The sequence below is a fragment of the Molothrus ater genome, chromosome 25 (assembly GCF_012460135.2).
Source record: "Molothrus ater isolate BHLD 08-10-18 breed brown headed cowbird chromosome 25, BPBGC_Mater_1.1, whole genome shotgun sequence".
In the NCBI taxonomy this organism is placed as follows: domain Eukaryota; kingdom Metazoa; phylum Chordata; class Aves; order Passeriformes; family Icteridae; genus Molothrus; species Molothrus ater.
The window spans coordinates 2,242,234-2,311,080 of NC_050502.2; the positions used below are offsets into that span (position 1 = coordinate 2,242,234).

General features: G+C 49.3%; 4 protein-coding genes and 1 long non-coding RNA gene across 7 annotated transcripts in view; 3 read left to right on the forward strand and 2 right to left on the reverse strand.

Moving 5' to 3' along the window:
• Nucleotides 1-5,369: 5,369 nt before the first annotated feature.
• On the forward strand, nt 5,370-8,531 carry RBM15 (RNA binding motif protein 15). Its single transcript, XM_036398262.1, has one exon. The coding sequence runs from the start codon at nt 5,415-5,417 to the stop codon at nt 8,238-8,240; it is 2,826 nt and encodes a 941-aa protein (XP_036254155.1). The 5' UTR covers nt 5,370-5,414; the 3' UTR covers nt 8,241-8,531.
• Nucleotides 8,532-8,568: 37 nt separating this feature from the next.
• On the forward strand, nt 8,569-35,831 carry LOC118696220 (uncharacterized). 3 transcript variants are annotated; one of them, XR_008508831.1, is made up of 7 exons: nt 8,569-9,237; nt 12,642-14,222; nt 22,440-22,603; nt 26,009-26,211; nt 29,530-29,639; nt 29,897-35,076; nt 35,107-35,831. It is a non-coding gene; the product is annotated as an uncharacterized LOC118696220 (long non-coding RNA). The 3 variants fall into 3 exon arrangements; XR_008508830.1 differs by lacking the exon at nt 8,569-9,237 and having other exon boundaries at nt 9,246-14,222; XR_004981629.2 differs by lacking the exon at nt 8,569-9,237 and having other exon boundaries at nt 9,246-14,222; nt 29,897-34,929; nt 34,990-35,831.
• Nucleotides 26,210-50,695, reverse strand: SLC16A4 (solute carrier family 16 member 4). The gene is made up of 10 exons (XM_054517264.1): nt 50,570-50,695; nt 49,796-49,917; nt 48,390-48,522; nt 45,446-45,589; nt 42,874-43,043; nt 41,662-41,719; nt 40,431-41,057; nt 35,799-36,010; nt 33,406-33,499; nt 26,210-26,642 (listed from the first exon to the last, which is right to left on the reverse strand). Exons 1-10 carry the CDS (start codon nt 50,577-50,579, stop codon nt 26,500-26,502), a joined length of 1,713 nt encoding a protein of 570 aa, XP_054373239.1. The 5' UTR covers nt 50,580-50,695; the 3' UTR covers nt 26,210-26,499.
• A 4,128-nt stretch (nt 50,696-54,823) lies between these two features.
• LAMTOR5 (late endosomal/lysosomal adaptor, MAPK and MTOR activator 5) lies at nt 54,824-57,352 on the reverse strand. Its single transcript, XM_036398380.1, has 4 exons — nt 57,274-57,352; nt 56,635-56,696; nt 55,789-55,906; nt 54,824-55,121 (listed from the first exon to the last, which is right to left on the reverse strand). The coding sequence occupies exons 1-4, from the start codon at nt 57,306-57,308 to the stop codon at nt 55,061-55,063; spliced, it is 276 nt and encodes a 91-aa protein (XP_036254273.1). The 5' UTR covers nt 57,309-57,352; the 3' UTR covers nt 54,824-55,060.
• A 4,892-nt stretch (nt 57,353-62,244) lies between these two features.
• LOC118696336 (embryonic pepsinogen-like) overlaps nt 62,245-68,847 on the forward strand; it is a 6,669-nt gene continuing 66 nt past the window's right edge. The window contains exons 1-9 of the mRNA XM_036398465.1: nt 62,245-62,300; nt 62,618-62,780; nt 63,434-63,551; nt 63,936-64,054; nt 66,066-66,265; nt 67,071-67,184; nt 67,731-67,875; nt 68,493-68,591; nt 68,776-68,847. The exon at nt 68,776-68,847 is cut by the window's right edge and continues 66 nt beyond it. Coding sequence (XP_036254358.1) covers nt 62,245-62,300; nt 62,618-62,780; nt 63,434-63,551; nt 63,936-64,054; nt 66,066-66,265; nt 67,071-67,184; nt 67,731-67,875; nt 68,493-68,591; nt 68,776-68,847 — 1,086 coding nt within the window. The remainder of the gene's footprint in view (nt 62,301-62,617; nt 62,781-63,433; nt 63,552-63,935; nt 64,055-66,065; nt 66,266-67,070; nt 67,185-67,730; nt 67,876-68,492; nt 68,592-68,775) is intronic.

The window sequence follows — 68,847 nt, forward strand, 5'->3', positions numbered from 1 at the left end:
CCCTGCTCTGCCCTGCTCTGCTCTCCCTGCCCTGCTCTCCCTGCCCTGCTCTCCCTGCTCTGCTCTCCCTGCTTTGCTCTGCTCTGCTCTCCCTGCCCTGCCCTGCTCTGCCCTGCCCTGTTCTCCCTGCCCTGCCCTGTTCTCCCTGCCCTGCCCTGCTCGCCCTGCCCTGCTCTCCCCGCTCTGCGGGCAGAGCCCCGGCATCCCCGGCCCCACGAGCCTGGGGAACCGCGGGGTGTCGGGGGCTGCTGCTACTGAGGATGCTCCGCAGAATTCGCTGCTTGGGGACCCAAATCCCTCGGGGACGATGCTGAGCAGAGCTTGGCGTTAAGAGCGGTTTAAGCCGGCAGCGGCACGGGCAAGGGTGAGGAATGCTGAGCTGTCTGCATCCCAGCCCGCCGGGCAGCGCTTTCCCGGCTGCGGGGACAAATCCGCTCCCTCCCGTCTTTCCTCGAGGTGCCGCCTGGCTGCTCGCTGCCAAAGCTCCCCGGCATCCTGCAGCGTGGATGGTCTCCAGTTTCTGTCCTGCTGGCCAAGGAGAGCTCCGGGCCACTGCGGGGATCGCTGCCACCGTTCCAGGGGAAGCTTCGCCTCGGCTCCAGGTCGGAGATCGTGGCAGCTCCGCTCCCCGGAGGGCTCTTGTGGCCTCGCCTAAGTGGAGCTAATGGATTTCCGTGTCTCCAACAGCCAGCTGGGATACGAGCACATCTCGGCAGCTCGGCTGAATGCAAAACTGCAAACAGGCAAATGCCTCCCCAGCAGAGGGGCTCCCAGCCTGCCTGCATCAGTGGGATTGGAGAGGGAGCTCTGGGATCCATCAAGGAGCCCACTGCATCTCCTCCTCCCTCCCTCAGCCCCACCTGCTCCTCTGCGATCTGCTCCAGCTGGGTTTGGAAAGGAAAACACACAGCTAAACCCCAAGATAACCTTTTTGGTTTTGTTGTTGTTGGGGTTTTTTTTTGTTTGGTTTTTTTTTCTGTGTTGGTTTGGTTTTCTTCCCTGGGAACAGCCAATTTCTGTGGCTCTGCGACACCCAAGTATCCTGTGGGATGAGCCCAGCTCTGCAGAGGGACCTGGATGCTCAAGTCCCAGGGACACCAGCTGTAATTAGATGTTTAGATCTAGGCCAGGGGCTCAAGGGCCATCTGGCACCTGAATTATTCATACACTTTTATCTAAGCACAGGCAGAGCAGAGCACAGTGCTCCTTCTCCAGCCTGGGCCCAGGGGAAGATTCCTGCTTGTGCCAGATCGTTTTTCATGGCCTGACAAACGTGATCCTCTCCAGAGCTCCTTCCCAGTGCTGAGATGCCTTTTCCCAGCGCCAAACCTGCTCCAAAACACACCAGAGCTGCCAAACAGAGATCCATGCAGATCCACAGAGATCCACATCCCCAGCAGCTGATGCGGAGGTGGAAAAATCCAGGAGGAGAAGTCTCCCCTTGGAAGGAGCAGTTCAGAGTGAAATCAGATTAACTGTCTACCAGGAGGACCCGTTCCTGTGGTGATGTGGCCCAGTGCTCCCCCCCAAGGTGTCTTTTACCCTGTGACTCATCTGCTGAGGAATTTTAATCCCTGTCTTTCTCTCCCAACCCCAGGCACCATTGGGAAGAGGAGAGGACCTTGGAGACAGAAGTCTCTATCACTTGTTGTTAAAGCAATGCATTTCTTCTTCAGCCGTGGAGCTGTGCCAGGTTTTACCAGATGTAACTGAAAAATTTCAGATGAAGCTGAAATATGGCACATTATGGTTTTCTGTGCACTTTTCTCTCATCTCACTGAGTGATTTCTCAGCTCCTCTGAGCAAGCTGGGCTAGTGCAAAGTGCCCCTGCCCAGGAAGGAAATGAGCTTTAAGGTCCCCCCAACCCAAACCAATCTGGGGTTCCATAATCCTATAGACAGAACTGGAGATGCAGGAGAGGAGCTGGAGGGGAGGGATCTCTGCAGGGGATGTGGGGATATCTGATCCAGACTGCAGTGATGCTTTCTTCTTGTACACTGGGGCATTCTGCTCCCTAAAACACGCTGGCTGCTGGGTCTCACTCCTCAGGCAACTCCAAAACCCTTTCTAGCAGCTCTGGAAGGGAGGTGCTGCTGTCAAAGCCATGGGGAGGGTGCTCAGGCCTGCCCAGGGAGGTTTGGAGTGCCCATCCCTGGAGGTGCCCACACTCAGTGCTCTGGGCTGGTGATCGGGCACAGGTCAGACTCAATAGTCTTGGAAGGCTTTTCCAACCTTGGATGATTTCACAATCATCCATTTACCCACCAATGAAACCCTCCCATGACTTCAGGGTGCCAAAAGATGACAGGGCAGGCACAGCTACAGCTAAAAAAAATCCCATTCCATCCTCCCTGTGCTGGATTAACTCCTGGGAGCCATCAGATTTCTGTGGGGTGACACAGAAACGTGAGGGAACATTGTACCTCCTGCTCTCCTGATTTCCAACCACTCAGGCTGGGATTGTCAAACATGGTCCAGAGGAGCTGGAGCATCACAGGTTTCCATGAGTCCTTCCCACTCCAGGGAATTCCTCCTCAGGAACTGCTGGATCTCGATGTGTTCAGATGGCAGACAAAAAGAATGACTGGCTAATTCTCCAGTTAGCCCTGGGGAGTGAAAATAGCAATTAGGAGGGTGAAATTGGGATTTTGGGGGGATCAAACTGGGGCTTGGTGGGGTGAAATTGGGGTTTAGAAGGTGAAACTAAGAGTTTGGAGAGTGAAATTTGGGGTTGGAGGGATCAAACTAGGGGTTTGTGGAATAGTATTAAAGTTTGGAGGATGAAATTGGGGTTTGGTGGGGTGAAATTGGGGTTTAGAAGGTGAAACTAAGAGTTTGGAGAGTGAAATTCGGGTTTGGATGAATCAAACTGGGGTTTGGTGGGGTGAAACTAGGGGTTTGTGGAATGGTATTAAAGTTTAGAAGGTGAAATTGGGGTTTAGGGGGATCAAACAGGTTTGATGGGGTGAAATTGGGGTTTAGAAGCTGAAACAAAGAGTTTGGAGAGTGAAATTGGAGTTTGGGGGTGAAACTGGGGGTTTGAGGAATGGTATTAAAGTTTGGAGGGTGAAATTCGGGTTTGAGAGGATAAAGCTGCGGTTTGGTGGGGTGAAATTGGAATTTGGAAGTGAAATTGCAATTGTGGGGGTGAAATTGGAGTTTGGAGGGTGAAAATAGGGTTTGATGGGATCAAATTGGAGTATGAAGGGGTGAAATTGGGGTTTGGGGGTTGAAATTAGGGTTTGTTGGCACAAAATTAATGTTTGGGGTATGAAAATAAGGGTTTAGGACAAAAATCAGGATCTGGTGGGATGAAATTCATGCTTGGGGGAAGAAATTGGGATTTGGGATGTCAGGATTAGGGTTTGGGAGAATGAAATGAGGGTTTGGTGGGTGAAATTAGGTTACAGGGGATGAAATTAGGATTTAGAGGGTGAAATGAGTGGTTGGAGTATGATATTGGAGTTTGAAGGATGGAATAGGAGGGGGTTGTGGATATTTGGGTTTGGGGAGATGATATTGGGGTTGGGGTGTGAAATCAGAGTTTAGGCAGGACAATTAAAGTTTAGGGGATGAATTTTGGGTTTGGGTGGAGAAATGAGGGTTTGGAGTGTGAAATTGGGAGTGGGAGAAATCCAGCTTGGAGGGTTGAGGGTGAAATTGGAGTTTGGCTGTTGAATTTAGAGTTTTATTGGGGGAAATTGGTGTTTAGGGGGACGATTTATGGGATTGCAGGATGCAGGGGCAGCAGTTCCAGCAGGGTTGTGGGACCCAGCCCTGCCCCAGCTTTCTCCCCCTTTGAACATTTATTTTTCTCATCTACATTTCCCACAGGCAGAGCAGAGCAGGAGGAAGAGGAGGAAGCACCCAGGGCCACAGGAATTATAGAGGGATCCTCAAAAACTACAGGGACTATAGAGAGATCCTCACAAACTACAGGGAATATAGAGGGATCCTTACAAAACACAGGGACTATAAAGGAATGCTCACAAAATACAGGGAATATAAAGGAATCCTCACAAAATACAGGGACTACAGAGGGATCCTCACAAAATACAGGCGTTAAAGGCGCTCCTGCTCCACGGGAGCCGGGATTTCCTAACCCTGAGGCCTCGTTCACCTCAGACCTAACCCAAACTTCTTCCTCATCTCCGAGAACCTCTGAGCCCCAACTCCTCGAGGAAACATAGGACTGCTGGTGAACGCAGGAATGTAGCAGCATAACCACGGTGATGTGAAGCTTTAAATAGGAAATATTTCAAGCGGTTTGCTGGCCCCTAGCAAGGAGTGCCCGTGCTCCCAGACACTACCTGCAGTTACGCAGGGTTCCACACCGGGCAGAGCAGCGCGAGCCCGGCCCCGGGGAGCCCCAGAGAGCTGCGGGGCTGCCGCATCCACCGGGAGCGCCTCCCTGCGTTGCCTGGTGCGGAAACGCACAAGGAAATACGGAGAGGGTGAGGCAGGCACTGAATGCAGCCGGGCTCCCCCCTCTCACCCCGCGGTGGGTTCAGCCCAGCCCGGTGTGTGCACTGGCGGGCTGAGGGGAGGGACACAGAGCACTGGCAGAGCTCCGCTCCGCACCGCGGCCAGCCGCGCTCTGAGCCCTCAGGCGCCGCCGCACCGCGAGCTCCGCCAGGGACCGCCCCTCTTCCCGCAGCGACCAATCAGAGCCAGAAAAAGCCTGATTGATTTTTGTCCCAGCCAATCAGCACTCTGTCTGTCTGCACCTAATCAGACGCCTGGGGACGATTTCTCGCCCAATCATAAACCAGGAACGGAGTTGCGGGGTGGGAAGCGCCTTTTCGTGACCGGCGTAGGGATCAGCCAATCAGATAAGTGCTATGGGTTGATTAGTGACCAATGAACAAAGGGGGTGGGGACAGAGGAACTCGCGAGATTTCGAGAGGTATGATGGGAACCCACTTCTAAGCGAGAGAGCCAATGGCAAAGAGCGGGGCGGGGCCGCAGAACCATTATTGTAACTGGCAGGTAAGCGAGCCAATCAGAAGGCGAAGATAAGTTCGGCCCAGTGTTCAATGGGCAGCGAAAATCCTCCCGTGGTTGAACAGCCACGATTGACAGGTAGGACCGTCCAATGAGATCGCCGCGCCCTTTCTAACTGCCCAATGAGCGAGCGGGGCTGGGAGGCGCGCGACGGCGGCAATTCCCGCCCCCCCCGCGGGAGCACGGGGCTGGCTGGCAGACCGACAGCGCAGCGGGCTAATAGGAACGCGCAGCGCTAGGGGGTGGGCGGAGCACCCCCGCGACCGCAGCCAATGGGCGAGGGCACCGCCCTGGGCAGCCAATGGGCGCGGGGGGGGCGGCGCGCGCTGCCGGCGCGGCTCCCAAGATGGCGGCGGGTGCGTGAGCGGGGCGGTCGGGGAGGCCCGGCGGGAGCGCGGCCGCCGCCGCCATGAAGGGCAAGGAGCGCTCGCCCGCCAAGGCCAAGCGCTCCCGGGGCGGCGAGGACTCGGCGTCCTCCTCCTCCTCCTCGCGCGGCAGCAAGAAGCCGAGCGGCTCGTCCGGCGGAGGCGGCGGCTCCAACGGCGGGAAAGCGGCGGCGGCGTCCGGCGAGAGCAACAGCGGGAGCGGCCGGCGCGGCGCCCACGCGGACAAGGGCGGCCGCGCCGGCAGCCGCGAGTACGAGAGCGGTTCGGCGGCGGCCGCGGGCGGCGGGGGCCGGCACGGCTACAGCGGTAAAACCGCGGAGGCGTCGCGAAGCAGCAGCAGCCGCGGCGGCGAATCGCGAGCGGCCGCCGCCGCCGCCTCCTCCTCCTCCTCCTCGTCGGAGCCGGGCGGCGGCGAGTACAAGACGCTGAAGATCAGTGAGCTGGGCTCGGCGCTGAGCGACGAGGCGGTGGAGGACGGGCTCTTCCACGAGTTCAAGCGCTTCGGCGACGTGAGCGTCAAGATCAGCCGGCTCCCGCCCGGCGCCGGTGCCGCCGACGAGCGCGTGGCCTTCGTCAACTTCCGCCGGCCCGAGGACGCGCGGGCCGCCAAGCACGCCCGCGGCCGCCTCGTGCTCTACGACCGCCCGCTCAAGATCGAAGCCGTCTATGTCGGCGGAGGCAGCGGCCGCCGGCGCAGCAGCCGCTCCCCGGCGCTGCTGGACAAGGAGTCTCCCTACGGCACGGCGGCGGTCGGGGCGGTGGCGGCCGCCGTGCGGCACCCGCCGGCCGGGGCCGCGCAGCGGGCGCTGTCCCCGGCGGGCAGCGGAGGAGCTTTGGGATACCGGGACTACCGGCTGCAGCAGCTCGCCCTGGGCCGGCTCCCGCCGCCGCCGCCGCTGCCGAGGGAGCTGGAGAGGGAGCGGGACTACGGCGGCTTCTACGAGGCGCGGGTGCGGCCGGCCTATGGGCTGGAGCGCGTGGCTGGCGTGGCGGCGGCCGGGGGGTTCCGCGGAGGAGGAGGAGGAGGTGCCGGAGCGGCCGCTGAGGAGGAGATCAGCCCCGAGGATGACCAGAGAGCCAACCGCACGCTGTTCCTGGGCAACCTGGACATCACCGTGAGCGAGTCGGACTTGCGGCGAGCCTTTGACCGTTTTGGGGTCATCACTGAGGTGGACATCAAGAGGCCGGGGCGTGGGCAGACCAGCACCTATGGGTTTCTTAAGTTTGAGAATCTGGACATGGCGCACCGGGCCAAGTTGGCCATGTCAGGGAAGGTGCTGCTGCGCAACCCCATCAAGATCGGGTACGGGAAAGCCACCCCGACCACCCGGCTCTGGGTGGGCGGCTTGGGGCCCTGGGTGCCCCTGGCTGCCCTGGCCAGGGAGTTTGATCGGTTTGGCACCATCCGCACCATCGATTACCGCAAAGGGGATTCCTGGGCCTATATCCAGTACGAGAGCCTGGATGCGGCGCAGGCAGCCTGCACCCACATGCGGGGCTTCCCCCTGGGGGGGCCGGATCGCCGGCTCCGCGTGGACTTTGCCGACACGGAGCATCGGTACCAGCAGCCCTACCTGCAGCCCCTGCCCTTGCCACCCCCGGCTCATTACGAGCTCGTGGCGGAGGCGGCTGCTTTTGGGGCTCACCGGGGAGCCCCCCCTGACCCTCTACGGGGGGCCAGGGACAGGACACCACCGTTGCTCTATAGAGACCGTGACAGAGACCTTTATCCTGAGACAGAGTGGGTGCCCCCGCCGCCCCCTGTGCGGGACCGGAGTAATCGGGCTGCTGCCTATGACCCACTGGAAAGCCTGGAGCGCCGCCGGGATGGGTGGTCCTTGGAGCGGGACCGCGGGGAGAGGGAGCTGGGCAGTAGCAGTAGGGATCAGCCTAGGAAACGGAGGCTGGCGGAGGATGGAGGCCGGCACTTGGACCGTTCCCCTGACAGCGAGCGCTCCTCTTCCTCCCGAAAGCGCCACTGCTTGGCCACGACCTCTCCCCCGGACCGCAGCCCCGAGCTGCTGGGAGGCCGGGAGCGTTACAGTAGTGACCCTGAGCGCTCATCCCGCTTGCTCCTCTTGGAGCGACCTTCCCCCATCCGGGAGTCCCGCCGGGGCAGCCTGGAGCGGGGACAGAACGAAAAGCGCGACCGCAAGAATTCCGCAGAGCGGGAGCGCAAACATCGCGCTGCTGCCGCCCAGGAGTGCAAAAGTCCGGCCAAAAAGGACGAGCGGGTGGCGGAGGGAGGTGGTGGAGGCTCCCGGCTCAAACCTCCTCCCCAAAAACAGCAGCAGGATGGAGCAGCGCAGGCAGGGTCAGCGCCCAAGCTGTGCCTGGCTTGGCAGGGGATGCTCCTGCTGAAGAACAGCAACTTCCCGTCCAACATGCACCTGCTCCAGGGGGACCTCGGAGTCGCCAGCAGCCTCCTGGTGGAGGGAGCGACTGGGGGGAAAGTGGCTCAGCTCAAGATCACCCAACGTCTCCGTCTGGACCAGCCCAAGTTGGATGAGGTCAACCGGCGCATCAAGGTGGCGGGTCCCAACGGATACGCCATCCTGCTGGCCGTGCCCGGCGCCTCCGACAACCGCTCCGCAGCCGGGGCTGCCGAGGCAGCCACCACCTCCACGCAGAGGCCGCTCAGGAATCTGGTGTCCTACCTAAAGCAAAAGCAGGCTGCTGGGGTGATCAGCCTCCCTGTAGGGGGGAACAAAGACAAGGAGAACAGCGGGGTCCTGCACGCCTTTCCGCCCTGCGACTTCTCCCAGCAGTTCCTGGACTCCACGGCCAAGGCGTTGGCCAAATCAGAGGACGACTATCTGGTCATGATCATTGTCCGTGGGGCATCCTAAGGCCCTCGTGTTCTGTTCCCAACCCTGCCTACTCCTCCATGCAGCCCCTCCAGCGTGTGCCAGGTGCTATGGGATACAGCCTTAGCCAGCCCTGTCGTTATTTTAAATAGATCTTTGTTTGTAGGTGACTTTCCCGGGCAGATTTTCTGTTACTACATTTTTCTATAAAGATAGAAGCGAGAGAGGTTGGTTAGGAGTAGCGTGAATAGGATATTTTGAGAATTCCCTATCAATGGGGACAGCAGGGAGGCTCAGCCTGCTTTGATTTACAGAAAATAGAAAAATAATAAAAACTGGGGGTGGGGGGGAGGGGGGGGGAAGAAAAACTCCTGTCTTCTTAATTTAGATTCATGTCCTTTTTTCATTTCATGTATTTTAAAGCAAGTCCCAAGAGCTCATCCTTGAGAGAGCTCCAAACCGAACAGACCAGATTTAAAGCACTCAGTGGAAATGGAAAACCATAACTTTAATAACAGACTGGTGTCACCTCCTCTTTTGAGTCCTTGAAATTCCGTGTGGGCCTCAGGCCAGGGGCGCTGTGTGATCCCTTCCCTCGGGAGCCGCAGTGGTTTCCCCGTTGAGTCGCGTGGCTCAAGGTCGACGTTTTTCAGGTGAGCAGCAGCTGCTCTCGGGTACACAGCAGAACACTGAATTCCTTTTTGGAAAGGGATTCCTTTTTCATCCAGTCCCCCCAGGTGCATGCACTGAAACTGGGCTTTTTAACAGGTGTATTTCCCTGATTTCCTGGTGTATCCCATATGTGCACTTTGGGTTTGTAGCAGTGACTAGGTTTGGTGAAGAGCTGAGGACTTTGTTGCAAACCAGGAATGTCTTGTGCTCACTCTGGTGTGCAGGAAACAAGGAGGTGCTTTAAGGAGAACTTGAGTTATATTGCGGGGTTTTGGTTTTACTGCCTTTTTTTGTTGTTGTTGTTTTGTTTTGTTTTCCAAGAGTTGCAGGTTCAGTGGGGTCTGGTTCCACAATGCAAACTGAGCAAGTAAGTGCTTCTCTCCAGAGAATGCTTCTCATTCTGTGATAATTTAATTACATAAAAGTTCTCATTAACATTTTACCTCTTTGTTAATAGCAAGGAACTGCTGTCTGCTAGGGACTATTCAGGTACAGTGTGCAGTGGGCATTACATGAGGTTTATCATGGGCACCTGGAGTAAAGTGGTTTTAGCATCCTGGAGAAATATTAAAAATACTCTGAGATGCTGAGGTTTGAGCTCTTGTTCTTGTGATTCAAGGATGAAACAGTTTGCAGGTTGTTTTGGTTTTTTTTTTTTTTCCAAAGAACATAGTTAATTTTTTCTTATTTTCCCCCAATCATTGGGCACTTTTCTCCAGCTGTCTTAGCCACCTTTGGTAATTCAGGCATTTAGGAGGGGAGAAGGGATCTCAGTCCCTGATGTGATCTAATTCCATGATACTCTGTTTAACAACCAAAAGGATGTTGCAGCAGCTTCTAAACTGAAGTGTAAATCTCACTGTATCTCTTTACAGGCCCTAAAATTGTAGTCTTGCACTTAAACCCAGAATGTAATCTTGCACTTAGCCATGTTTTCAGGGATTTGGGCAACGGAGAAGCGACGCTGCCTCTCTTGGTCCATGCTCCAGTAGATTCCTTGGATAAGTGATACAGGCATGAGTTGATTTCTGTTACAACTTGCATGGCAAAAATCAAATTCAAAGTGTGGAATAGGATGCGAATAGGAGACGAAGGAGGAAATGTCTTGAATGTATTTTATGGGTGTAACTGAACTTGCTTGAGTTTCTGTCACAAAAATAGGAATTTTTCTTACTGCACCACTTGTCAAAGAGGGCTGTGTTATAAGAGGGCTTTGGTTCCTTTATTTGCCCAAAATGAGTGGACCCAGCATCCCAAACATCGTGGTGAACTAAGAATTTCAATGTGGCAGCATCTCTTAAACACAGATTTTGTTTTTTATACTTACTTTTCTTTCTAAATGAAAAGGTGAAAGCCTCATTTAATGCTCTTAAATTTGAGAGTAAAATCCAGGATTTCTGGGTTGTCCTTCAATGTGAATGTAAGAGATGGCAGAATTCAGCTGTTCAGCTTACTATTAACAAGGAGAATTTTTGGGAATGACACCAGAAATGCAAATCACTGTGTTTAAGAAGATACAGCGTGTTTACCACTTACTGCAAAGAATGTTTTAATTGGAGCAGGTGCCTGTTGTGTGTCAGCAGGTGAGCAATGCTGCAAGTGCTGCTTGCATTCAGAGGGAGTTTTCTGGGAGATTTCTGTCATCTGACAGAAATCACTTGCAAGAGTTTTCTAGGAAAGAGACTTGAACAGCTGAGAATTTAAATCTGCCCAAAACTGGGGGGGAAAAAAAGCACTAAAGTTTGTGTTGGACACTGAGAGCAGCATTTGTTCCTCCGATCCGCAGCAGGCACCTGCTTAAAAACCCATAAAACTTGGGGTCAACATAGCTTGTCAAAGCCAGCTTGGTTTGGGAAGCCTTTTGGGAAGAGCATGCTAGGTGAACTTCCATTTTTCCTTGGGAAATCACAGCGGTTCCAGCTGCCACTGGCTGTGAAATTCTGCTGTGCTGGAGGGCGAGGAGGAGCAGGCGAGGCTGTGTTTGACTCCAGGTTTTCTGGTTCCTTATTTAATGGAGCACCTGCTTCTTTGAATCTGGTTTATTTGTGGTTGCTGCTCTGTTTTGTAAGCAAGGATTTTAACACCCTTTGAGGGTTCTTGTGGCAAAACTTTGAAAGGTTTTTTTTTGCCAGCACTGAATTCCCGTGCTGCCGTCCCGGCTGGGCGGGCTGTGCTTTCCTCCTTGGTCTGAGGTGTTCCCCATTGGAGTAACTGTCCACTGAAGTTGGCTTAGCCAGGGCTGAAGGTTTAGAAGCCTGTGGGTGATACCACTGTGTGTAGAGTAAACCAGATGTAGCAGTTGTTGGCTCTCTCCTTGTGTCTGGCATTAAGTTGCTCTGGCGAGAGCTCAGAATTCCCTCCCGACCTTGTGTGCAGCTGATGTTCTTCTATTTCATTAGTGTGTTGAATTAGCCTGGAAAAAGGATGTGCTTTTCCTGAATCATTTCATCCTTGTGCTTTATGCTTTGGGGAAAGAACCTCAAATGACTCGTAGTTCTTTCTGTTTGAGATTTTAGTTTGTTGTTTATTTCTTTCAATTGGAAACTTTGCGCAACTTCCTTGGCCCCTGGCCAGTGGCTTTGTTTGCCACGGGAACACTGAGGTTATCCTCAATCCAGAGGTTTTGGGGGCACAAATACCAACACATCCTTGTCAGCCTCCCAGAGAGAAAAGGGCATTATTGCCAGGCAGACAAACCTTGCCCTCTATCTCTTTTGTTTCCTTCAAGGATGTTAAAGATGGAATATTTCGGTGACAACTTTCTTGGCCTCTATGGAGAGCCAAGTTTTATGAAGAATGAGTTTTAATTTCTTGTGTGGGTTTTGGAACCCTCTGGTTGATGGTAACTGAGGTCAAAGGCCTGAGGTGTTAGTGGGGAGGAGGAGGAGTGAATCAAAATTGTGAAGACAAGTTCAAAAACTCTGAGGACTCAGGGAAAAATGCCTTGGAAAATGATAGTTCCTGGCTCTAAGCAAAGCAGTGTTCAGGGCAGCGCTCCTGGGGAGTGCTGTGTGCCCAGAGGGGAAGAAATGGTTGTCATGTGGCTCTAGAGCTTTTGGGGTTCTTTCCCCTTTGTCCCCCTGTTTATTTCTTTATAGCACTGAAGGACAGATATTCCAATGATTGGTAGACTGAACGATGAGGTGATTTTTGTATCAGGCTTAAAGCAGACCGGGTGGTGCAGAGAATGGTTCATTGAATATTCATCTTCCCGCAGTTCCCATTGTGTGAAAACGATGGCTAAGAGATATGACTTGAATAGTAACAATTTTAAATTTTATTGGGTGTGTCTTTGATTTGACCTTTTAATATTGGCATTGTCTGCTGTTAGAACTGCACAGCAGAACAAGAGCAAAAGAGCTGTGTAACACTACATTTCATGGTTTTGTTGATAAGTTGCCTTCAGGAAATACCCAGTGAGGAAAGTCAACCAAATTAGCAAAAATTAGGTTGGTTTTTCTCCTGGTTAATGATTTCAATGTGCCCCAAAAAATGTTACTGCAAGTTGAGTCATCATCAGTACTGTAAGCCTAGTTTTATCCTGGTCCAAAAAGAAGCCCTGCACTACTTGTTTTGCATCTATCCCTAGAAGGCAACTTCATTCCGAGGTTTCGTGCCCATGGGGTGGTATTGGTGCTTTTTGAAGTCCAAGTAGAACATTCAGAAAGGCCTCGTAGCTCTTTATGTTCATCTGTATAATGTAGGGAGGGGAAAAACCCAAACCTGGTGTACACATTTGTATTGAAATAACGTTTTTTTTCCTCCTGCAAGCAAATCTGGTGGACTGCAGAAGACAACCGCATGGGATACCAAGCTCTAATGGACCTTTGGGAAGAGAAGCTGTGGCTTATGTGGAATTTACATGGGCCTCCTGGTGGAAGAAAGCTTATCTGTTTAGTATTTGTGCATTTTACTAAAATGGCAGCTTTAAAAAAAAAAAAAAAAGTTGTGTATCTGCTATTGTGATGCCAATGCCCGTGTTTTAAGTGGAAAAAAAAAATGACCTCTTTGCTTTGTGCTGTGTACACAAGATTGCTGGAAAAGTAAAGGAATACCCTTTTTATGGCTCACACAGCTTAAAAGTAGCTGTCACTCAAACATGCGCTCACAGTTGAGCTGATTTTGTTTCATTCTAAATAAATTGTTTCTTTTGAGGAAAATGGTTTTTCTGCCTGGAAGTGAATTGACGACAAACGTTTGGCCCCCCTGTGTTGGCAGCGGAGGGGTTCCTGCTGCTGCTGCCCAATTGAGCTGATAGTTGTGGGTCTTGAGCAAGAAGCAGGGAGAGCACCGACACTTTTGCGTTGATCGACCTGTGGTACCAGTCAGAAGAATTTGTGTCTGATGGCCTTGCTGTGGCCCCCGTGTTTGCAGTGAAAATGGGGGCACTTTGCTGCGTTTCTCCTCAGCGGGACGGGGCAGCGCAAGAAGCAGGGAAGCACCACCCTGCGCCTCGGAACGGTGGCCAAGTCTGGGGCTTCGCTGGTTGGAAGAGCTGGAGTTCCTGAATTTTAAGTTTCTCTGATTTATTTTGTTCACCCAACATGTTTGCCTTTAGTTTTGATTCTTGGTTGTTTTTTTTTTTAATTTTGAAGAAAAAAAAGTTTCGAAATTGCTTTGAATCTTTGCACGTAAAACCTTTGCACCAAAATTGCCAAAAGAAAAAGAGAAATGAGTCCTTAAAAGTGTTTAAATGCTGTTAATAAAGCCTTTCCTGCCGTACGCGAGGCGCTCCTCCATCTCCAGGGGCTTTTCAGCAGTTGTGGGTTTAGTGCTGAATGGATGAAGAGTTCCTGAGAGCTGGAGGCGGTAATTTAAACCTTTGCGTGGTGTCTCAGTGCCTTATTTTGACCGGTTTTGAAGCCAGTGGTTCCACACGCCTCGGATGTGCATGTGCCCTGCTCGCGTCCCGGCCCCGCCGCGCGCTCCGTGCAGTCGCTCCCGGTGTAGTGCAGACGGGGAGAGGAACAGCCTGAAAACGTTGTGTGCTGTAGTTCTCCTGTCCCGGGGGCTCCTGAGCTTTGGAAAGCTGTTCCCGTGCAGGAGCACAACTCCGTGTTTGCTGCAGGAGACTTCGGGGCGCGCCTGAGGACCGCGGCCGTCGAGAGGAAGCCGCAACTGCTGCATCGTCGGCTTCAGGAGCTCCCGTGCTGTGCTCGTGGTAGAATTCCTGTGATGTGCCATGAAGACACCTCGAACGCTTGCCCTGTTTGCCTTGACACACTTTAACTTCCATGGATAACCCCCTGCAGCCGGGCAGGAGCTTTGCTAGGCTGCAGATGCCTCTCAGCCGACGGATGCTGTGCTTGTGCTCTGCAAGGTGTCAAAGCGCTGTGTAAATCCCTAAAACAGGTAAGGGGCTGGAAGAGGTTGGACTGAGTTGTAATGTAAAAGAAGATTGTTGTTCACCTTTTGTTGCCTTGATTCTCCAGTTTATTAATGCTTACTAATTGTGGTTTCTTCAGTCACCGTGCTGTTCCTCCTGCTTGGGAATGGGGGCAAAGGAGCCGACTCTTGGATGTGCTTCCCTGTTGGGGAGTCCCGTTGAGAAACAGGGCCCTGCACATAAAACTACATGTTCTCAGCTTGGCAAGCTGGAGGTGTTATTTTGACTTCATGAACTGCTTGAATTAACACTGCTTTAACCCAGAGTAGTGTTTATAATTTGTATGTGGTGATAAGGAAAGCCAAGCCAATGATTTGGCAAATTGTCTGTGTTTGTGGGATGCTGGTGTAATAATTTAAATGAAGCTTTTTGTTGTAAATGGGAGCAATTGCAGATATTGGTGGTTATGAGGGAAGGGAATTGGAGAGGGGAGACTCAGGAGATGCCTTTTCTTCTAGAAGTTGCTGATTGTAGTTAAAATTCCTATTTTTGCAATGTATTTCTTGTGCTGTTGAGATACAACCTCTGAATCTCCTTTGAAGTGTTGTACAATAGGTCTGGGGCTGGTAGCAATAATGGGAGATGTGTTTCAGCCCCTTTGCCTGGGCTGGGGGGTTGATGCTGGCAGGAGCTGGGTGATCTGTCGGTGTACCCCCAAAAAGGGGCTCTTTTTGGCAAGCTGCTCCCCTGCTCAGGTATCCAGGTGTTTGTGTCAGGCCTTGGACACTATCCCACTTTTTGGGTGTGCTTCAAAATGTCAGTGGCTGTTCCAGAAGAGTTCTGTCTCTCTGAGTCAGATTTCACTGTCTGTTTAACTGGGAGATGGTTCCCTGTCTCCTTTACATCATGCATTTATTCCAGAGACTCAGAGGTACCGTGGGATGTGCTGTGGGATGGTTCTCCTGCAGTCACTTTGCCATAGCGAGTTGTTTTTGGGTGCTGGCTCTGCCCCTCTGCCTTCTGAAGGGCTTAGAGGGATGCTCCAGTGGCCAGGTAGAGCCAGGCTGTTGTTCAAACCAGTCTCTTGGAAGGGTTAAGTGCTCTATATGCATCATATTAATTTGGCTAATGAGACTTCTGGGGAAAGTGGATTTATAAGGAGAACCATTTAATTAACTGCACTGCAGCAGAGAGCAATGCCAGCGGATTAGATGGGAGCAGGTTATTTGAATTCACACATTTTTTTAGAACTGTGCTTTTACCAGCTGCAGCTGAATTAATAAGTTTAAAACATCAGATGGCCCAGATTCTGCTTATGGCAAATAATCTTGTGTTGGCCTCATGCTGCTGGTTTACTATGAAATGGCAAATGCTCTTGGAGGAAATGCTCCCACCTCGTGTCCTGGGGTCTGGGGCAAAGACTGCAAAGGGTTTGGTCAAACAGGCAGAGCACTGGAAAGGCTCTTGGGCTGCTGGCTTTGTGATTCCCCTTGTGTTTCCTGCGGTTCTTGGCTCAGAGCCCTGTGCCTGAGTGTAATTAGAGCTGCCTTGAGAACTGGGTGAGGTAAACTCCTACGCAGAGTAAGCTCTGAGGGACCGGGTCAGTGCACGTGCTGTGATGGGTTTGACAGGAGCCTCCTGCTCTTCATCCTCTTTGTCCAGAGGTGCCTGTAGCAGGAGCAGAGAACGTGGATGGTGGCACAAAGGTTGCCTGTTTTTCCCCCTTTGCGCCCCACTCCAGGGTTGTATTAATTAGACATTGGAACCCGGGCTGTGGATGCTGTCAAACGTGCTCCTGGTGCTGTGCATTAATGAATTGCCAGCTCCCAGCCCAGCTCTTGGGTCTGAGCTCCTGTGTGTTGTCTCAGGATGGGGATGGGATGTGCTGGGCTCCACAGAGGAGCTGTGGATTAATTGTGGGTCACAGCTATTTCATCTCCTTATCTGCCTGCCTTGACCTTCATGCCTAGTTCTGCTATTGCATCTGAAGATCAGGCTGGAGGTTTTTAGCTGCCTTCAGGATTTCCTGTCCCCAGATGCAGTGAGAGGTCAGGCCAAGGTTTAGCAATGCACACAGCCTGACCCAGCCCCGAGCTGGCAGCGTTCCCTGGCACTGCTGCCCTTTGTGCAGGGGAGCTCTTGGATCCTGCAGCCAGCCTCTCCTTTCAGATGCATGTGCTGCATTTCCAGGCTGTACAATTGCACGTTTTCTGGAGTAAAATGTGCACATTTACTGCACACGTGCAACTGTGCAGCCTGTGCACGTTTTAGATATGGCTGGGGACATAAATGTGTGTCTGAGGACACATGAGGGGTGTGGAAGGGTTTGAGTGAAGAGAAGCCGGTGAGGTCTCCTGGGGTGGTTGTTGAGCTGTTTGCTCATGGAGAGGAGATGTCCTTTGGGCCATGGAGGCGTTTGCAGCCCCCTTGGCCAAGGGATTGCTTTGGTTGTTGCTGCTGGGCTGCTCCAGCTCTGACCTGGACAGAGGTTCAGGGCAGGATGAGGTCCTGAACCGCCTGAGCTGCTGTTGAGGCTCGTGGGATGGTGAGAAAAGGGGATGTTGGTGTTTCTCATGCTGCTCCTCTCGGGTGGGTGAAGACAAGACTGTGAACGAGGACCAGGAGGGACTCTTCATCAGGAACTGGACTGGCAGGACAAAGGGAAATGGATTCAACTGAAAAAGGGGAAATTTGGCTTTGATATTGGAAGAAATCCTTCTTTGTGAGGGTGGTGAGGCCCTGGCACAGGGGCCCCAGAGCAGCTGTGACTGCCCCACCCCTGGAAGTGTCCAAGGCCAGGCTGGACAGGGCTTGGAACAACCTGGCACAGTGGAAGGTGTCTCTGCCATGGCAGGGACAGGAACAAGATGAGTTTTAAAGTTCCTTCCAACCCAAACCATTCCAGGGCTCTGTGATTGTAAGACCTTGTGTTTCACCTGTGCCAGCCCAGCTTTCCCCCTGGCACTGAGGCACAGCCTGCTCTGAGCTCTCAGCTCTCTGAGGGTGCCTTTGGTTCCTCGTGGCTCTCAGAGCTGCATGCCAAGAGCAGCTTGAGGCTGGGAGAGCCCAGTCCCAAAAACCCCGTCCCTGTCACCACCCTTGTGTCAGCCAGGGTGGCTGTGACTCCTTCCCAGCTTGTGCAGAGGCTTGAGGGGCTGGAGCTCAGTTTATTGGTGTTCTCTTTGTCCCTGGGGTGTTGTAAAGACACCCTTTGCCTCTTCCTTCCAGAGTACAATCCTGGCTCTATCTTGTCCACGTGAGGGATATCTATAGGGGAAAGTTTTGCAAAGATTGGTGGTGGCTTCAGAGGCAAAGTCTGCTTTGGAAAAGAGACTTTGACCCATGAATTACTTCTGGAATTGTTCATGGCCATGAACAAGAGCTCCCATCCCCTTTGTGGTTTCTGCAGGCTGGAAAATTTTCCCATGAGGATCTCAGCTAAAGCTCAAACTTCTGGGTTTTCAACATCTGCTTTAATTTTTGTTCATCAGAGGTGCTGATAAATTCCCATGGACTTCAGTGAGAACCATTATGGTATCTTTAAACATCTTTATTTTTGTTTTCCAAATAACTCCCACCTCCTATGAAGGCTTCCAGCTCCTCAGAAATGAAACTTTTAAATTCAGGCTCTGCTAAAATGCAGCCTAATAAGGCTCTGCATCATAAACACAGCTGCAGGACATGTTCCAGGCCAGGGGGAAACCAGCACCAAAAAAAGAGTAAAAAGAGTGTTCCTGTTATCAGTGTGTGTGAGGGCAAGTAAACAGCCCAGACCACGAGGGATCTGCCAAACAGGGGAGGGAAGAACAGCCACATTTCCTGTTGCTGGAAGGCCCTGGTGTCACATCCTTACCCAGCTCTTTTAAATTGCTTTTGGCTTTCTTCATGTGGTTTAAGGTGAACACAGGAACCCCAGCAGTGTTGGTAGCTGAAGCACCTTGTCTGGGGTGGTTTTTGTGCTGTGGAAAAGCCTCTTGTTCCCCTTTAAAATGGGAATTTTGGAGATTTCCCCCTGTGGTTAATGAGTGTGCTGGGAGCAGTGCAGAGGAGCAGCTTTGCAGTGGGTTGGGTTCAGACGAGCCCTGGAAAGGGTCAGAGGGAGATGCCAGGGATGGGGTTAAACCCAGAGCTGTCACCCCTCACCCTGCTGTCAGGAAAATTAACCCACAAACACCAGAGGTTTATGTCCAGAAAGGAGACAGAGGAGTCCTTTGGCTTTTTTATCCCAATAAAGGGAGAGGCCATGGGGCATTGCCCTGGGATCTCTCACATTTTTGGAGGATGCAGCCTCCTTTTTATCCCAATTTCCTGGCTGCATTTCCCTTCTCTTTCCCCATTTCTGAGGTACTTGAGAGGTACAAACTTCCCAATATGCCTGATACCGAAGATTTCCCAAAGATTTCCCTCTAATGTACAACCCTCCCTTTTAATTTTTAATTCTTACTGAATTTAGGGGTTTTCCCTGTTGTTTCTTTCATCTCTCAATGTTTAATTTCGTTTATCAGCAAACCTAAAGTTTATTTCTAAAGACAAATACCTTTTTCCATTCATCAATCACTGGAATCCTTCCCATTGTTTCTTTTATCTCCCAGTGCTGGTTTTATCTACCAACAGCCCCACAGCTTGTTTGGAAAGACAAATCCCCTATTCCTGTCACTGCTCTCAGGCAGCTCAGGGGGTGTGGGATTCCCAGGGAGATCCCAGGGATGGGGTTAAACCCAGAGCTCTCACCCCTCACCCTGCTGTCAGGAAAATTAACCCACAAACACCAGAGGTTTATGTCCAAAAAGGAGACAGAGGAGTCCTTTGACTTTATTCCAATAAAGGCAGAGGCCATGGGGCATTGCTCTGGGATCTCTCACATTTTTGGAGGATGCAGCCTCCTTTTAATCCCAATTTCCAGGCACATTTCCCTTCTCTCTTTCCCCATTGGCTGAGAGGCACAAACTTCCCAAAACACCTGAGGTACTTGAGAGGTACAAACTTCCCAAAACACCTGATACCAGAGATTTCCCAAAGATTCCCCTCTAATGTACAACCCTCCCTTTTAATTTTTAATTCTTACAGAATTTAGGGGTGTTTTATCAAGGGCAGAGCCTGACCACAGACTGTGGGGCAGGGAGAGGTCTATTTTGTGTATTTGAAATGCCTAAATCCATGTTCTAGCTGCTGTATCCTGCCTTTCAGTGAGGCAGAATACAGAACAAGGAAGGGAAACCTGTAGCTGTAGCCAGGACACTCAGGGATGTACAATGACTGTATAAATTATAAATAAAAATATATAAAGAATATATTTATGATTTATAAATATATCTATGGATATATAAATAAATATATAAATATATTTTAAAATAATATTAAATAATAGAAATATAACAGTATGTATGAATGAATTAAATAGTTCTATATAAATATATAGAAATTTTATAAAATAAGATATAAATAATATGTATAAATAAATTAAATAATTCTATATAAAACATATAAAAATGTCTATAAAATAATATAGATTATAAGTAATATGTATAAATAAATTAAATAATTCCATATTAATATATAAACATTTCTATGGAATAATATAAGATATTATTTATATGTATAGATTAATTAAATAATCATATCTAGAATATATTTAAAAATTTATAAAATAATATAAATATAAGTAAATAATTTTTAATATTAATTAAAAATTATTAACATTTATTAATATAAATAAATAATTATATATTAATATATAAACATTTATAGGGAATAATGGAAAATATCAATAATATGTGTAGATAAATTAATTGTATATAAAAATTTTAAAATTATATAAGATATAAAATTTAAATAATATGTATAAATAAATGAAATAATTATATATTGATATATAAATGTTTTTATGGAATAATATAAAATAGAAATAATATGTATAGATAAATAAAATATTGATGTATAAAATATTTTCATGATATAAAATATAAATACTATGTATAAATAAATTAAAATATAAATAACATAAAATCATTCCAATGTGTATGGGGCATGCAGTGTGCTTCCTGCTGTGAGCTCCAATTGCACTGACTTTGCTTTGATAGACCTGAGCTGAGTCTTAGCAGCTTTTTATCCTGGCATGTGGAACATCCCTTGAGGAAGGTTTAAGACCCAGCAGGTGCCCACCCCATAAATCAACCCTGCCTGGCAGGTACTGGGAGCAGGTCCTGGAGGCTGCCCAGGCTCCTCCTCCAGGGTTACACCTGGGAGTAAATCACTGGTAGCAATGGAGAAGCGTTTCCTTGCCAGGGATGGCGCCCCTGCAGCCCAGCTCTGGATGGCACAACCCCAGCAGGGATCCTTGTCTTGTTGGAGAAGCCACTTCCATATTTTCTTCTTGCTTTCTTAATCCTGTGGTGCTAAAATTAACCAGGATTCAGGGTATCAGACCTCTGTCTGTCAGTGCTCTAAAAACGAATTATCTAAATGAAGTTGTTAAGTTTTTTTCCCAAAAGGGCTCAGGTGTGTTTTAGCAGGTCCTTGTTGGGGTACAGTGAAAATTGGAGGATGTGTTCTTGGGTTCCTTTGGTCACTCAGATTCCTTCCAGCCAGCTCTGGTTCCCTGCAGGTCTCTGGATCTTTGGAGAATTCTTTAGTGTTTAGTTTCTCTGCACCATGATTTTTAGAAGGTTTTTAAACCGATGAATCCTGGTTAAAGTGCTTCCAAATGTGATTTCCCATCAAGATCCAGCTGGCCATGGCATATTATCCCACGTGCATGGGCAGGAAAATGTCCCCTGGGTGACTCAGGGCACAGTGCTGAGCCTGGCATTGCTTTTCCAAGGGGTTTGATTTATTGTCAGTGAAATCTTGGAAAAATCCAAGAGGTTTTTGGTGATTTCTTCCCAGTGCAGAAGGTGGAGATGCTGCCTGTGAGGTACCAGGAGGGATCCAGTTCCCCACTGCCTGCCCAGGAGCAGGAGGGGTGGCTGGGAGGGCACCACCCTTCCACAAAACATTTTTCAAGCTCAGGATCATTTTTAGCCATTGCTGCTAATTTTTTTCTGCTGCAGATGTGTAAGGGCAGAATTTCCTTTGGAGGGGAAAAAAGTTAAGGGAATGTAAGGGAGATTAAGGAATTCAAGGGAAATGTAAGGAATGTAAGGGAAATGTAAGTAAAATGTAAGGAAAATTAAGGGAATGTAAGGAAACTTAAGGGAATGTAATGGAAATTTAAGGAAATGTAAGGGGAATGTAAGGGAAATGTAAGGAAAATTAAGAGAATGTAAGGGAAATGGAATGTAAGGGAATGTAAGGGAAATTAAGGGAATGTAAGGGAAATTAAGGGAAATGTAAGGAAAATTAAGGGAATGAAAGGAAAATGTAAGGGGAAATTAAGGGAATGAAAGGAAAATGTAAGGGGAATGTTAAGGGAGATTAAGGAATGTAAGGGAAATGTAAGGGAAATTAAGGGAATGTAAGAGAAATGTAAGGAAAATTAAGGGAATGTAAGGGAAATTTAAGGAAATGTAAGGGGAATGTTAAGGGAGATTAAGGAAATGTAAGGGGAATGTTAAGGGAGATTAAGGAAATGTAAGGGGAAATTAAGGGAGATTAAGGAATGTAAGGGAAATTAAGGGGAATGTAAGGGAAATGTAAGGAAAATTAAGTGAAATGTAAGAAATGTAAGGAAAATTAAGGGAATGTAAGGGAAATTAAGGGAATGTAAGGGAAATTAAGGGAGTGTAAGGGGAAAATTTACAGGAATAATTTCCCCATGGAAAGGGTGCTCAGGCCTAGGCAGGTTTGGAGTGCCCATCCCTGGAGGTGCCCAGGGAATGCCTGGAGGTGGCACTCAGTGCTCTGGGCTGGGGACAAGGTGGGGACCAGGCACAGCTGGGACTCGAGGAGGGCTTTTCCAACCTTAAAAATGCTGGGATTCTGTGAAGGGAGCAGGGACAAAAGGGATTTTCTACTCCGCCTCGGATTGCAGCTTTTAACCTCATTTGTGTCCCAGCCACCCCTGCTCTTGCATTTCCCCACACATGAGCACTTGTGGTGGTCTGCACTGTGCAAAATCAGCTTTAGGAAGTGATTTATTTGCACCATGGCTTCAGTGGGATGGAAAAAACCTTCCTGGGGCAGGTGTTCCCATCTGCACTGCTGCTTTCTCCCATGCACGTGTTATATCCTGCAGTAAATAAATGCATTTGGTTTTCAGAGCTGCCAGGGGAACTGAACCATCTGTTCTGTGCTTGCCTTCCCAGCCCCAGGTGTGAGCAGAGAAGTGTTTGACCACCAGCCTGAGCTGCTCAGTGGAAAAAACAAAGGTTTGAAGACTCTTCACCCCCTTCCCAGCCCACTGGCAGGATGGTGCAGGAGTTTCTCATTGTGGGCATTGGTTTCCTCAACAGTTTTGGATAGACAAGAGGTAATGTGGCTGGAGAGAGGTGCTTTAATAATCAATGATTAATAATAATCCTGTGCAGGATTATTCTGGGGGCAAATAAAGGCTGGTGGTGCCCATCCATGGGCTGGGATGTGGGAAATGGGAGCTCCTGAGCTGTTTGCTCCTCTGGAGAAGGAAAGAGGGGAGGACAAACACTCAAATTTTGCTAAACGAGGGTAAGGAATTGGTGACATTGTGGGGGACAAGAACTCCAATTTTGCTAAACGAGGGTAAGGAATTGGTGACATTGGTCTGATGGAGAGAGGGCAGGACTCTCCTTAGGATCCTGCAGGTTTGGAGGGGAACTTTATTGGAGCAGATGGGAAAGTCACAGCCTTGGTTTTCAGTAGATTATGTTTTTTATCAAGGGCAGAGCCTGACCACAGAGTGTGGGGCAGGGAGAAGTTTATTTTGTGTACTTTGAAATGCCTAAATCCATGTTCTAGCTGCTGTATCCTGCCTTTCAGTGAGGCAGAATACAGAACAGGGAAGGGAAACCTGCAGCTGGTAGCCAGGACACTTAGGGGTGTAAAATATATAAATTATAAATAAAAATACATAAATAATATGTTTATGATTTAGAAATAAATCCATAAATATAGAAAATATATTTATAAATATATGTTTATATACTATAAAATATATATTTATAAATATATATTTATATACTATAAAATAGAAATAATATGTATAAATTAATTAATTCTATATCAAATATATAAAAAGTCTGTAAAATTATATAAAATAGAAATAATATGTATAAATAAATTAAATAATTCTATATCAAATATATAAAAATCTATAAAATTATATAAAATATAAGTAATATGTATAAATTAATAAAATAATTCTATATAAAATATATAAAAATATATAAAAATTATATAAGATTTAAGTAATATGTATAGATAAATTAAATAATTCTATATTAATATATAAACATTTATATGGAATTATATAAAAGATAAACAATATGTATAGATAAATAAAATATTTATATATTGAAGTATTTTCAATTATATGAAATAATATAAAATTTAAATAATTTATATGAATGAATTAAAATAATGTATAAATAATATAAAATAATTCCAGTGGGTGTGGGTGGGGTGGGAGGTGTGGACACCACATCCTGCTGAGTTGTTTCTTGGTGGCAGAAGAGGTGAAAATACCACAGGGCTTGTGTTGAAAGGAGGAAGGTGTTGAGCAGAGGCTTCATTTAGAGGCATAGGGAGAGAGCAGAGCAGAAAAGGTGTTGGAATTGTGTAGAGTGGGAGCAGCAGGTGAGGAGCTGCTGGGGTGGCTCTTTCCATCCCCACAGAGCTTTGGTCCCACTCTGTTAAAAGCCAAAAGCAGAGCTGCTCTTAGGGAGATACAGAAAAAACCTAAAATCCTGAAATGCCTTTCAGAAAGAAATGCTAAAATCCTAAAGCTTTAGGATTGGCAAACCTCCCACGTGGTTCCTGTTACAGCAGCAAAGCTGCTGGTAATGTTTGAGTTGGTGAGAGTGAGGAACTTTGTTGTTTCACGAGGTGAAAACTCAATTTTTTTAAATGAAAGCTTCATCCCTGCTGCAGAAGGGCTTGGCTGAGACCTCAGTGCAGGATTGGCCGAGTTTGGTTCATCCCCCTGCAACTCCCAGTGCCTTAAACACCTCAGAAATAATCATTTTATCCAGAAATCCTGGTGCCTTGGAAAATGCCCCTTGGGGATCCTCACTGATATTCTCTGCCCCATCCCAACCCCAGAGTGGTGGGTGCTGAGGTTTCAGGTGTAAATTGATGATGGTTCCAGTGGAAAGGACAATTCCCAAAGCATTTGCTGCCTGCAGATTCCTGGGAGAAGCTGTCAAACAGCATATGAAAAATGAACTGGTTTGTAGCACTGATATTCCCCATTCCCTGGAATTTTCCCCTCATTTAAGCAGTTTTTTGGCACTGTGTAATTGTGTAACTGCTGCATTTGGTCCATCATCTATTGAGGAATTTTCTTACCTGTGACAGTGTTGGAGCTCCTTGAAACTGTTACAGCATTCCGTAGCTTTTTATTAAGTATAGACCACCTCATTTTGGGCTTGAAATAATCTGTTTCACATTTAAAGGAGTGTTTCTATAGGGGAAACAACTCTCTTGCTGGGGATGAGGAATAAAAGGGGTAAGGAAAAAAATAGGATAATTAAATCTCCTTAATGATTAAAAGGTGGTGGTAATAATAATAATAATAATAATAATAATAATAATAATAATAATAATAATAATAATAATAATAATAATAATGTTTATTATTAATACTTATTATTAATAATAAATCATATCATAATCTCATTAATAATAAAAAAAGGAAAGGTAAAGAGAAGGATAATGCCATTGGCTGGAATGAATATCCCAGGTTGACATAATAATTTCAAATACTCAACTTTTTACCATCATAATTTCAAATACCAATTTTTTTACTGTAATAATTTCAAATACCAATATTTTTACCATCATAATTTCAAATACCAAATTTTTTACTGTAATAATTTCAAATACCAGTATTTTTACCATCATAATTTCAAATACCAATTTTTTTACTGTAATAATTTCAAATACCAATATTTTTACCATCATAATTTCAAATACCAAACTTTTTACTATAATAAATTCAAATAGCAAATTTTTTACCATCATAATTTCAAATACCAATATTTTTACCATCATAATTTCAAATACCAAATTTTTTACTATAATAATTTTAAATACCAAATTTCAAAAAATTGCACCTTCACTACTGGAAATAAAGTCCAGGCTGCTGTTTTGTGTCTTATCCATCCAAATTAAATCTGTGGGATGGTGGTTGAATCCAGGCTCAGCACTGGAGCTGCCTCTGGAATGGAATCCCTGGGAGGCTGTGGTGGTGTTCACAGGGTCCCAGGATGAGGGAAGAGATGAGAATCTTGACTCCATGTTTCAGAAGGCTGATTTATTATTTTATGATATATATTATATTAAATGAAAATTATCTTCTAAAACGATACTAAAGAATAGAAGAAAGGATTTCATCAGAAGGCTTGAAGGGAATAGAAAGGAATGAAATGATAATAAAATCTTGTGACTGACCAGAAAGTCTGAGACAGCTGGGCTGTGATTGGCCATTAATTAAAAACAACCCCATGAGACCAATCCCAGATGCACCTGTTGCATTCCACAGCAGCAGATAATGATTGTTTTTCTTTTCCTCTGAGGCTTCTCAGGAGAAAAGATCCTAATGAAAGGGTTTTTCATAAGATATGTCGGTGACAGGAGTCTCTGGAGAGTTGGGAAGCTGGGGAGGGGTGGGTTTGGTCTCTGCCTTTGCTGTGTCGTGGTTCTGGCTTTAATTAAAATTAAAAACTGCTTTTGCCTCCAGGTCCTGTGTGCTGTGGCAATACCCGTGCCTGGGATGTGGAATGGCCCCAGTGCAGCATCCTCCCCCCAGAGAGAGAGGAGCTCCTGGAGGATCCTCATGGAAGGATCACCTTGCACCTCCCTGTCCCTGCTCTCACCCCTCCCCAGGGCCAGTGAACAGAATGAGCTGAAATCTCTGGCACTGGGAGCTGCTCATCCCACGAGGTGAGTGAGTCAGGACAGAGCTGAGGATTAAATCTGAGGGGCAGGAAAACCCAGCTCAGGAGCTGAGGCACCACCATGAGCTGCATTTTCCCCATGCACTTCACACTGTGCATTTCTCAGCTGGCTTTAATCAGCACAAATATCCAGCTGTCCAAACTGAATCTGACATCCAAAAATTCCAGTTATTTTGGAATATTCTGGTATTTTCAGTGTTGCTGCTGTTGATCCTTCCCAGTTCAGGCAATGGCTTTCCCACGTAGATATGATCAAAGCCCAGCCTTTAAAACTTCAGTTTTTGTTCAAATTGGCTTTTTTTAGCTTCCATTTTTGGGCTGCAGGCTCGAAGAAGAAGGAGATGGGTGAGATGAGAGCACAGGCTCCAGCAAAGAGGAAGGAGCAGGCGTAGGTCTGGGTGTAGTCATAGAGCCACCCTGCAGGAGAGAAGGTTGTTATTAAAGCTGGGGGATTTTTCTCAGTGAAAAAAATAATTCAGGGAGGTGGGTGGGAGGCAAAGGATGTGTGTTCTCATCTAAGAATTGCTCAGATATTTCCCTTATTTCCCTTAAATTATTTTAACTCTTCCTGGGCAGCATTTCCTGTAAGGAAATGACATGCAGGTCATTTTGCCCAGAACCAACTTTGATCCCTGTAGTGGACATGGTGTTTAATTTAATGTGAATTTAATCCCTGATTTTTTTTTTTTTTTTTTTCCTGTTTAAGTAAGTGGGCCAAAAGTGGCTGATGGAAGATTCTCTTGGACTGAAGGGATCACTTGCACATGTTGGTATTTGCAACATCTGGGCTGCAAACCCTCTGTTCTCCAGCCTTGTCTTCTTGTGAGCAGACCCAGTTTCATGTCCTTTGTCTAACAGGAGACACCCCAGGCCAGGAGCTGGAAGTGAACTTGATAAAAGTAGCTCTGGGAGGACTTAAAAGGAAAAGCTGAATTCCATTGAGCCTCAGGAATGTCTGGAGGATTCAGGTCACCTTTTAAAGTGACCTCCAAGTGTTGGGTTTGGTCCTGGCAAATCATCTGGGCTCTGGGCAGTCCTTTGAAAGGTGGAGAGTTCCTCTCTTTGAATCTAAAATCTGCAAAGTGCTGGGAGATGCTGCTGCTGCACATAAAAACCCTAATTCAGTCCCAAATGTGGTGTGGGGTGTGGGGGTGTGGGGCAGCAGCTGAGCCAGATCTGCTGCTGGTGTGAAATGCAATTCCTCTGGAGACATCCATGGAATCCAGACATCCATGGGCTTCCCTGAGTCACACAAACAGCAGATCTGGCCCAGAACTGAGCTTCTTAAACCCAGGAAGGGACAGGATACAGACCCTGGGTTCCACAAACAGCAGATCTGGCCCAGAATTGAGCTTCTTAAACCCAGGAGGGGACAGGATACAGACCCTGGGTTCCACAAACAGCAGATCTGGCCCAGAACTGAGCTTCTTAAACCCAGGAGGGGACAGGATACAGACCCTGGGTTCCACAAACAGCAGATCTGACCCAGAATTGGGCTCCTCAAACCCAGGAAGGGACAGGATACAGACCCTGAGTCACACAAACAGCAGATCTGGCCCAGAATTGGGCTCCTCAAACCCAGGAGGGGACAGGATACAGACCCTGAGTCACACAAACAGCAGATCTGACCCAAACCTGGGCTCCTCAAACCCAGGAGGGGACAGGATACAGACCCTGAGGTGCTGGGCTCGGAGCCATGGGAAGGGAGGGTGCCAGTGAGGTTTGGGATCTGTGCTGGAGCAGAGGCACTGCCATTCCAGCTGTGGATTTCCACAGAAGGTTTTATACAGCACAGCACAGCTGCTTTTGCCCAGTTTCAGTTTCTCTTGGCTCACTGCTGTCTCAGGGGGAGTCCCTGTGTTTGCTCCTCAGGGATGGCCTGGGAGCCACGTGCTGGAGGAGCTGCAGCTGGAGAGGAGGATCCATGCCCTGCTGGGATCTGCACCATGGTGGGATCCATGCCCTGCTGGGATCCATGCCCTGCTGGGATCCATCCCATAGTGGGATCCATCCTGTGATGGGGTCCATCCCTGCTGTGATCCATCCCATAGTGGGATGCATCCCATGGTGGGATCCATCCTGTGGTGGGATCCATCCTGTGGTGGGATCCATCCTGTGGTGGGATCCATCCTGTGGTGGGATCCATCCTATGGTGGGATCCATGCCCTGCTGGCATCCATGCCCTGGTGGGATCCATCCTGTGGTGGGATCCATCCCTGCTGTGATCCATCCCATCCTGGGATCCATCCCATGTTGGAATCCATCCCATGGTGGGATCTGTACCATGGTGGGATCCATCCCATGGTGGGATCCATCCCATGGTGGGATCCACCCCTTGGTGGAATCCACCCCCTCCTGGGATCCATCCCCCCATGGGATCCATCCCCTCCTGGATCCATCCCCTCCTGGGATCCATGCCCTGGTGCTGCACTGGGGGCCTCTCCCCTGACCCTGGGGTTCATTCCCAGGGCTGGGATCTGTTTCTGCTGCCTGGAAGTCTCTGGGATTTGGAAAGATATGCTGATGTAGTTATTTGTGAGAGGAACAGGACAGAGTGCTCCAGTTGAGCTCTGATTTATTGCAATTCTTAAATTATCCTTCAGGATATTTCTTAATTTTATTTTATTTTATTTATTTTCCTGGGGGTTTGTTGGTGCTGAATGGGATTTAGGTGCAGTGGGATTTACCAGCATTGCCTCACTGGCAGCACAGCCACCAACTTCCATCACAGCCCAACCCTCTGAAGCAACTCCAGTCTCTGTGCCCCCAATTCATTTCCAAAACAAAACAATAATCACTCCTGCTGCTGAAAGCTGAACTAGGAGCTTGTGGTGTTCAAACCCCAGCAAAGCAGCAGTTTTGTGAGGAATGCTGGTAAATCCCAGCAATGTAATCCAAACTAAACATTCCCAGCACTGCTGCTGCTGCTACCAGCTGGGTCTGGCTGTTTAAATTGTGCTGCTGATCTTTAATCAGAATTTTTATTTCTTCTTGATGCCCTGAGGAGCAAAATTCAGTGGGAAGGTGAAGGTAAAATTTAGCAAATATCTAAATACATGTGGCAGCAGAGCTTTTGATGACTCCATCCTCTCCCTTTTCACCACCCAAATTTCTTGGGACTGGAGTTTGTCCTCTGGGGACTGGAATCTTTTCTAGAATTTGCTTTACATGCTTTGGTTCAGCCCTTTTGCATTTTGAGTCAGTGATTTGTACTGCTTGTGGTAATAAACTGTGCCCTTCTCTCCTCAGCTTGCTCCTGGCTGCCAAAATAATGTTTATTCTGCTTTGGGCTGGGCTTTTTCAGCATCCAGAGGTGCCAGTGGATGGGGAACTCTGAAGGAGACTCCAAACTTTCCCTTTGGGTCCTGCCAGCTGCCCCTGGATTTCAGGGCTTTCAGCTGAACAGATTTGCAGGTAAGTCACCTTTTCCTTGCATTAGGCTTTGGTCTAATATGCAAATTAGGCAGTTTTAACCTTTGCAGTTCTCATTATCCATCATCATTATTTCTACTGTGTAAAAGCATTTGAGTTTGATGAAATTGTAATTCTAAACTCAAGGGTTTTGGGAGGTGAAAGCACCAAATCCAAGGGTCTCAGAGTATTTAAATCCTGCATTCTGCAAGGAGCAGATGGTTTTGGACACTTCATCAGGAGTTTTTTTTCTCACTCAGTTTTCACACTTAAAACTGCATTGCAAGAGAAAATTGCAGAATTCTATCTTGGATCCCAAGCCTGGATCCTGAGCTCTGGATTGTTTCAGGTAAGTCACCTTTTCCTTGCATTAGGCTTTGGTCTAATATGTAAATTAGGCAGTTTTAACCTTTGCAGTTCTCATTATCCATCATCATTATTTCCACTGCATAAAAACACTTGAGTTTGATGAAATTGTAATTCTAAACTCAAAGATTTTGGGAGGTGAGAACACCAAATCTCAGGGTTTTACAGAGTATTTAAATCCTGCATTCTGCAAGGAGCAGATGGTTTTGGACACTTCATCAGGAGTTTTTGGTCTCACTCAGTTTTCACACTTTAAACTGCATTGCAAGAGAAAAATGCAGAATTTATCTTGGATCCCTGAGCTCTGGATTGTTTCCATCTTGCTCTGCCTGTAATGAGATGGATCAGGAATTGTTTTGCTTCTTGGCTTTATTTGGCCTTTATTTATCCCACCTGCCCTAAGCCTGATTTCTGTGGCAAGCTTTTTGCAGGAAACCTGCTTTACAAACCCACTGCAGAAAACAAAAATCTTCCCATTAGTGCAGAAATATTGCAGCTGGATGGAAATTGAACTCTTTTAACTGCAATGTGAATGTGGAGAAGTGACAGCCAGGGTGTTTAGCCCCTGCTGTGTTGCTGTGGCAGGGGATTCAGGGGAACTGAGGGATGTTTTGTGCTCAGTGCACACCTTGTACAGCAGCAGGGATCTGCAATCCAGGCTCTGCATCACCCTGGCACTGGGAAGCTCCTGGTCCATGAAATCTTTTGGCTGCTTGAAATTGCATCCACAGATAGAGCAGAACCAGCCCAGGGATATTGATTGGGAATATTAATTGCTGGTGGAACAGCAGCATTGCTGAAACTTTGCATGGAGCTGGAATTTACAGAACCCTTGGCAGCTTTGGGCTGGGTGCCTCTGCAGGCTGGGAGCAGTGATTTGGAGGGCAGGGAACAAAAAATGATGGTTTGGGTTGGAAGGAGCCCTAAAGCTGCTCCCATTCCCCCCCTGCCATGGACAGGGACACCTTCACTACCCCAGATTGCTCCAACCTGGCCTTGGGCACTGCCAGGGATCCAGGGGGAGCCACAGATAACTGAGGGATGTTTTGTGCTCAGTGCACACCTTGTACAGCAGCAGGGATCTGCAGTCCAGGCTCTGCATCACCCTGGCACTGGGAAGCTCCTGGTCCATGAAATTTTTGGCTGCTTGAAATTGCATCCACAGATAGAGCAGAAGCAGGGATATTGATTGGGAATGTAAATTTTTATAGACAGAACAGCAGCATTGCTGAAACTTTGCATGGAGCTGGAATTTACAGCTTTGAGCTGGGTGCCTCTGCAGGCTGGGGGCAGTGATTTGGAGGCCAGGGAACAAAAAATGATGGTTTGGGTTGGAAGGAACCCTAAAGCTACTTCTGTCATTCCACCCCTGCCATGGCAGGGACACCTTCCACTGTCCCAGGCTGCTCCAAGCCCTGTCCAAGCTGGCCTTGGGCACTGCCAGGGATCCAGGGGCAGCCACAGGGGACTGAGGGATTGTTTTGTGCTCAGTGCACACCTTGTACAGCAGCAGGGATCTGCAATCCTGGCACTGGGAAGCTCCTGGTCCATGAAATCTTTTGGCTCCTTGAAATTGCATCCACAGATAGAGCAGAACCAGGGATATTGATGGGGAATATTAATTTTTTCCTGTGCATGGAGCTGGAATTTACAGAACCCTTGGCAGCTTCCAGCCAGGCACCTCTGCAGGCTGGGGGCAGCTGATTTGGAGGGCAGGAAACAAAAAATGATGGTTTGGGTTGGAAGGAACCCTAAAGCTGCTTCTGTCATTCCACCCCTGCCATGGCAGGGACACCTTCCACTGTCCCAGGCTGCTCCAAGCCCTGTCCAAGCTGGCCTTGGGCACTGCCAGGGATCCAGGGGCAGCCACAGGGGACTGAGGGATTGTTTTGTGCTCAGTGCACACCTTGTACAGCAGCAGGGATCTGCAATCCTGGCACTGGGAAGCTCCTGGTCCATGAAATCTTTTGGCTCCTTGAAATTGCATCCACAGATAGAGCAGAACCAGCCCAGGGATATTGATTGGGAATATTAATTTTTTCCTGTGCATGGAGCTGGAATTTACAGAACCCTTGGCAGCTTCCAGCCAGGCACCTCTGCAGGCTGGGGGCAGCTGATTTGGAGGGCAGGGAACAAAAAATGATGGTTTGGGTTGGAAAGGACCCTAAAGCTGCTCCCAATCCAGCCCCTGCCATGGACAGGGACACTTCCACTGTCCCAGGCTGCCCCAAACCCCATCCAAGCTGGCCTTGGGCACTGCCAGGGATCCACAGGTGCTCTGGGCACCCTGTGCCAGGGCCTGCCCATGCTCACAGGGGAGAATTCCTTCCCAATATCCCACCTAACCCTTCCCTCTGGCAGTGGGAAGGCATTCCCTGTGTCCTGTCACTGTTATATTTTATGAAAAATCCTTTTGCCAGGACATTTAATAAAATATGACAGTGACATTGTCCCTTTTCCCTTGTCCCCAGTCCCTCTCCAGCTCTCCTGGAGCCCCTTCAGGCTCTGAGCCTTCTCCTCTCCAGGTGAGCACCCCCAGCTCTCCCAGCCTGGCTCCAGAGGGGCTCCAGCCCTTGGAGCATCTCCAAGGGCTCCTCTGGACCCTCTCCAGCAGCTCCAAGTCCTCCTGATGTTCCCCAGGCTTGCAGCAGCTCTGGGGTCTCACCTGAGCAGGGCAGAGGGGCACAGTCCCCCCTTCCCCTGCTGCCCAGGCTGGGGCCTTGGTCCAGGAGCTTGTTGGGCTGCAGGGAAGGAAAAGCTTTGTCCTGGCCAAGCTGTTTGGATGAGAACAAGTCCCCTGCTCCTTAGCACAGGCTGGACACTCATTTCTAAGCACTTGAAATCTCCCAAATCCTCCCAGCTGCCTTGGTTTCCTGGCAGAGGGAGAAGAGCAAATGCTTTTCATGCTCCTTATCTCTGGGCCCAGAGCTCTGGTGGCTGAGCTGTGTAATCTCTGTCAAAACAAGAGATTACTGAGGCTTCTCCTGATGTTTCAGTGCCTCTGCCTGGTGGGAATCTTGCTGAGTCTGTCCTTTCTTCCCCTCCAGTCCAAGTTCAGTGTTATTTTAACACCACTGGGAGTAAAATCCATGGAAATGTGCTTGTTACCCTGCTGTGCTCAGGGCTGAACTCCGCACATGGGGCTTCACTGCATTTTCCAGATATTCCAGGCAGCATTTTCTAAATACTCCAGGCAGCATTTTCCAAGCTGCTGGTTGGATTTTGCAAATTCCCAAGCAAAATGTTGCCTGTCTATAAAAATACATTTCTGAAATAGGATTTTTTTTTTTTTCCTCTCTCTGTTTGAACAGAAACAGATGGATCCCTGTAGGAGAGTGAACCAGCAGCATGGTTTATCCCTGGGTTTCTGGGGTGGCTGTGGGTTGTATAAAACATCACTCACCTGCTAGGGGGGGTCCTCCCATGGCTGCTATCCCTGCAAAGAAAGCAGAAAACCCCAGGTAGCTGTGGAGCTTCTCCACACCCACCAGATCCACCTGTTTGGAAACAAAAATAGATAATTAGTGATTGGCTTCATAGGAATGCATATGCACAAGAGATTAATTGATTTTTTTTTTTTTAAGCACAAGAGATGACTTAATTCTCTTTTTCTGGGGAATTTCCTCTCCAGCTGCAGCTTTGGAAGGACTTTGCCCCTGTAGGGCTGATCCAGCCTGGAACCAGTTTGTGTCCCTAAGGCAGCTGTGGGAATGACTGGGATGGGAGAGGCTTCTCTGCCTTCAGCTGCCCAGCCCTGGAGGAAGGAGTTTGAAACTCTAAATGCCTTCAGAGAGAAATGCCAAATTATAATGGTGCCAGATTATAATCAGAGAATCCTGGGTATCCAGAGATATCCTGGGAGACTGGTTTGGGTTGGATGGGACCTCAAAGCTCATCCCTTTCACCCCTGCCATGGCAGGGACACCTTCACTGTCCCAGGCTGCTCCAAGCCCTGTCCAGCCTGGCCTTGGGCACTGCCAGGGATCCAGGGGCAGCCCCAGCTGCTCTGGGAATTCCATCCCAGCCCCTCCCCACCCTCCCAGGGAACAATTCCTAATTCCCAAATCCCATCCATGCCTGCCCTCTGGCAGTGGAAGCCATTCCCCTTTTTCCTCTCCCTCCATCCCTTGTCCCCAGTCCCTCTCCAGCTTTCCTGGATCCCCTTTAGCTCTGGAAGAGGCTCCAAGGGGATTTCCTGGATCCCTTTTGGGCACTGGAAGGGGCTCTAAGGAATCTCCTGGATCCCCTCTAGGGTCTGGAAGAGGCTCAGAGCTCTCCCTAGAGCCCCTTTAGGCTCTGGAAGGGGCTCTAAGGGGATTTCCTGGATCCCCTTTAGCTCTGGAAGGGGCTCCAAGGGGATTTCCTGGATCCCATTTAGCTCTGGAAGGGGCTGTAAGGAATCTCCTGGATCCCTTTAGCTCTGGAAAGGGCTCTGAGCTCTCCCTGGAGCCCCTTTTAGCTCTGGCAGGGGCTCTGAGGGAATCTCCTGGATCCTTTTTGGGCACTGGAAGGGGCTCTGAGCTCTTCCTGGAGCCCCTTTAGGCTCTGGAAGGAGCTCTGAGGGAATCTCCTGGATCCTTTTTGGGCACTGAAAGGGGCTCCAAGGGGATCTCCTGAAACACCTTTAGCTCTGCCAGGGGCTGTAAGGGATCTCCTGGATCCCTTTAGCTCTGGCAGGGGCTCTGAGCTCTCCCTGGAGCCTTCTCCTCTCCAGGCTGAGCACTCCCAGCTCTCCAGGCTGGCTCCAGCCCTGGGAGCATCCCCGTGGTGTCCAGCAGGACCCTGCTGCAGGTCTGGGTGTCCCAGCTGATTCTGGGATGGTTCTGCGTGTCCCAGGTGACTTTGGGATGATTCTGGGTGTCCCAGGATGGTTTTGGGATGGTTCTGGGTGTCCCAGCTGATTCTGGGATGGTTTTGGGTGTCCCAGGTGACTTTGGGATGATTCTGGGTGTCCCAGCTGATTCTGGGATGGTTCTGGGTGTCCCAGGTGACTTTGGGATGGTTCTGTTTCTGGGTGTCCCTCTCAGGTGATTCTGGGATGGTTCTGGTTCTGGGATGTTTCTGGGTATCCCAGGTTATTCTGGGATGGTTCTGGGTATCCCAGGTTATTCTGGGATGGTTCTGGGTGTCCCAGGTTGGTTTTGGGGTGGTTCTGGGTGTCCCAGGATGATTTTGGGATAGTTCTGGGTGTCCCAGCTGATTCTGGGATGATTCTGGGTGTCCCAGGTGATTCTGGGATGGTTCTGGGTGTCCCAGATGACTCTGGGATGGTTCTGGGTGTCCCAGATGGCTCTGATTCTGGGAGGGTTCTGGTTCTGGAATGATTCTGGTTGTCCCAGGTGATTTTGGGATAGTTCTGGGTGTCCCAGGTGATTCTGGGATGGTTCTGGGTGTCCCAGGTGATTCTGGGATGGTTCTGGGTGTCCCTCTCAGGTGATTCTGGGATGGTTCTGGTTCTGGAATGATTCTGATTGTCCCAGGTGATTTTGGGATGGTTCTGGTTGTCCCAGCTGGCTCTGGGATGGTTCTGGGTGTCCCAGCTGGTTCTGGGATGGTTCTGGGTGTCCCAGATGGCTCTGGGATGGTTCTGGGTGTCCCAGATGGCTCTGGGATGGTTCTGGGTGTCCCACATGGCTCTGGGTTGGTTCTGGGTGTCCCAGCTGGCTCTGGGATGGTTCTGGGTGTCCCAGGTGATTTTGGGATGGTTCTGGGTGTCCCAGCTGGCTCTGGGATGGTTCTGGGTGATTTTGGGACAGGAGCAGGACCCCCAGCCCTGTTGGGCCCCTCAGGACTCACCAGCACGGGCAGCACCAGGGCCATGAAGCCTCCACAGAAGGTGGCCAGGGACACGGTGTAGGCCAGCAGCAGGTGGAAGGTGGTGGCCAGCGGCCCCAGCAGGTTGGTGGCCCCGCTCAGGAGCAGGTAGGTGACATGGAAATGGTACCTCTTGGTCCAGTTGTGGTCGGCCAGCCAGCCTGAGAGCAGCTGGCTCAGCATCTCTGTGATGCCTGGGGGAACAGCAGCGCTCAGAGACTGCACTTTGTGTCACCTTTAAGTGCTATTCTTTCTAGATTTTTTAGAAATGATTTATAAATTATATAAATTATGATTTCTAGATATTTCTAGAAATTATCTTTATAAATTATTATTATTTTATAAATTATTTTTTATACATTCTTAGTAGAAATTTAAATTATTTCTAAAATTATTATTTTATAAATGATTATGATCAATTATTTTTATAAATTATTAGATCTTTTTATAAATGATTTATAAATTATATAAATTATGATTTCTAGATATTTCTAGAAATTATATTTATCTTTATAAATTATTATTATTTTATAAATTATTTTTATCAATTCTTAGTAGAAATTTAAATTATTTCTAAAATTATTATTTTAGAGATGATTTATAAATGATTATTATAAATTATTTTTATAAATTATTAGATATTTTTAGAAATGATTTATAAATTATATAAATTATGATTTCTAGATATTTCTAGAAATTATATTTTAAAATTATTATTATTTTATAAATGATTTTTTATCAATTCCTAGTAGAAATTTAAATTATTTATAAAATTATTATTTTATAAATGATTTATAAGTGATTATTATTAATTATTTTTATAAGTTACTAGATTTTTTAGAAATTATTTTTATAAATGATTATTTTTATAAATTATTATAAATTTCATATACATTTATGAGATATCATAAATTTAGCTGGATTTTATAGTATTTTATATGATTATATTTATTATTTGTAGTATATGTAATATATTAAGATTTGACTTTGTGCAGTATTGAAATTCTGTTATTTTTAGGTATTTTTATATGTTATTGCTTCATATAAATTCATTAGATATTATAAATTTAGCTGTATTTTATAAGATTATTTTTATTATTTGTAGTATATGTAATATACTGAGACTTTGTGCAATATTGAAATTCTGTTATTTCTAGGTATTTTTACATATATTACTTCATATAACTTTGTTAGATATTATACATTTAGCTGTATTTTATAGTACTTTATATTATTATTTTTATTATTCGTAGTATATGCATTAAACTGATACTTCGTGTAATATTGAAATTCTGTTAATTCTATATATTTATATATATTACTTAATATAAGTATATTAGGATAATAAGGATATTATGAATTTGGCTATATTTTATATTATTTTATAAGATTATTTTTATTACTTGTAGTATATGTAATATATTAAGATTTGACTTTGTGCAATCTTGAAATTCTGTTATTTCTAGATATTTTTATATATTATTACTTCATACACATTTATTAGATATAAATTTAGCTGGATTTCATAGTATTTTGTATTATTTTTAAATTATTTAGCGTATATGTAATATATTGAGACTTGACTTTGTGTAATATTTAAATTCTATTATTTCTAGATATTTTATATATTATTTCATATAAATTTATTAGATATTATAAATCTAGCTGTATTTTATACTATTTTATAATGTTATTTTTATTATTTGTAGTATATGTATTATATTGATACTTACAGTATTTTATCTTTCATATTACTAATATTATAGTTTATTATCAGTCATAATATATAATTTATATTATATTATAGTATATTATAGTATATTTTAGTGCATAATATATTTTTATATTATCTGTATTATTTTCTATTAGTAACTGTATTTCATATAGTTAAATTATACTTATCCTCACATTACTATATTTATTATTTAGTATTTGTGTATTTTTAATATTTTTATATTTTTATTTTACATTATAATACAATATTACATATAATATATTCTAATATAGTTATATTAGAATATAATATACGTTATTTTATAACGTATATAATAACGTAATTTTATAACGTATATAATATACGTTATTTTATAATATATTATTTATATTATTTTTATTCCTTATGTGTGTTAGACTTAATTATTTATATTAACCCTAATATTTTAAAATTTATTTTATAATATTATTTGCACTATTTTATATTACTATATTCATTGTTTTATACATTTTTATTCTATAGTTTTAAATTATTATATTTATAATTTATTACTGATTTTTATAATATTGCTTTTTTTTTAAATTCAATATTATTTCTGTTATTGGCTGTGTCACATCCCAGTTTCCCTGTTCATTGTGAGGACGTGACCACAAAAGCCTAAAATTCCAGAAAGTTCCAGATATTTTTAGGCTGTTACAAAATCCAGGGATTGGGATTTTCCCTTTTCCCTTGTGCTGCTCTTCCCAAGGGCACCAAAGTGCTCTGGGAAAATTCCCTTTGGGGGGAATTTCACCCTTCAGGTGAAATCTGCACCCTCAAATGCCCTAAATCAGGACAGAGGAACCTGCTGAAGAGAAAAATCTGAATATTAAGAAGAAAACTGCGGCTGAGATTTTAATTTTTCTAAAATCAATTCTATTTAAATTCTAAAATTTAATTTTTCTAAAACCCCAGGCATTTTGTAGAAACCCAGGCATTTTAGAGGCTCAGCAGCCTTTTAGTTGTCGGGGTTTTGAGAGTCTTGGTTTTGAGAGTTGGAGTTTTGAGGGTTGTTTTTTACATTTCTTGGTACATTTTTACATTTTTACGAAGCAAAGATCAAGGAGCTCTCAGGTGAGCTCATGTCCCACTGAGCCCCGTGTCCCTCCCACTCCTAATCCCAAATATCCCATTAATTCCTGGGGAATCCTAACACCTCAGCAACCCCTCCCTGCTGAGTATTCCCCAGCACTGCAGAAATAAAATTTTTGTATTTTTGTACAATAAAATATTTGCTGCTGATTGAGGCTGGAGCCACTTTCTTACCCCAGCATGGCTTTAGTGTTAATCCTGGCTTAAAACCAGGCAGGGGTTTGGGTTTTGGGGAGTGTGCATTAAAGCCAGGCATTGGTTTGGGTTTTGGGGAGTGTGCCTTAAAACCAGGCATGGGTTTGGGTTTGGGAACTGTTCTTTATAACCAGGCATGGGTTTGGTTTTTGGGGAGTGTCCCTTGTTTTTTCCCCATCTGGAGGTGGATGTGCCTAATTGAAATGCCTGGATCTGGACATGGGTTTGGGTTTTGGGGAGTGTGCCTTAAAACCAGCCATGGGTTTGGTTTTTGGGAACTGTTCTTTATAACTAGGCAAGGGTTTGGGGTTTGGGTTTTGGGGAGTTTGCCTTGTTTTTCCTCACTTGGAATTTGGGATGTGCCAAATCCAAATGCCTGAATCTGGACATGGGTTTGATTTTGAGAAGTGTTCTTTATAACCAGGCATGGGTTTGGTTTTTGGAGAGTGTGCCTTAAAACCAGGCATGGGTTTGGGTTTGGGAAGTGTTCTTTATAACCAGGCATGGGTTTGGTTTTTGGGGAGTTTGCCTTGTTTTTTCCCCACTTGGAGTTTGGGATGTGCCAAATCCAAATGCCTGGGTCTGGGCATGGGTTTAGTTTTGGGGAGTGTGCCTTAAAACCAGGCATGGCGTTGGGTTTTGGGGTTTGGGTTTTGGAGTTTGGGTTTTTGGGGAGTTTGCCTTGTTTTTTCCCCACTTGGAGTTTGGGATGTGCCAAATCCAAATGCCTGGATCGGGATATGGGTTTAGGTTTTGGGGAGTGTGCCTTAAAACCAGGCATGGGTTTGGTTTTTGGGAACTGTTCTTTATAACCAGGCATAGGTTTGGTTTTGGGGAATCTGCCTTAAAACCAGGCATGAGTTTGGTTTTTGGGAGTGTCCTTTATAACCAGGCAAGGGTTTGGGTTTTGGGGTTTGGGTTTTGGGGAGTTTGCCTTGTTTTTCCTCACTTGGAATTTGAGATGTGCCAAATCCAAATGCCTGGATCTGGACATGGGTTTGATTTTGAGAAGTGTTCTTTATAACCAGGCATGGGTTTGGTTTTTGGAGAGTGTGCCTTAAAGCCAGGCATGGGTTTGGTTTTGGGAAGTGTTCTTTATAACCAGGCATGGGTTTGGTTTTTGGGGAGTTTGCCTTGTTTTTTCCCCCCTTGGAGTTTGGGATGTGCCAAATCCAAATGCCTGGATCGGGATATGGGTTTAGGTTTTGGGGAGTGTGTCTTGAAGCCAGGCATGGGTTTGGTTTTGGGAAGTGTTCTTTATAACCAGGCATGGGTTTGATTTTTGAGGAGAGTGCCTTGTTTTTTCCCCCCTTGGAGTTTGGGATGTGCCAAATCCAAATGCCTGGATCCGCATTACTGTGGGAGGTTTTTCCCCCAATACTGCATTTCTCCCTTTTGGGTCAAGCTGGAGAGTTTTGAATGCACCTCAGGATTCTGGTGGTTTGTGGGTTTAAGCCCAGCAGGGATTGTGGTGGGCACAGAGCACCTTTTAGGTGGAGATTTGTGGTTTTTGGGAGCAGGGAGGGTGTGGGATCATCCAGCTGGCACTGGGAGAAGCACCCAGGAGGATCCACCCCAGGACATATCTGGGGCCATTTCTGGGCAGAATTGGGGGTGTTTGGCTGTGAGCTGGGGGTGTGAAGGGTCTCTGTGCCTACCAGCCACGGCGATGAGGTAGGAGCCATCCCTGCTGCTCAAGCCCAGGGTCCTGGCTCTGGCCACCAGGTGGAAGAAGGGCACGAAATAGGCCAGGTGGCTGAAGAGGAAAGACCAGGTGAAGATGTAGAAAACGGGATCCTTCAGCGGGGAGAAGTCCAGGAGAGGCTGGGGAGGTTCCTTTGTGGTGGCTGCAGGGGTTTGGGGGCCTCTCCTGGCCTCGGTGGGGGTTTCTGAGGAGCTCTCCAGGCTGGGTTTCTGCAGCTTTCCCAAGGCAGATGGATTTGCTGGCTCTGAGACATCTCTGCCGTGGGGCACCACGAGTCTCTCTGTGCTGGGAGCCTCCTGTGCGTGAAGAAGCTGTGATTCCCTCTGAGTGCTTCCATCTGAACACCCACCAGGACTTTCTGGATCCTTCTCTGCCCCTGGAGACCCCTGGTGTTGATTTTTGGCAGGTTCCCGAGGCAGCTGGGGGCTGGCAGGCCACAGCAGCATGCTGGAAGGCACCAGGTTCAGCATGATGCCTCCAAAAATGAGCAGAGTACCTGAGGGAAGGCAAAAGGGGGTTTGTTCTTGGCTTGGAAAGGGGGGAGCAGCAGGAAATGGCCTTTTAGACCAGGGTGTGGTTTTCACTGACCATGGAGGAAGCTCTCTTTGCCTTCCCCTTATGGAGGAGTTAAAAAACGAGGGATTTTTATTCCTGCTTTTCCAGCTGGAAGTTCATTTTGCTGTGATGCACAGGACAAATCCACAGCTACCTCTGGGGTCTGTTTTGCTTTTCCTCATTTAAAGTCAGGATGGACCTTCAAGATGGTCTTGAAACACTACAGTAAAATTAGGGATTTCTGGGTTTGATTTCTGAGATCTGTGCTTCGACTCTGATTTTAATGAGGGATTTCTGGGTTTGATTTCTGAGATCTGTGCTTTGACTCTGATTTTAGTGAGGGATTTCTGGGTTTGATTTCTGAGATTTGTGCTTCAACTCTGATTTTAATGAGGGATTTCTGGGTTTGATTTCTGAGATCTGTGCTTTGACTCCGATTTTAATGACTGATTAAGTGTTCAATTATTAACAAGATGTCCCCAAACTATCCTAGAAGAGGCAGAGTTATTCCTTGGTGTGCTGAACTTTTAAGAGTCTCTTAGAGCCTCCAGATCTCCCCAAATTCCCTCTCAGAGCTGATGAATTGGAAGGAACAGGATCCAGCTGCAGCTTTGGAAGGACTTTGCCCCTGCAGGGCTTCTCTGCCTTCAGCTGCCCAGCCCTGGAGGAAGGAGTTTGAAACTCTGAATGCCTTCAGAGAGAAATGCCAACTTATAATGGTGCCTCCCTACCCAGATCACAGAATCCCAGACTGGTTTGGGTTGCAAGGGACTTCAGAGCCCATCCCTTCCACCCCTGCCATGGCAGGGACACCTTCACTGCCCCAGATTGCTCCAACCTGGCCTTGGGCACTGCCAGGGATCCAGGGGCAGCCACAGGGGGACTGAGGGATGTTTTGTGCTCAGTGCACACCTTGTACAGCAGCAGGGATCTGCAATCCAGGCTCTGCATCACCCTGGCACTGGGAAGCTCCTGGTCCATGAAATGTTTTGGCTCCTTGAAATTGCATCCACAGATAGAGCAGAACCAGCCCAGGGATATTGATTGGGAATATTAATTGCTGGTGGAACAGCAGCATTCCTGAAACTTTGCATGGAGCTGGAATTTACAGAACCCTTGGCAGCTTCCAGCCAGGCACCTCTGCAGGCTGGGGGCAGCTGATTTGGAGGGCAGGGAACAAAAAATGATGGTTTGGGTTGGAAGGAACCCTAAAGCTGCTTCTGTCATTCCACCCCTGCCATGGCAGAGACACCTTCCACTGTCCCAGGCTGCTCCAAGCCCTGTCCAAGCTGGCCTTGGGCACTGCCAGGGATCCAGGGGGAGCCACAGGGGACTGAGGGATTGTTTTGTGCTCAGTGCACACCTTGTACAGCAGCAGGGATCTGCAATCCTGGCACTGGGAAGCTCCTGGTCCATGAAATCTTTTGGCTGCTTGAAATTGCATCCACAGACAGAGCAGAACCAGCCCAGGGATATTGATTGGGAATATTAATTTTTTCCTGTGCATGGAGCTGGAATTTACAGAACCCTTGGCAGCTTTGGGCTGGGTGCCTCTGCAGGCTGGGGGCAGCTGATTTGGAGGCCAGGGAACAAAAAATGATGGTTTGGGTTGGAAGGAACCCTAAAGCTGCTCCCAATCCAGCCCCTGCCATGGGATGATTCTGGTTCTCCTTCCACTGTTCCAGGCTGCTCCAAACCCCATCCAAGCTGGCCTTGGGCACTGCCAGGGATCCACAGGTGCTCTGGGCACCCTGTGCCCTCTCACCTTGCCATCCATAGGCCTCGATGAGGAGCTGGGTGAAGGGGGCCATGAGGAAGGTCAGCCCCATGCCCGAGCGGGCCAGGGCGTTGCTGAGCGCCAGGCGAGCCCGGCAGCGCTTGGCTGTCACCACTGCAGCTGCCTGGTACAGACAGGCAAAGCCCAGCCCTGGGGAAAGGGGAAATGACAGTGAGAGACTCCAGCAGGCAAAGCCCAGCCCTGGGGAAAGGGGAAATGACAGTGAGAGACTCCAGCAGGCAAAGCCCAGCCCTGGGGAAAGGGGAAATGACAGTGAGAGACTCCAGCAGGCAAAGCCCAGCCCTGGGGAAAGGGGGAAATGAGTGAGAGACTCCAGCAGGCAAAGCCCAGCCCTGGGGAAAGGGGGAAATGAGTGAGAGACTCCAGCAGGCAAAGCCCAGCCCTGGGGAAAGGGGGAAAGGACAGTGAGAGACTCCAGCAGGCAAAGCCCAGCCCTGGGGAAAGGGGAAATGACAGTGAGAGACTCCAGCAGGCAAAGCCCAGCCCTGGGGAAAGGGGGAAAATAAGGGACTCCCACCCCAGAGGGACTCCATCCCTGAGGGAAGGGGGGAAATGAGAATAAAAGGTTCCCACCACGGAGAGATTCCATCAAGCAAAGCCCATCCCTGAGAGAAGGGGAGAAATGGGAATAAAGGCTGCCACCACAGAGGAACTGCCATCAGGAAAAGCCCATCCCTGTGGGAAGGGGGAACATAAGGGACTCCCACCCCAGAGGGACTCCATCCCTGAGAGAAGGGGGGAAATGAGAGGAAGAGGCTCCCACCACAGAGAGACTCCATCAGGCAAAACCCATCCCTGGGGGAGAGGAAAATGAGAGTGAGAGACTCCACTGGCAAAGCCCATCCCTGTGGGAAGGGAGGGAAATGGGAATAAAGGCTCCCACCATAGAGAGACTCCATCCCTGAGGGAAGGGGAAAAATGAGAATAAAGGATCCCACCACAGAAAGACTCCATCAGGCAAAGCCTGTCCCTGGGGAAGGGGAAAATGAGAATTAGGGGCTCTCACCACAGAGAGACTCCATCAGGCAAAACCTGTCCCTGGGGAAGGGGAAAATGAGAATTAGGGGCTCTCACCACAGAGAGACTCCATCAGGCAAAACCTGTCCCTGGGGAAGGGGAAAATGAGAATTAGGGGCTCTCACCACAGAGAGACTCCATCCCTGAAGGAAGGGGGAAAATGAGAATAAAGGTTCCCACCACAAACTCCCATCAGGCAAAACTCATCCCTCTGGGAAGGGGGCAAATGAGAATAAAGGCTCCCACCATAGTGAGACTCGTGGTGCCCCATGGCAGAGATGTCTCTGAGCCAGCCTTGGGGAGGCTGCAGAAACCCAGCCCAGAGAGCTCCTCCTCAGAAACACCCACTGAGGCCAGGGGAAGGCACAAACCCCTTCCAGTCCCAAAAAGGGGCTCCTGTGTGGGGATTCCATGTGCTGCTATCCCAGGCTGGCAGTTCCTGGCCGAAAGGAGAGGATTTCTGCTCTCACAGTCAGAAGAGAGTGAGATTTGGTGGGTGAAGTTTGGTGTCTGGGGGGTTGGAGGTTCTCCCCTTTTATAAGGGATTTTAAAAGGCCAGGATCCGTGTAGGTCCAGGAAAAAAATCAAAGTTGGTTGGGACTGGGATGTTGAAATTGGTGTTTTACTCTGAGCATGAAGCTCTGGGAGTTCACATGGTAACAGAAAGGAGCTGGGGATGCTTTGGCACTGAAGGTTCATGGAATTACAGAATATCCTGAGGTGGAAGGGACCCACCAGGATCATCCAGTCCAACCCCTGCCCTGCACAGACCCCCCCAAATCCCACCCTGTGCATCCCTGGCGGTGCTGCCCAAACACTCCTGGAGCTCTGGCAGCCTCGGGGCTGTGCCCATTCCCTGGGGAGCCTGGGCAGTGCCAGCACCCTCTGGGGGAAGAGCCTTTCCTGAGATCCAACCCAAACCTGCCCTGGCACAGCTCTGTGCATGAGTGTCTGATCCTCACCCACCCAGGAGGGTCCTGAGCTGTGTGTGGGGGTACAGGCAGTGCCAGCACCCTCTGAGGGAAGAACTTTCCCTGATAGGAAACCTTTCCCTGCCCTGGCACAGCTTTTGCATGAGTGTCTGATCCTCACCCACCCAGGAGCAAGGCCCAGGAGGGCCCTGGGCTGTGTTTGGGGGTACAGGGTGTCCCTGGCAGGGCAGGCAGTGCCAGTACCCCCTGGAGGAAGAACCTTTCCTGAGATCCAACCCAAACCTGCCCTGGCACAGCTCTGTGCATGAGTGTCTGATCCTCACCCACCCAGGAGGGCCCTGGGCTGTGTGTGGGGGCACAGGGGTCCCTGGCAGGGCAGGCAGTGCCCAGCAGCCTCTGGGGAAGAACCTTTCCTTGATCTCCATTCCAACGCTCTGACACAGCTCCTTCCTCAGGCCCTGCCCCTGATCACCCCAGGCTCCTCCAGCTGAACAAAGCCCTGCAGAACAAACCCCCCTTCCCCAGGTCTAAGGCTAAAGGAGCCGATTTCCTGCCCCTGCAGTAAAACAATGCCCATCTCACCCAGCAGGAAGCCCATGGAGAAGCAGAGGAAGGAGACACTGGTGGCCTGGGTGCTGAGCAGGCAGCCCCCAGCCACCAGCCCAGCCCCGAGGATGGAGATCGGCCGCTCTCCCAGGCGCTGGCACAGCACGGACACCAGCGGGGCTGCAAGGGAAACGGGGACACAGCTCAGCCCTGGGGACACAGCTCAGCCCCAGGGACACAGCTCAGCCCTGGGGACACAGCCCTGGGGACACAGCTCAGCCCTGGGGACACAGCTCAGTCCCGGGGACACAGCTCAGCCCTGGGGACACAGCCCTGGGGACACAGCTCAGCCCTGGGGACACAGCTCAGCCCTGGGGACACAGCCCTGGGGACACAGCTCAGCCCCGGGGACACAGCTCAGCCCCGGGGACACAGCCCCGGGGACACAGCACAGGGGACACAGCTCAGCCCCGGGGACACAGCTCAGCACAGGGGACACAGGTCAGGGGACACAGCTCAGCCCAGGGGACACAGCTCAGCCCCGGGGACACAGCTCAGCACAAGGGACACAGCTCAGCCCCGGGGACACAGCTCAGCCCCGGGGACACAGCCCAGGGGACACAGCTCAGCCCTGGGGACACAGCACAGGGGACACAGCTCAGCCCTGGGGACACAGCCCTGGGGACACAGCTCAGCCCCGGGGACACAGCTCAGTCCCGGGGACACAGCTCAGCCCAGGGGACACAGCTCAGCCCCGGGGACACAGCACAGGGGACACAGCTCAGCCCCAGGGACACAGCTCAGCCCCGGGGACACAGCACAGGGGACACCTCAACAGCAACATCCCCTTATCTCTGTCCTCCACTGAAGCAGTTTCTCTGAGCCCTGGCTTTGCAGTCAGGCTAAATAGCTCTGTTTTCTAACCACAGACTCAACTCAAAAATGTACATTTCACCTAAATCAAAATGGATTTCTACCTGGGAAAATCTCCACTCTGCCTCAATAGGCTGCTCTGGCAGGGCTTGGGGACCTGCCTGGCACCTCTGGGAAGCTTTGGGAGGCAGGAGGCTCCTGATTGCATTTCGGGCATGCAGGGTAATGGCCGTGGACTTGAGCAGAAACTAAGAGGGTTGAACTCCTGTTTAAGGCTTTGAAGGCCTTAGGTTTAGATAATCCTAAATTTCTTAGATGATGGGAAGGATTCTAGGGGAGATAGGAAGGAGGATGGTGGACATGGAGGTTAAGATGGCAGTTATGATGCTGGTTGGCTCGTTAGTGTGTCATTGCTTTCTGTGGTTTGTGGTGTGTGGGGGTGTCACAGACATGTTTTATGGAAAATCCTCTTGTTAGTGTTCAGAAACACATAATCACATAAGCCATTATATGCAGTGCTTTTTATTAAGAGCTCTGGGTGTCAGGAGTATTCAACTCAAATCTGACTCCGACCATACATTCAGGGTGAATGTGTTTTATACTCTATCATTATATAACTTTCATGGTAATTATTGAACTTATATTGTTCTATTGTATACACAGATTTCAGCTAAACATAGCCCCCCTTTAACTTTCCAACATAGTTTCTCATGATTCTTCTTATGGTTATATAATAATTACATTTAATTACTAAACAATCATCACATCTAACAATGATATCTTTTATCATATTGTTTATGCAGGTGCAGTGATCTGAGAAAACACAAAGCTTAATATTTTCAAAGACTATTTTTAACATTTTCCAGGGCTCCACTATCACTTTCCTTAGGATTTTTCCTCCTGAGAAGCTGAGAGGCCTCAGGAACAAAATGCAACCAATGGTTATCTGCTGCTGTGGAATGCAACAGGTGCATCTGGGATTGGGCTCATGTGGTTGTTTCTAATTAATGGCCAATCACAGTCCAGCTGGCTCAGACAGAGTCCAAGCCACAAACCTTTGTTATCATTCCTTCCTATTCTATTCTTAGCTTAGCTAGCCTTCTGATGAAATCCTTTCTTCTATTCGTTTAGTACAGTTTTAATGTAATATCTATCATAAAATAATAAATCAAGCCCTCTGAAACATGGAGTCAGATCCTCGTCTCTTCCCTCAACCAAAACCCCTGTGAACACGGTCACGTGGGGGGAGTGTAATTGAGTGTAAGTGCAGAATTCCAGACCAAGGTAAAAGAACAGGCTTAGCAGGGAAAGGAGGGAGATAATGTGGCTGCTGGGGCTCTGTCTTAGTCAGTTCTTGAATGGTAAATGATTTGGGCAGGGATCCTGTCAGGGGTGTGGGAGGGGTTCATGCTCAGCAGAGAGGTTTTGCCTGTGCCCTGAGCTCACGGAGTGGGGCAGAGGAGGAGGCAAAGCCCAAAGGTTCAGCTTTCCTGAGCCTCCTTCCTCAGTCACAGCATGCCCAGCAGCTCCGAGGTATTCCACAGCTGGGACAAGAGTGCTGCTTGCTCTGGAGCTCTACAATAAACCCACAGTGAAGTTCAGGGCATCCCAGAATGGTTTGGGTTGGAAGGGACATGAAAGCTCACCCAGTCCCACCCCCTGCCATGGCAGGGACACCTTCACTGTCCTGAATTGCTCCAAACCCCGTCCAGCCTGGCTTTGGGCACTGCCAGGGATCCAGGGGCAGCCACAGCTGCTCTGGGCACCTGTGCCAGGGCCTCCCCACCCTCACACAGAAAGATTTCTTCCAATATCAAACCCCAATTTCCCTTTTTTCAGTTGAACCCATTCCCCTTTGTCCTGTCCATCCAGTTCCTGATGAAGAGTCCCTCCTGTTCACAATCTTGTACAAGGAAGGATTCCCTCACAGGGAAGGATTTCTTTCCAATTTCCATTTTTTTTCCCACTATCCCATCTGAATGTCCCAGCGTTTAGAGCCCATTCCTGCTCAGACCCGTGTGGGTGCCAGCCCTGTCCAGCTGGGAGCAGCCTGGGGTGGGGATGGGGTGCAGGGAGCCCCCTCAGTGCCCTGGGGACAGGAGCTCACCTCCCAGGAAGCGCAGGGAGGACATGATGGAGCCAATCCAGCTGAGCTGCTCTGAGGATCCCCCCATCTCCTCTCGGAAAGCCACGAAGAAAATCCCAAAGGTCTTGAGCGTCCCCATCACGAGCACATTGACCTGGGATGACAGGGGGTGCAGGGGAGGTGCCACAGGAGGGAGGAAAAGCTTTTCCTTCTGCTCATTTTGGGGTGGTGTGGGAGAAACAAACAGGGACACTTGAACTGGTGTTGGGGAATGCCAGCAGGGTGGGCTGGTCGTGGCCGTGCTGCAGGTTGGTCTCAAGCAGACCCTCAGAAAACCCTTTGAAAACTGATTTTCCAAAGGAAAGGAAAAAAAATTCCCTCCCTTTCCCTTCCCCTTTTCCCTTTCCCTGTCCCTTTTCCTTTCTCTCCCATCCCAGAGCTCAGCTCTTGTAGGATGCTTTTACCTTTGAAGTTATTTTTGAGTACTGCAGCAATGGTCAAAATGGATCAGTTTGGAGCTCACTGGGAGGGGATGAGGGCAGCAGGGATGGACATTAACTGGGGCAGTTTCCCAGCATTTCTCTGCCACAGGGGCAAAGGACAGACAGTTTGTGTCCTGAATTTTAACTCCTGCTGTCTCCCTGCTGGCAGGGGGTTAATGATTGACAGTGAGTTACTCGGGGTGGATTTGAAGGGAGGAAAGCTCTCCCAGCTTGGGGCATGGTGCCTTTTTACAGCTGGACTCAGTGAGCTTAAAGGTCTTCTCCAAGCTTCACAATTCCTTCATTCATCACTGGTGGGGAGATAAAGCCTGGGGCACAGAGAATTAGTGGCTTTAAGGGGTGTTGAGGTGCCAGGTCCCCCAGAGAGCACCCAAGAGTGTGTGCTGCTCCCAGTCAGTGCCTCATTGCCTGGGGTGGGATCACGCCCTTGCCAGGGGGACAGGACACTCCTTTGGGGTTTGACACCCTTTGGGGTGATGTGTTTGACCAGGGAAAAGCCATCCTGGCAAGGGGACCCTCCTGCCCATCACTGAGATGTTTGCAGGGGGCATTCCCCAGGAATGGCGTGGCTGGGGTGTGCCCTGGGATGGCTGGGGTCAGTCTGTCCTGGGGTCAGTCTGTCCTGGGGTCAGTCTGTGCTGGGGTCAGTCTGTCCTGGGGTCCGTCTGTCCTGTGCTGGGGTCAGTCTGTCCTGTGCTGGGGTCAGTCTGTCCTGTGCTGGGGTCAGTCTGTCCTGGGGTCAGTCTGTCCTGTCCTGGGGTCAGTCTGTCCTGTGCTGGGGTCAGTCTGTCCTGGGGTCAGTCTGTCTTGGGGTCAGTCTGTTCTGTGCTGGGGTCAGTCTGTCCTGTGCTGGGGTCAGTCTGTCCTGGAGATCCCCCTGCCCCAGCCCCAGCCCCGGGAGGGTTTGGATCACTCCCCACTCACCAGGAAGAAGTGAAGCACCACTCCCCACGCCCACCCTGCTCCTGCTGCTCCTGAGCCTCGGCTCTTCCCGGCTGACGGAGCCTCCGGAGCCTCCAGCTCCTCATCCTCCTTCCCCTCTCCTGCTGGTGAGAGTGTCAGGACATGTGAACACCTTCCACTGCTCCTGTTCCCATTCCCAGCCATTCCCAACCATTCCTAACCATTCCCAGCCATTCCCAACCATTCCCAGCCATTCCCAGCCATCCCTAACCATTCCCAGCCATTCCCAACCATTCCAAACCATTTCCAGCCATTCCCAACCATTCCCAGCCATTCCCAACCATTCCCAACCATTCCCAACCATTCCCAGCCATTCCCAGCCATTCCCAACCATTTCCAGCCATTCCCAACCATCCCCAGCCATTCCCAGCCATTCCCTGGAGCCCTGGGGCTGTGCTGGGGCAGACACCACGCTCTGCACTCACTCGGGTGATGCTTCCACCAGACTCTCTGACAATTCCAATTATTCCTGTCTGAAAACAGTTCCATTTTCTTTCTCATTCCCACGAAATCACTGTAACCACTTCAGCTTTAAGTGCCTTAGTGCTGCTTTGGCATTTTGGGCTGAGCCAGAAGCCCGGGGGTCACTCGGACCTCTCTGCCAGCTCTCCCACTCCAGCTTTCTCTGCTCCCATCCTCTCACCCACCCCGTGCCCCTGGCAGAGGCAGGATCCTGCCCGAGGCAGCAGCTGGACCCTACAGCCCTTGGGGTGATGAACTGGAACTTTTCCTTACTGCTCGGCATGCTGGAAAATCCTCCCCGGGACTGCCGACAGCGAAGAGGAATCCCTTCAGAGCTTCTTCAGTATCTTCAGAGTCTCTTCAATCTCTTCAGAGCTTCTTCAATCTCTTCAGAGCTTCTTCAATCTTTTCAGAGCTTCTTCATCTGCCCCAAAGATTAAATTCCCCTTTCCTGACCTGGCAGCCCAGAGTCTGCTCCTTCATTCCCATGCGGTGAGGATGAGGATGATGGTGTCGGCGCTGAGCGGGACATGGAGCGTGGCAAGCGCTGGGGGGACGGACCCATCCTCTTCCTCCTCCTCCTCCTCCTCTCTGGAGGCAGAGCTCGGCCCGTGCGGCCCCAAGGCCGGCAGTCCCTCCCCTTGCCCAGCTGGGAACAGGAAACCCGAGGCGTTTGGAGCAGAAATCCTGTAGGGAAGGAAAAGGAGGGGGAGCCTGCAAAGTTCTGAGCCCGGGAAAAGCTCCGGATCCCGGCCGAGCCGGGCTGGCAGCGCTGGGCTGGAGCCAGGCTGGGGCAGAGCCCGGTCCCTGCCTGTCCTGGCCCGGAGCAGCATCACTGAGCGGGGACAGGATGGAAAACTGAGCGTTCTGCAGCTGGACAGAGCAGCCCCGGGCTTTGGCTCTGTGAAAAATACGTATTTTATGGTTGGCTTTTTGCAAATGTTAAAATGGGTATTGTGAAATACAAAGCTGTGCTTGGTGTCAGGTACAAACAGGCAATGTGTGTATTTGTGATTGTGATATGTGTGGAAAGCGACCATGGGACAGTTATAAAGACCAATTCTAATAATAACTGAGGAAAGTAAAGCATGGAAGAAGGCCTTTGAACCTATCCTTTGTTCACAATTAACCTTTGTTGATTTAGGAGCATTGGAATTAAAGCGTTAAGGATGTTGCTCTTTGCTTGTAGCTAAGCCTTAAAGAGCTCTGCAATAATAACCTTTTGAAGTATAATTTTAGAATATTGCTTGTATCCTTGAAACTATAGCTCTGGAATATATATAAAGGAAACATGCTTATGTCACACCTTAACAAAACAGTGAAAAGCAGCTCGAGAAAGGAAGGTGAACATCAACTCAAGGATTTATGGTTTTGACCAAGGGAAGCTGGACATCACTGTTATGAGATTTATAGTCCTTGCAATTAAAAGGTGGATCCACATCTGGAGAGCTGGACCTCACCACATGGGATTCTTTTTCCTTCTTTTGGAAACCAGACCAGCACCATCTGGGGATGCTCCTTTTGGGATACATCCTGAGAAAAACTAAATCACAATAGTGTATAGAATTGTGATGTAAAAATTGGGAATAGAAACTGCTGATGAGTAAAAATTGGAATAGAAACTGCTGAGAAAGCTGATGAGTGCCCCTATAAATACCTGTAAGCCTCAACTATCGGTGTGCAAGTGGAGGGAAAACTTCCCCCACTGTACCCAGCACTGTATGGCTCATACTTTACCATATTAATTAATAAATTGATTGCTGCTTGAATATTGGCCTAGTCAAGCTTCTTTTCATAACAATATTATATGTGTTGTGTTAGAAAGTGATGCTGTGTTAATTCTCTTAAGTAGCTGTTAGTATAGTTTTAGGTTGTAAGAAATGTTGAAATAGAAACTATGGATACTTTTCTTTAAAGTATCTTGACATTTATCTTGACTTTTGTTTTTTTTGTCAAATAATTAAACCATATATCCCTACATTATCCAAATAATTTGTTATCAATGCACTTTCAATTAACCTTCCTCTATATTTCCTAGTATCAAAAACAATAACCAACTGTCATCATCACTCCATAACCACCCCCAAACAAACATAGAATTAACCCCAGAACTACTCCCCATAAAAAAACCCAAACAAAAATAGAAACCATGATGATAAATCATCAACCAACCACCCACCAAATTTTACATTCTTGTAGCTTACAAAAAGCATGACACTGAAGATGTCAAGATAAAGGACTCGGTACATCGATAAAGGATGTACAGAAAGGACTCACAGAGAAATAGCAGCCACAGGACACCCAAATCTTTCAGAGAAAAAGAATTTATTGCTCCATTATCAGGAGAAACGAACTTCTTCCTGCCTCGAAGGCGCTGTCAGGATTCAGAGAGAGAAGTTGACACTGCCCAGAGAGAATCCTGTGTTTGAATGGAATTTATGCATTATGTATGAGGTGTATGAATATGCAACAGGCTGTTGTTTTTAAGGGTTAATCCTCTGTTAACATGGTCCTTTTTTGGGTTTATTTTGCCCAGAAAAAGGTACCCAGACCATCTGTAACTGTTTCTATTGTCTCATATTGTCCTAATCCAAATCGTCCAAATTATTATTACTCTAACTGTATTACTAATTTTATAACCATTTCATTACTATGAAACTTTTTAAAATTAAAAAACCCCCACAAGTGGTTGGCGTTTTTCACAGCTCCCTGCCCCACTGTGAATCTGCCCGAGCTCCTGGGTGAGCACAGCCCTGCTGCTCCTGCTGAGCTGCCAGCCCAGGTGGGATTCACTCCCGAGGTCAGAGAAAAGTGGCATCAGTGGGGACAGTGATGCTCTCTGCCCTCCCTTGGCACAGAATGCAAAACCTCCTGGTTTTTGAATGCATCCACCTGGTGGAGCCCAGGATCTCCAGGAGCTTTTCCTGCAGGAAAAGAGTTTGAATAGGTACCCTGAGCTTTATTTAGGATCAGGTTTGTAGTGAGTGTGGTTTAAGGAGGGGGCAGAGGGGCAGCAGCACTCAGAGCTGTTGGATCAGGGGGAAACTGCAGCTCCAGCTGCTGCCAGCCTGGAGGGATGGAGAGGGGAGCAGCGCTCCCAGGGCCGGCACAGGCCTTGGATAAGGCAAGATCAGAGCTTGGATAGGCCAAGATCAGAGCTTGGATAGGCCAAGATCAGAGCTTGGATAAGCCAAGATCAGAGCTTGGATAAGCCAAGATCAGAGCTTGGATAGGCCAAGATCAGAGCTTGGATAGGCCAAGATCAGAGCTTGGATAAGCCAAGATCAGAGCTTGGATAGGCCAAGATCAGAGCTTGGATAGGCCAAGATCAGGGCTTTGCTGCAGCTGAACACTGAGCTGAGTGTGGAGCCTGGCCTGGCAGGGGCTACTCCTGTGTGAGCCTGGGACTATCACTGCCCAACAGAGTAAAGTCTGAGTAAAGAGAGCAGTGACAATGGCATTGCACTGACTCAGCCCAACTGTGGGAATTGGAAAAACTTCCACAGACACTGAAGGGTTTGATTTACAGCCTTGGGAGAAGCTTGGATTGATGTAAAAATACAATACACAGATATAAAGCAGAAAAATTATAATTATATTGCTATATAATATTTTCTATATAATATTTTTTATGTTTCTATAGTTGTAAATAAGAATATGCCTTAAGTAAGTGAGAAACTGAATGGGTAAGATAGTGAAAGGTTTATAGTGAAGTAATGTAATAGTATGGAGTAGGTTGGGAGTTTAGAAGTTATGATAGAAACATTAAGTTAAAACTTGTGAGTTAAAAGCCCATTAGATAAAATTATCTGCAGAAATAAGTAAAGGTGATAGGTCAGAAAAACAAAATAAATCCTTTGGCCTTTTCTGTTGGTTTAGAAAGTTCTATATATTGCCTTGTAAGAAAAAATCTTGTGCTACTCTTGAGCCATGGCTGAGTGCTTGCTCCTCTAAAACCTCAGGGCCTCTGAGACTGATGTTTACCTGAGCAATAAAACATTCTTAGCATGAAAAGTCCCATCCCTTTACTTCTAGCAGTGACAATCTCATGTTTTTCCCTCATGCTCTGCTGTGAAACTCCCCTTCCCCTTTCCCTTCCCCTTTCCCTTCCCCTTTCCCTTCCCCTTCCTGCAGCTGCAGCCCAGCTCCTTTTCCCTCCCCAGCACACAGGAACCATTGGGGTGCAGCAGCTCCCCCATCTTCCTGCAGGACTGTTTCCCTGCAGCATTTCAAATCTGTGAGAGGAAGAGGGGCCTGGGTTTGTGAGGACGTTGCCAAGATCCCTTCACATCTCCCAGGGCCAGGTTTGAAGTTCAACCCAAGGCACAGTGAGCAAGAACTCCCACAGAATGTTTAACTTGAGGAGGTGAAATGTTTCCTGGGAGAAATTCCTCAGAAAGCTTTTGTTCCTTTTCTAGAGAGGAGCCTCCAGAGTTCCAATCTTTCTCCAGAGAAATGCTAATGAAGGCAGTGGGAGAAGTTACCTTGCCAGGCCCAGCTCTCCCAGCCATAGCAAAGAGGAGGAAGGAAGGTTTTTACTGCTCATTTATTGATTTCTCCAACAAATGAGGCCCCCCAAATAGAGCAGGGAGGATCTGCTTGTTACAGGGCCTGGGGGGAGCCCATGCTTCATCCTCAGCAGCACAGGGGCTGAAATGTGAGCTGGAGAGGCAGGGAGGGAGGGAGAGCCTTCATCCCAGGTTTGGAGCTCCAAAGGGAGGGTGGCAGTGCAGGGAGGAGCTGGAGCAGAGCTGCTCCCAGGGCTCAGGACAGCAGCTTGTGCACGGCCACGGTGATGCTGTCGTGCTTCTGGATCATGATGTTCCTGCAGTAAGGACAAGGGGCTGGGGGGGCAGCTGGGCCAGCAGCAGCTGCTGGGGCTGGGGAGAGGGCAGGGGAATCCCTGAGCAGCCCAGGGCCCATCCCCACCCCAGAGCCTGGCTGCTCCATCTCCCCCCTCCATGGGCAGTGATGGAGACACCCCTGCTGCCCCAGGGACTGACAGGCTGTGTCATCCACAGGGACCCCAGGATTTGTCACCCACAGGGACCCCAGGATTTGTCACCCACAGGAATCCCAGGCTGTGTCGCCCACAGGGACCCCAGGATTTGTCACCCACAGGGACCCCAGGCTCTGCCACCCACAGGGACCCCAGGATTTGTCACCCACAGGGACCCCAGGCTCTGCCACCCACAGGGACCCCAGGAATTGTCACCCACAGGGACCCCAGGAATTGTCAACCACAGGGACCCCAGGAATTGTCACCCACAGGGACCCCAGGCCGTGTCACCCACAGGGACCCCAAGGGGGGAAGATCTCCTGAGCAGCAGTAACCAGCGGCCCCTGGAAGGTCTCCCCCTGCTTTTCCACCTCCATTAACCCAGTGCCTGTGGCAGTGCTTCCCCCCATGGCTGCTCCAGGCTCTGCCTCCAGGAGCTGCCAGGGCTGGGGGAGGGCACAGGGGCTCAGAGGCAGCTCAGGCTGGGGCTCACCCGCTGTCTGACTCCAGGCACACCACGGGAGTGTCCGTGGGGTCCGAGGTGAGCTTGGCCGCCTGCTGGGCCAGCACTGAGATGATGCCAGCGTGCTCATCTGACAGGGTGCCCCTGCCTGCAGGGGGAGGCCATGGATAACCCTCCCTGTGCCAGGGCACTGCTCTGGGACAGCCCTGACTGCCCCCCCAGGCCCAGGGGGATGCCCCTGCCCCAGGCATTTCCCTCCCTGCTCCTGCCCCAGGCATTTCCCTCCCTGCTCCTGCCCCAGGCATTTCCCTCCCTGCCCCTGCCCCAGGCATTTCCCTCCCTGCTCCTGCCCGAGCCCAATTCCCTCCCTGCTCCTGCCCGAGCCCAATTCCCTCCCTGGTCCTGCCCGAGCCCAATTCCCTCCCTGGTCCTGTCTGGGCCCAATTCCCTCCCTGGTCCTGTCTGGGCCCAATTCCCTCCCAGGTTCTGCCCAGGCCCATTTCTCTCCCTGAGGGCTGACTCAGCATCTCCCCAAATAGTTCCTCTCCCTCTACCAAAAATCCCAAACTGAGGTGTCAGGAGGAGCTGGCCGTGGTAGGCACAGGCAGGTGGTGACCCTTGGGGACACCCAAAGGAGGGGACAGGGCAGTGGGGCAGGGCAGGTGTCCCCAGAGTGATGCATGACAGGGCACCCCCAGGGAGGGTCTGTAGGGCTGGGCCTGGTGCCCCCATCCTGGGGAGCCCCTCAAAGGAGATGGGCAGGACCTGGGGCACCCCAACCCTCCCATGGGGCAGGACCTGGGGCACCCCAAACCCCCACGGGGCAGTGCCAGGAGCCCCCCACGGTGCCCCCCAGGCCCGGAGCTCCTCACTCACAGCCCAGGTTGAGCCCCTGCGAGTCGGTGCACAGCACACCCACCACGGCCGGGCTCTTCATGCTGCGGGAGAGAGCAGCAATCAGAGCCCGGCAAGGACAGCCCGGCCCCCTCAGCCCCCGGCCCTGTGTCCCCCCATCTCCCCACGTCCCCCCCATACCCCCGTGTGGGGGACACCCCCGGTTTCCCATGTCCCCCCATATTTCCCCGTGTGTCCATGTTCCCCGTGCCCCCACCGTGTACCCCCATATCGCCCCATGTCCCCGTGTCCCTATGTCACCATATCCCCCCCATGCCCCCCACATCCCCCGTGTCCCCCCGTCTCCGTGCCGCCCCATATCCCCCCGTGCCCCCCATATCCCCCCATGTCCCTCCATGTCCCCCCGTGCCTCCATGTCCCCGTGCCCCCCTATCCCCCCATATCCCCCTGTGTCCCCCATATCCCCCAATGTCCCCTTGTCCTTTCCATGTCCCCCCATATCCCCCCTTGTTCCCCCCATCCCCCTGTGCCCCCCATATCCCTTCATGTCCCCCATATCTCCCCGTGCCTCCACGTTCCCCTCGTTCCCCCATGCCCCCCCACATCCCCCGTGTCCCCCCATATCTCCCCATGTCCCCCCCATCCCCGCTGTCCCCTCACGTCTCCTCCAGATGCTGTTCCAGCGTTCCCTCCATCGCCCCTCGCCTCCACTTCCGCACCGCACACGTGACCCCGCCACGGCGGCTCCGCAGGGCCAAAAGCGCTCGGGGCGCGCTCGGCTCCGCGGGGATGTCCTGATTTGGGGACTCCCCGATTTTGGGATGCCCCGACTTGGGGACTCCCCGATTTTGGGATGCCCCGATTTGGGGATGCCCCTGTTTCGGGGATGCCCCGATTTTGGGGATGCCCAGATTTGGGGACGCCGGGATTTGGGGATGCCTCGATTTTGGGACTCCCCGATTTTGGGGACGCCCCGATTTTGGGATGCCCCGATTTTGGGATGCCCTGATTTCTCCGTGGCATCACAAATCCCTTCCCCAGGTGTTGGCTCCTGGATGCTGCCCGTCAGTTTCCACGTCCCCTCTTTATTTTATCCAGGAAAAATCAAGGATGAGACAATTTGAAGAGTGAAAGTGGATGCAGAAAGTGCTAAAAATGTGGGAGTTGTGCTTAATTTCTGGACATCTCCCGGTGAAAAATATTACAAATTATTTTCTCCCAGCAGACCCCACCACAACAAAAAGAAATAAAACATCCTAGCAGGAAACTTCTAGGAAATAGGAAATATCCCAGGGAATATCCTTGTAAGTTCTCCCTAGAGGAGCAGAGCTCCCGGTGGGGGAAGCCTGGTGGCAAAGCAGGGACAGGCAAAGTCAGCCGGGGTTGTGAGCGCAGCCCCGGTGCTCTTCGATCCCCGGAGCCCCTCCCGGCCAGAACGGAGCCAGGAACCCCTCGGGGCCGGGACGGGCGAGTCCCCAGCGCTGTTTGATGTCTGCTTCAAGGTGAAGCAGCTGCGAGAGCCAGAGCAGGATGGGAGCGGCTGGGACATGGCTGGGATGGGATGGGATGGGATGGGACCAGGACAGAGCTGGGATGAGAAGGGGACACGGCTGGGATGGGACCTGATCAGGGCACAACTGAGACAGGAGCAGGACAGGGCTGGGATGGGACAGGGACAGGGCTGGGATGGGAATGGGATAGAGCTGGGACAGGACAGGGACAGGGACAGGGCTGGGATGGGAATGGGATAGAGCTGGGACAGGACAGGGACATGGCTGGAGAGGAGAGAAGTTAGACGGAACAATTCCTTCTACCCAAGGACAGCCAATCCGGATCTCAAGCCCAAGAGCAGAAACAATGTGGACTGAAGAGAGAAAAACAAGGATGGGACTTCATGGGCTGGGGCTGTAACTGGACAATTACCTCCAAGATGCAAATGGACCAAAACATAAAAATATAAGATCTTGTGAGCAATCCCTCTTTTGCTTCCAACTTAGAGCCATGCGGGCAGAGCCCTGTTCTTCTAAAGTTCTTCTAAAGTTCTTCTAAAGTTCTTCTAAAGTTCTTCTAAGCCTTCTGATGTTTACGTTTTTAAAATAGAGTTTCTAACACACTTTTCATGTAAATAATGATTATTTTGCATTTCTTTCTGGAGGAGGAGAGAACTGATGGATTGTTGGTCTGACCAGTGTGGTTGGAGAGTTGGCAATTTCATCCCCCAATCCATGGTCACTTTTGGAATTCTATAAATATCGAGGCCCGGATATAAACACGCTTTTTTGCCTTGGACATCTCAGCGTGCAAGTGTCGTTCATTTCATGTCGAATCGCGACAAAAGCCATGGCTCTGGTGCTGCCAGGGTGTGCCTTTGAAAGCCCTTCAATAAACACCCCTTTATTGCCCTTCACTCTGGCTGGCCCCTGTTGCAGCCGTTTCAGGCACCGCGGGGATGGGGCGGGGATCTCGGAGCTCGGAGGGGCTGGGACGCCCTGGGGGCTGCGGGGCTGGGAGGGTTTAAGGACGAGGTGAGAGATGAGAATTTGACTCCATGTTCTTAGAAGGCTGATTTATTATTATATTATATTATATTATATTATATTATATTATATTATATTATGACATTATGTGGCATTTTATTAAATATAATAATATAGATATTATGTATTATGTTAATATAATAATAACGATATCACTACAATAATATAATAATTATAATAATTTTTATAGTATATTATTATAATAATATATTATTATATATTATATTATTATATTACAATATCGTATTAATATGATATAATATTATATTAGGAATTATTATATGAATTATAATAATTATATTATATTAAGCCATTATATGCCATTATATTAATTTTAATAGTATGGATATTATTATATATTATATTAATATAATAATAGTAATTACATTCTTATAATTACATAATAATTATAATAATTGTCATAATAAATTAATTATAATTATGTATCATAATATATTAATGTAGTTTAATCTAATATAATGTAATATAGTTCTAGAAATTATATTATATTATATTATATTATATTATATTATATTATATTATATTATATTATATTATATTATATTATATACTAAAACTATACTAAAGAAAGGGAAAAGATACATCAGAAGGCCAAACAAGAATGAATAATAAAAACTGACCAGAGTCCCGACACAGCTGGACTGGGATTGGTCATTAAATTAAAACTATTCCCATGCTGAGTAAACAATTCTCCAAATCACATTCCAAAGCAGCAAAACAAGAAGAAGCTGAAGCTTCCCAGCTTCCCAAGAGAAGAAATCCTAGTGAAGAGATTTTTCATGAAATATCCCAGTGGCACAGGGCTCCCTGTCCTGGGCACAGCCTGGCACCAGCCCAGCACCTGCAGGGTCACCTTGTCCTGTTTGCATCGCAGGGTCAGAGATAAGGGGGGGTCACTCACGTCAGCAGCCACAGGGGCCCCTTCGTGCCAGCCCGGGGGGACTCCTGCAAACAGGAGATTCCTGCACACAGGAGAGTCCTGCAAACAGGAGAGTCCTGCACACAGGGGTGTCCTGCACACAGGAGAGTCCTGCACACAGGGGTGTCCTGCACACAGGAGTGTCCTGCAAACAGGAGATTCCTGCACACAGGAGAGTCCTGCAAACAGGGGTGTCCTGCAAACAGGGGTGTCCTGCAAACAGGAGAGTCCTGCACACAGGAGAGTCCTGCACACAGGAGAGTCCTGCAAACAGGGTGTCCTGCAAACAGGAGTCCTGCAAACAGGAGAATCCTGCAAACAGGAGAATCCTGCAAACAGGAGAGTCCTGCACACAGGGGTGTCCTGCAAACAGGGGTGTCCTGCACACAGGGGTGTCCTGCAAACAGGGGTGTCCTGCACACAGGAGAGTCCTGCAAACAGGAGATTCCTGCACACAGGAGAGTCCTGCACACAGGGGTGTCCTGCACACAGGAGAGTCCTGCAAACAGGGGTGTCCTGCAAACAGGAGAGTCCTGAAACAGGAGATTCCTGCACACAGGAGAGTCCTGCACACAGGAGATTCCTGCACACAGGAGAGTCCTGCACACACGAGAGTCCTGCAAACAGGGGACTCCTGCAAACAGGAGATTCCTGCACACAGGAGAGTCCTGAAACAGGAGATTCCTGCACACAGGAGAGCCCTGCAAACAGGGGTGTCCTGCAAACAGGAGAGTCCTGAAACAGGAGAGTCCTGCACACAGGAGAGCCCTGCAAACACAAGTGTCCCTCTGCTCTTTGCAATGGCCAGGGGTGCCAGGCTGAAAAGCCAAAATGGTGCCTCCAGCTCTGGGGTTTGCAGCGTCAGGGCGTGGAGCTGCTGGAGCAATTCCAGAGGAGGCCACAGGGATGATCCCAAGGTTGGAGCTCTCTGCTCTGCAGCCAGGCTGGGAGAGCTGGGGGTGCTCACCTGGGGAGGAGAACTCACAGAATTCACAGAATCACCAGCTTGGAAGAGACCTTAAAGATCATCGAGTCCAACCCATGCCCCAGTGTGGTGGTGTTCACAGGGGTCCCAGGATGAGGGAAGAGACGAGGATCTGACTCCATGTTTCAGAAGGCTGATTTATTATTTTATGACATATATATAGTATTAAAACGATACTAAAAGAATAGAAGAAAGGGTTTCATCAGAAGGCTAGCAAGCAAGAAGAAGAATGATAACAAAATCTTGAGTCTGACTGAGAGTCCAAGATAGCTGGACTGTGATTGGCCATTAATTAGAAACAACCACATGAGACCAATCCCAGATTCACCTGTTGCATTTCACAGCAGCAGATAACCATTGTTTGCATTTTGTTCCTGAGGCCTCCCAGCTTCTCAGGAGGAAAAACCCTAAAGAAAGGATTTTTCATAAAACATGTCTGCAACACCCCAACACCTCAACTAAACCCTGGCACCCAGTGCCACATCCAGAGAAAGCTCCAGGGAGACCTTGGAGCCCCTTCCAGGGCCTAAAGGGGCTCCAGGAGAGCTGCAGAGGGACTGGGGACAAGGGATGGAGGGACAGGACACAGGGAATGGCTTCCACTGCCAGAGGGCAGGGATGGATGGGATATTGGGCAGGAATTTTTCCCTGGCAGGGTGGGCAGGCCCTGGCACAGGTGCCCAGAGCAGCTGGGGCTGCCCCTGGATCCCTGGCAGTGCCCAAGGCCAGGCTGGACAGGGCTGGGAGCAGCCTGGGACAGTGGATGGTGTCCCTGCCCATGACAGGGGTTGGGACTGGATGAGCTTTAAGGTCCCTTCCAAGACGAATTATCCTGGAATTCTGGATCCATGCCCACTGCCAGGCAGTGCCTGGTTGGGATGAAGAATTTGGGGCCTCAAGGATGGAGCGTTTGGATTTGGGATCTAGAGGGGAGCATGGGGTCCCCAGAAGAGGACCATGGGAGGCATTAGGGGACAGTTCCCCCTGCCAGGTGACGTGTGGCTCGTGTGTGCTGTGTCCTTCAGTCCCTGGCTGTCACCTGCCTTGGCTGGGTGCCCAAAGGAGGGGAGGGGGCAGCTCCTGTTGGTCCTGGCTGCTCTTGGCACGGCAGGGGGGGTGGGCAGGGGCTTTATAAACCTGAAGGAACTGGCCCTGGCTGTCCTGGCAGGATGTGGTTCCTTGTGCTCCTCTGTGCTGCCTCTGCCCTGTGCCAGGGTGTCACCAGGTGAGCCACAGCACCATCATTGCCAGGGCAACTGGGAGAAGGGAGGGGGAAATGAGAATTTGGAGGCTTTTCATGGCTTTGGGGAGCAGAGGTGAGGTCTGAGCTGCAGAAAGCTGCTCCAGGGGTGCAGGACGTGCCTGGGGAAGGGCTGGTTTCTAGGGCTGATTTGGGATTTTAGAGGAAATCCCAGACTCGGAGTTTTGGAGGAGTTTCCTGTGCTCCTGCTGGTGGATCGGAGCATTGGAGCTGTCAAACACTGGAGCTGCAGGCAGCAAAATCCCATCTCACCCTTCTTTTTCCCTTGTTGCTTGTGCCAGGCTGCCCTTGGAGAGGGGGAAGAAGCTGAGAGATGTCCTCAGGGAGAAGGATTTGCTGCAGCAGTTCTTCCAGCATCACCACTACGACATCGGCACCAAATTCCCGCACGCTCTCCCCAACCGAACCGGGGCGGCCACCGAGCCCCTGCTGAACGCCCTGGACGTGAGTATGGGCTCCAACCCCCAGGGACACAGCCCTGGCAGGGTCTGTGGGATGTCCATCCCTCTGTCCAAACCGAAATCCTTCATCCCAAAGCCTTCAGGTCACGTCCTTCACCCCTCCTTGCCCACGCTGGTGGCTCTGAATGGAGAAATATCCCCCAGGAGCTCTGCTGGAAGCAGGGGTGTCGCAGACAGATTTTATGGAAAATCCTTTCCTTAGGAGTTTTCCTCCTGAGAAGCTGAGAAGCCTCAACAACAAAATGCAAACAATGGTTATCTGCTGCTGTGGGATGCAACAGGTGCATCTGGGATTGGGCTCATGGGGTTGTTTCTAATTAATGGCCGATCACAGCCCAGCTGGCTCAGAGTCTGTCTGAGCCACAAGCCTTTGTTATCATTCCTTCTTGTTCTATTCTTAGCCAGCCTTCTGATGAAATCTTTTCTTCTTTTAGTATAATTTTAGTGTAATATATATCATAAAATAATAAATCAGCCTTCTGAAACATGGAGTCAGATCCTCATCTCTTCCCTCATCCAAAAACCCCTGTGAACGTCGTCACACAGGGGCTCTCCATGAAGCACGGGACCAAGCCTGGGGAAGGTCCAGGTTTGGTTTCATGCCTCCAAACCCATCCCTGGCCTGGCTCCCTGCAGGTGGAATACTATGGGACCATCTCCATTGGCACCCCCCCACAGGACTTCAGCGTGGTCTTCGACACCGGCTCCTCCGACCTCTGGGTCCCCTCTGTGTCCTGCCCCAGCCTGGCCTGCCGTGAGTAGGGCCCAGCTGCGTGTTCTGGGTTTGGAATGGCTCCACCAAGCTCAAAAATTGGGGTGACATTGCCAGAGAGAGGGGGTCACCCAGCTGGGCCATGGCAGCTGTGAGTGATGAATATTTGGGGTGTAGGGGCTGCTCAGGGCTGCATTCCTCAGGTGATGTGATTCCTGTTTGGTGCCTCAGTTTCCCCATCTGCCCAAGGGGGGTGGGAATGCCTGTGGTTGCTGGAGGAGGGGAAGGATGAGCAGCAAAGCTCACAGCTGAATTATTCCCGAATGCAGGATAATAAACAGCAATTCAGCAGGGCTCCTCCTCCCACATCTCCCTTAGGCTTGGCCTTGCTCAAAGTTTTAATTCTGTGTTTTTCCACTTATCTAGAAACTCACCGGGTGTTTGACCCCTCTCAGTCCTCCACCTACAAGAGCACAGGGCTGAGTCTGTCCATCCACTATGGCACAGGAGAGATGGAGGGGACCGTGGGCTCAGACACCGTCACCGTGAGTGTCCCTATGGCACACCTGGGGGACATCCGTGGGGAACATCTGTGGGGAATATCTGTGGGGAACATCTGTGGGGAACAACTGTGGGGAACAACTGTGGGGAACAACTGTGGGGAATATCCATGGGGAACATCCCACATCCCAATGTAGGAGCAATGGGGGTAGGACGGTCGGTTGGGGAAGATGCAACAGGAAAGCCTTATAAATATGATTGTCTGGCAAAAGATTTTGAGAATATGGAAACTATAAGTGAGATTGAAATGAAAGCAAGCTTTGAGATACCTCAGTCACTGAACAACTGGAAAACAATGGTGTGGCCAGCTGAAGGTGATCCCCTTTTGATGGAACAACACCCTCTGCTTGCAGACAGGCCCAAGGGTCAGAGCAGACCCTGCCAGCTTGGCAGAAGGGGCCCAAAGAGGAGTTTTTAGGGTTTAAAATGTAACACAGTGTGGGAATGTAATGATTCTTATAGGCTGTATGGAAATGCTATAGGATTTGTATCTTGGACTAGATTGGTTAGTGAGAATTAGAATATTCAGCACAGAAGATTTATGGTATTGTAATGGGAACCTCGCTGTCCTTACTCTCTTATCCTCTCTTTTACTCTCTCATCCTCTTTACCAAACTCTTGTCTTCTCTCTCTTTACCCCTCTCTTGCCTTCTCTCAGTCCTGCTCCAGCTGTGGCTGGCAGCTCCCAGCAGGGCCCTGCACCCAGGCCCTTTGCAATAACCCACAAGTTCCAAGCCCTGGCTGCAGAGATCTCTCATCTCCGTCTGTCCCAACCATTGTAGGAGCATCAGGGGTAGGATGGTGGGGACGGACGGAGATGAGAGATCTCTGCAGCCAGGGCTTGGAACTTGTGGGTTATTGCAACGGGCAATAACCCTCCTACCTCAATTTTTGGGCTTCTTTAACAACCTTTGTCTGAAGCTCCTGCTCCACCTGCAGCAGGGTCTCGGGTTTTGGTTGTTAATTGCTGCCCCAAGATGTGCAGGGTGTCTCTGTTTCGGCCCCCGTGTCCGAAGAACGAGTCAGAGCTCTTCAGTTTTCGGTTTTGAGGTTTTTTATTAATTCTTAGCTATAAAATTTTCTTTCTGCCCAGCCAAGATCTGCTCAGCAGGGCAGCCACAGGCACTCTGACCGCCCTTGGGGTGGTGTTGTCCTTTTATACTACAAACCACATATAACATATTTACACTGAATTCCCAATACCCATCACCTGTGTTAGACAGTGCACTTCTACTCTAAACCAATCCCAAAGTGCCAGCATCACTGCAGAAAATGGAGACCAAGAAGAAGAAGAAGAAAGGCTGGACATGCCCAAGTTCCTCCATCTTGTCCCCATAACCGCCATATCAAAAATCCTAAAATCGACATTTTCACCCTGTGATAATTTTATTATTATACTATTCTAACCTCTGTGACTTTCAGGTCCTCATACAGAGCTGGCAATTTGTTCCAAGGGTCATAATCAAATCCCCAGGTGCCCTGGGCTGTGTGCCAGGGTCTCTGAGCCCCTGGCGGGGTCCTGGCAGCTCTGGACACCCAGAGGGATGCACTGAGTTCCAACAGCTGAAGAGACCCAGAGTCTGTGTGTTGCTCATTCACCTGCAGTGTTGTCTGCAGGAGCCTTTTCAGATGTAGAAGGTGCTGGGGCTGCTCCTGCTGGGCTGGGGGTGCTGCGAGGGAGGGATGCTGAGAGAGGAATCCCTGAGCTGCCTCCTCGCTGTCATCCCTGTGACAAGGAGGGAATTCCCAGCTGGGCGCCTTGTACATCTCTCCTCTGTCAAACCTCAGTGAGAATTTCAGCCTTAGAAGCTTTTTTTTTTCATATATTTAACAAAAGAGATTATTTCTGTTCCACTGGAGTGACTGGGGCTGGTGCTTGGCAACTCTGGACACCCGCAGGGATGCACTGAGTTCCAACAGCAGGGGATCCCCAGATTAACCAGATTAACACCAGAATCCCAGTGCCTGCTCCAGGCCTCACCTCCCTGTCCCCAGGTGGCCTCTCTGGCAGACACCAACCAGCTCTTTGGCTTGAGCACCACTGAGCCTGGCCAGTTCTTTGTCCACGTCCAATTCGATGGAATCCTGGGCTTGGGATACCCAAACCTGGCTGCTGATGGCATCACCCCTGTCTTTGATAACCTGGTGAACCAGAGCTTGCTGCAGGAGAACCTCTTCTCTGTCTACCTGTCCCGGTGAGCCACGTGGGCTTGTGGGGCTGGGGAAGGGGGGATGTGTTGGAATCCAGGACAGCCAGGGTGATGTCCTGAATTCCGACAGGGATGCACCTCATGCACGGTGTGCTGCTGGCTCTGGCTCCCCCCTTGTCACTGCTGCCATCAGATGTTGTGTCTGTGTCACCATTGTGCAAGGGCTGGGGGCTGTAGGAATGTGCTTCTTGTTGATAGAGTGACAAAACTATTTATTGTCTCTTTAAAAAGGAAATAAGCTCAGAAGTTTCTCTTTTCGATTAGGTGGAAAAGGCATCTCATAGGTTTGGGGGACTTCACCTCAAACTTAAGGGTGGTTAATTGGACAGGAGCCAAAAAGTCCTGCTTAGACAATTTACTAGAAAAAGAAGAGAACAAAGAAACTAATTGCTTTTGTGAGGTGTTTTACCAGGGGCAGGAGGGCCTCTTGCACTTGGATCAGTTTTTCTCTGTAAAGAGTTTTGTTATTTTGCCTTTTATTAAAACCTTTTTGTTTCTAACACTGCAACAGAAGCCATCCTGCTGATTTTATGCCTTCTGAAGTAGGTGAGCTATCTTGGGTGTGAAATAGACCTCCAAGAGCTCATGAGACCTGGCTGGAGGAGGCTCCTATTTCCAGCCTCCCCAGAGGGTTCATGGCTTGCTGGGAAGCAGTTCCCAGCACTGCTCCTGGTGCCAAAGGCCCTGGCCCTGTGCTGTGCTATGTGAGGAGGTGGGGACAATGGGACACATGGGCCTGCAGTGAACCACAAGGCAAATCTCCCTTGTTTTTGTTTCCTGCACCATCCAGGGAGGCAGCAGGGAGCGCGGTCATCTTCGGGGGCATCGACGAGTCCTATTTCACCGGCCCCATCAACTGGATCCCTGTCTCTTACCAGGGCTACTGGCAGATCTTCATGGACAGGTGACAAACCAGCTCTGTTGCTCTCTGGTCACCTCAAAGCATTGCTTCTAAAGAGACATTGGGCCCATCAGCACCAGAGGCTTCCACTGACACCCCCACCCCAGGGCTGAGGGATGCAGGGGGATAAGGGGACAAACTCTGTAGTGCTCTGGTAACTGACACCCAAAATGAGGATGCTTTGTGCCTGGGGCACAGCCTACTTCCTGTCCTGTGATTTAGGAATGTTTTTGGTGACGAGGAGAGCAAAATCATGGGTCAAAACCTCCTTTGTTGGGCTGGAGTGGGTCCCAGCTGCTGGCATGTGTTCAGTGCCCACATCTGCAATGGTGGCTCTGCAACTCCAGACAGGAGCAGGCTCACAGGCAGCACTTGGGATTACCCAGCTTTAACTCTTATAAAAGAAGTTAGAAACCATCCCTGAGGCCCCCTAGTTATTTCATGGCCCTGTTGTTTATTTCACAGCCCCGTTGGTTCTTTCACGGCCCCGTTGGTTATTTCATGGCCCCGTTGGTTATTTCACAGCCCCTGCTTGGTCTCTCCCCACAGCATCATTGTGGGCAGCCAGGAGGTTGCATGCACTGGTGGCTGCCAGGCCATCATCGACACCGGCACTTCCCTCGTGGCCGGGCCCCCCTCGGGCATCAGGAGCATCCAGAGCGCAGTTGGGGCCAGGCAGGGCGAGTATGGAGAGGTGAGAGCTCGCCCTGCTGGCCCTGGAGGCAGCTGGCGCAGCAGAGCCCAGGCAAGGGCTGGGGAAACCGTGTGGGGAAACCGCCCGGTGCTCATGGCAACCCTGGCAGAGACGCCCCGGGGCTCTCTGGCTTGTGTCAGTGGGACAGAGAATCACAGGGTGTCCTGGGATGATACAGAGAACCACAGGATGTCCTGAGCTGAAGGGATCCACAGGGATCATCCAGTCCAACCCCTGCCCACCAGGGACATCCAGGATCCTGACCCACCAGGATCATCCAGTCCAACCCCTGCCCTGCACAGACACCCCCAAATCCCACCCTGGGCATCCCTGGCAGCGCTGCCCAAACACTCCTGGAGCTCTGGCAGCCTCGGGGCTGTGCCCATTCCCTGGGGAGCCTGGGCAGTGCCAGCACCCTCTGGGGGAAGAACCTTGCCCTGAAATCCACCCCTGGCCCAGCCCCAGCCCTTCCTTGGGTCCTGTCCCTGTCACAGAGATTGGAGCTGTCCCTCTGCTGCCCCTTGGGAGGAGGTTGAAGGCCCCAGTGAGGTCTCCCCTCACTCCTCACCCTCTGAACATGTTTCCCTGCTGAGAGCCCTTCCCTCTGCTCCCTGCAGCACAGTGTGAACTGCAGCTCCATCCCTGCCATGCCCGATGTCACCTTTGTCATCGATGGGGTCCAGTACCCCGTGTCAGCCTTGGCCTACACCGAGCAGGTGAGTGGGGACCAGCAGCTCCTGGCTGCAGGAGCCTCTCTCAAGGTCCTTCTGTTCTCTCCAGTGGCTCTGGTCACCTTGGCTTCTCCCATTTCCTTGGGAGATGGATGGCCAAGGGCCTCCAGGGCAAGGCAGGAAGAGATTTCCCACATTTCCCCAATTTCCTTCTCGTGCTCAAATGCAGCACAGTGAAGAATCTTGCATGAGCAGCTTCCAGGACACCTCTGGGGACCTCTGGATCTTGGGAGATGTCTTC

What these genes read in the sequence shown, in the direction of transcription:
- RBM15 (XM_036398262.1), top strand. Translation starts at nt 5,415, where the DNA reads ATGAAGGGCAAGGAGCGCTCGCCCGCCAAGGCCAAGCGCTCCCGGGGC.
- SLC16A4 (XM_054517264.1), bottom strand. An exon ending in CTCCATGGGCTTCCTGCTGG is followed by an intron (nt 43,044 to 45,445) that starts GTGAGATGGGCA and finishes CCCTTTCCCCAG; the next exon opens with GGCTGGGCTTTGCCTGTCTG. An exon ending in ATGGATGGCAAGGTGAGAGG is followed by an intron (nt 41,720 to 42,873) that starts GCACAGGGTGCC and finishes CCAAAGCTGCAG; the next exon opens with CTGGATCCTGTTCCTTCCAA.
- LAMTOR5 (XM_036398380.1), bottom strand. Translation starts at nt 57,308, where the DNA reads ATGGAGGGAACGCTGGAACAGCATCTGGAGGAGAC. An exon ending in GCAGGGGCTCAACCTGGGCT is followed by an intron (nt 55,907 to 56,634) that starts GTGAGTGAGGAG and finishes CTCCCCCTGCAG; the next exon opens with GCAGGGGCACCCTGTCAGAT. An exon ending in TGCCTGGAGTCAGACAGCGG is followed by an intron (nt 55,122 to 55,788) that starts GTGAGCCCCAGC and finishes TCCTTACTGCAG; the next exon opens with GAACATCATGATCCAGAAGC.